The sequence below is a fragment of the Camelus bactrianus genome, chromosome 13, assembly GCF_048773025.1.
Source record: "Camelus bactrianus isolate YW-2024 breed Bactrian camel chromosome 13, ASM4877302v1, whole genome shotgun sequence".
NCBI lineage: Eukaryota > Metazoa > Chordata > Mammalia > Artiodactyla > Camelidae > Camelus > Camelus bactrianus.
In genome coordinates, this window is record NC_133551.1 from 7,548,005 (window position 1) to 7,620,093 (window position 72,089).

Consider the following 72,089-nt stretch of genomic DNA (forward strand, 5'->3'; position numbering starts at 1 on the left):
ACATATATATTAGGAAAAGTGGTGAGCCTCAGTATGAGAAACAATAAAGAATTAGTAGGGGAAATTGAGTTTATTGTTTTTAAAAGAAAAATTAACATCTAGGTAGTTTAATTTCAGCTCCTAATAGACTGATGTGTTGACATTCACAAGGATGCGTAAACACCTGCAAGATCATGGGGCAGGACCGGAGACTCTGAAGCAGCAATCACCACACACAACTTCCACTGCTGTCCTTGACAGCCTTATAGAATTACTTGATTAAGAAAAGGCCATAGATGTTAAATATCATCATTTTGAGAAACCAGTTCTTTTGAAATCTTATATACTAATGTAACTGAATTGGATAAAGAAATGTTAAATGTGTAATAAAGTATCCAAAGAGGTAATGATTACTGAAAACACCACAAATTGAAGAGGACCACAGCATAATGTGCATATATATTTTAATGATCTGGAAGAATCAGCTCAGCAGTGTATTCGAGACATCTAGAGATGATGTCAAAAGTGGGTGTCCTTGGATAGCTTTTTGTGAATGTTAGAGTGAAGTCAGGGTCAGGTACACAAATTTAGTTTAAAAACAAAAGGTGAACCAGATTTCTTTTCAAAAATCTATTGTGTCTTGTTAGAAATCATCAAATCCAGTGTCAAGGGAAGGAAAAAAAAACCTAGTGACCACGTGAGTGTTTCAGGAGCTGGTAGTAAAATGACAGTTGACAATTGTGTAAATTAGATATGATCTTGATGTCCAACTGACCCAAAGATTTTTAGTCCATGTGCCAATAATATATCAAGGAATAAATAGTGATATATGTTTTATGAGCTCTGTTATCCCCCCTTCAAGCCTGCATTTTGATTGGGAAACTAAGAACTTCTACTGCAGGGAGGGGGATTTTCAAAAATGGAGTGTCCCCCAACCGAGAAAATTAAGAAAATGTAGCCATACACTGTAGAGACACAGGGAGATCTGTTGAGCCAGATGACACTTGCTTTACTGTCAACTAGTGGAGGTGCAGCTTTTTGAAGACTTGGGTACCACGTTGCTGCCTTTCTCAAGGTATTGCCCACGGCTCTTGAGAAGCGTTGAAGTGAGGCCAAGGAATTAGCCTCCGAATGCCCTTTGCCATGGATGTTGTCTCTATTCGCCACTTTTAAGATTTAGCTTAGACAAGTTGCCGTGTCTTGCCAAGTGAGCTAAATACAGTAAGTACATCTTGAAGCACACGACTCTTTCCTCCTCACTGCAGCAGAGGACCTCTGCATTGGAGCATCCTGAGATGTCATCAATTGTCATTTTTCATGTTCGGAATCAGTAAGGATGCTATGTCCACATGGATGAGGAGGGTAAGATTTCAGTCTCTAAAGTGGCAATGATGGGTTGACCTTTTCACTTAAAGGGTCTCACATCAACAAATGCGTGTCTGTTCTGGACCAAGAAGAAACAAGTGTTTGCAAAAGAATAGCTTGAAAGGTCAGTGGGACATGTCAGGCATCTCCTTCATGTCCTCAAGTTCGGGTATCCAACATGGTTTTCCTATCCTGAGTGATACTGACAATTTGCCGTGCTCTGTGCCACATGTATACCAAAGGCTTTCCTAAATAAAATATCTAGAAATGGTAACATTCTTGATATGTGTTAAACCGGGGGATGTGAAGGATTTAAAATTAGTCCCTAATGTGCATTGATTTTTTTAAAGACATCAATTTTATAGAAACTTTTGAAGAATTAAAGTGACAGAAAATTACAAAGCACCTTTTCCTTCTGGTAAGAAAGGGTACTGTATTCCTTTATTGATGAATCTAACATAGAATCAGTACTAATATTGTTTGTATTGTACTTAGTGTTTACAGAGTGATTCACAGATATTCTCTTATTTCATCTGTGCAATGACCTCTGGAAGATAAGATTTCCTAGTTATGCTTTTTAATGTCTATTTTTAACTCTGTCTAAAAGCAGATTGATTGAGCCCCATTTGCTCAATTTAGAAGGCTGGACTGATATTGTGTCAGAACATTCCAGGAGGCAGAGGAAAGGAAGAGACTGGGGTTCTACACGATGGAAGCTGCTCCTGAAATGATTTGACCAGCAGTCTTATCCATTTTTCCCAAGGCTGGAAACAAAACATAACCCAAGACAAGGAAAACAGGGAGCCCATGTGACTCCATCCTTGGCACGTAGAGTCACTGCTGTCCTTCTGTGCCTTGGAGAGGAGGATGCTTTGGGTCTCTGTTCTACAAACTCTGTTTTGTTTATCTCCACAGTGTCTTGTTTTACTGGCATATGCTGTAACTTGATTTACATTTCATAGCATTAAAACAAAAATCAAGATCTCTTTATCATTTATTAACTATTTGGTAAAGAGTTTTTGGTGAATATTGAACTTTATTATTAGGTCTTACCATGGCAATGCACAACACCTAGTTCCCCAGATAACAGCAGTGGCTTAAACATGCTAAAATTGTATTTCCCTCTTACATAAAGAAGTCAAGCAATCGGTAGCCCAGGGCTGGTTTGCATGATGGCCCCTGGGTCAGAGAACAAGATGCCTGTTATCTTCAGCCCATCAACCTGATGGTCCAAAGTGGCTGCCTGAGGGTCAACCATCAGGTCCACATTCCAGGCAGCAGAGAGGAGGGAAGAAAGGTGCTTCAGTTACCTTTTGGGATGGTTCTGTAAAGTCCCAGGTAGCTTTCCTGCTTTTATCTTGCTTTAGACAGAGGGCTGAGAGACAGCTTGCTATGAGGTAAGCTCAACTCAGGACCAGCCTTCTCCCTCGAGGGGAGGGGAGGGAGTGCGCGGGGAGGAACCGATCATCCTGCACATGGTATAAGACACCTCGATGAGCCGCCGGGGGCCTCTTCAGTCCGCCCATTGCTTTGGGCTGCACTGAGCGGTTGGTAACGGTTGAGATTTTCACGTAGAGGTGCGTGTATGCTTGAACAATTGCTCGGTTCATTTAAACTAGTGGCTACCAGAGCACGTTGGAGAACACATTTGTTCTCACCTTCTAGCCAGTGACCCTCCCGCCAGGTTGCTGTCCTGCTGTTCATTTCCACGTTATTTTCCAAGACTTCCAGAGGAAATGTAAGCAGCCTGATGCTCAAATGCTTTTCTGTGTGATTCCCCCCTTGTTCTTTGAAGGAACAACAAATTGCCTAGAGAAGAGTGGACAAAATTCCAACCCTCCATTTCTTTAAAGCTCTGAGATTTGGTGTTAGGAAATAGGAGAAAATTCCAGAAACACCGTTAAGAAACATTATTTCTTTCAAATGTGATTTTTAACAGCAAAGGACAATATAATTTATAGAACAACTTTTAAGACAATTGAATTGGCAGTAAGTTCACATAATGAAACTTCCAACAAGTCTTTATATTTCTCCTGGAAATTCCTTGGCTATTGGTGTAAATTATTAATAATTAATATCAGCTTTCTATTCTTTCTCTTCCTGTAGTTGTAGAGTTAACGTGAAAATAGCTTGTTGTGTCACTGAGAAAGCCTCCTGGTCAGCCTTCTAGTTAAACAGCTTGTGTGCATTTCGGTGGCAGGTGTGCTAAATAGTAGTTTTCAGGCACTTGGTGGATGCCCATCACACCAGCACTGTGGGAGCCTATTTCTCACCCACGACCAGGTGAGACCCTCCTTTCCTCCACTGCCTCGCCCAGCCCCCCGCATTCTGGTTATTTCTCACCACCCAATTTCATCAGATTCAGCCCTGCACAAGCAGAGCAAGTCTTGGTTTCTCAAAGACCAGGATCTTAGTTCTAGGCTTTCTGTTAAAGGACAGTGTATAAAATCAGGCAAATTTATGTGTCTATTGAGGCCTCGGGATCTCTGCAATTAAAACAAGAAGTTGAGTTACAATACTATTCTTTTCCACTTCTGAATTTCTATAACTCCACACAATAGCTTTTTTATTAATTAGCTAAAAATTTTTCCAGAATATATTTTCCTAAGATTCACAAATATCTGTTACTTTATATTTAAAGATGCTATATTTAAAAAATGGAATAATTATTTACTTTTAAAAAGTAATTTAAGTCAAGAAATGTTTGATACTGAAAGTTTACTATGAGTCCAAGTATGTAAGCTTAATTTTTGTGGTACTGTCGTTAAAACACACAACGTGAGAGTTGTGGGTTAAGTTTTATCTGGGGCAAAATGAGGACCAGAGCCCAGGTGTCAGCGTCTCAGAGAGCTCGGAGGAACTGCTCTGAATTTGAGGGGGAGTTCAGCATTATATGAGATTTCATTGAATGCTGACGTGCAGTCAAGTATACGTTAAGTCAGAGGCTGCTGCTATTCGAGGAACAGGTGTCTCTGTTAATGATTTTAGTGCTTTTCTAGATAGGAGGAGATGCAAGAATTTGGGCTCATAAAATTTCCTGAAAATGTCTAACTATCTGAAAGATTTTCTGCTCATTTTCCCAGAGCACAGAGCGCCCCATTCCTGATCTCCACCCTGAACTACTTTCAGAGGGTGTTCAAGGTCAGCAGCTGCAGCGGGTCATGACTTAATCAAATCAGAGGCAGATGACAAGTGCCAATTTTTAGTTGACAATATGTATATATTGTAGGAAAAAATGTTACTTTCCAACCCTACCCCTGTTTTACTTTTAGTTAGAGGTCAACTGATAACTGTTAGATGACTTAAGTCATATGAGGGGTGAAGGAGTCGTCTCGTGAGCCGGCCAGTGCTCTATGTCAGCCTCCTTGATCACATTCAATTTTCTTTCTGTTCAAACAGCATGCATCTGATTTTATGAAGTTTGGAGACTGTCCTGAGCACATGGGGTCTGGAAGTGGCCCTGTTCCTGTGGTCTTTGTTTATTCTGTGAATTATGGTGTGAATCTTTATGTGCCCAAGCTTCATCATAATTTCAAACTTTAAGGATTTAAATATGGGAGATGGATGCCAAGTTCTGGTAATAGATTTTCAGGATAACAGCCAGGATTGGTAAAAAGTAGGGAGAATGGATACAGCCTTTAAAAAAGAAAAGTTATTTTACAATTTCTGGCAGATAAATTAAAGTCCTTGTTGGGATTCTATCAGGAATGTTTAATTGGGAGACCTACCTCCCATTTTCATGAAATAAAATAATTTTATTATTTGTTTAGTGCCTACTGTCTAACAAATAAGTATCCCCTTTGCATATATTTTTATCATTTAATCTCTACAAAGATTCCCTGGAGAACACACGTGTCACAGGTGAGGGAACCAAGATCATCCAGGGTAAGTGGCTGGAAGGCAGATGGGTTGGAGGGCTTACCCTCCTTCAGGCTGAGACAGAGACACCAAGGTTTATTGACAAGCGTGTAGCTGAAGTGGTTTATTTAATACTTTGCTTCCTTGATGAATTGGATCTCTTGAAATTGTTTATGTCTGTCTTATCTTCCCCTCTCTCCTCTGCCTCAGGACTTCTCCTCGTAAGTAGTATGAATTCAGCCTGAGCTGATTCAGGAAAATCAGAAAATAAAAAATTAGCCCACACAAATGACTTCTTAGTCCTTGTAATTCAGTACTTCCTAAAATTCTCAGAAACGCAAGGAAGGTGTGTTACCTCGGGGACTGAGTGCATTTGAAGGGTGAGAAATGTTAAGTGTGATCTGGTAAAGGTGCAGGCTCTATAGACAAAGATCCGGGTTTGGATCCTGGTTCCATCAAGTACTGGAAACATGACCACCTACAGCCTCAGTTTCTTCATGTGTTAAATGGGCTGATGGAGCTCACGTCCAAGTGGTCAGGTCAAAATGAGATGGTACGAGTGACTCTCAGGCAGAATGCTTGGCAAAGTGCTAGTTGCTCTTGCTGGTTTATAATGTCCTCTTAGGTAATTCCGTTGTCCATTGGCTTGAGAATACCTCCTCATTTGATTTAAGAAAAATAGCATGCCTTAAGAATTTTAAAAATAATAAATGAAGATTTACTGATTAATGCTGGGTGTATTTTTATAGGTCATTTATTTAAAAAAAAAGTAGGAGTTCTCTAAAGAGAATTTATTCAGTGTGCCTAGAATATGATTCAGTTAAAAATGGTTTTCCTTTAAATACTTTTCAGAAATTTTCTGTGATATTTTTCTTGAAAAGTACTTGAAGATTTCTGAGGACGTTTTACATTTAGAAAAGTTTATTCTTGTAACAATTGACACATTAAATAAATGATTCATATCCCTGGACAGCATAAAGCACTGGCTTTTTTTTTTAATATATATAATTTTGGTGGTTAGTTCTATGACATTTTATTGGGTAGAACTATCTCCCATTTCCATTTTACAGGCAGAGAAGATGAGTCATACGATACTCACTATACAAGAGAAGCAGAGGCTGATTAATTTGGGCAGAAGTGTAAAAGGGTGTGGAGAAAAAAATCGTTGACTTGCAAACTGGACGCATTCTGTGGTGCTGTGCAGCTGAAACGGATTTGATTTTGCTTCTGGGTTGTCCTAGGTTTTGGCACATGTGCCTGGAAATGTCTGTCGGGCAAAGATGCTTATTTAAGAAGGTTGTCATTGTAAATGTTCTTAAGAGTATTAAACAAATTCCACAGCAAATAAATGAACATGTTTGGAAGGTTTTCCACCCTAATGTAATTTCCAGAAAACAGACATGATTCACTTGCTAAACCAAACACACAGGTACAATAATAAGCCTGGCTCACATGACTGGACAGCACGGAGGGAGCCTCATCTATTGGCCTGGGTTATGCTGCAGTAACTGCACCTGAAATTTTAATTAGAATTTATTTACAGCGAGTGCTGCTTCCGCGTTTTTCTCCCCAAAGTAAGGAAGCGCCCTCAATGCCTGGCCATTAGTCTGCAGAGCCCCGCGGCTCACACACTCCCCTGCTCATCAGGAGGCTGATGGAGCCAGTTTGCTTAGACACACTTAGCTACACTCGCAGCGGGGATCATCAGTCTCTTCTGTGTGTTGATCTCCACGTGCAGGGGAGAAAATCGACTTTTGCTGCCGACAAACGCTAATTGACTACCAGTTGTTTCAGAGGGACTGTGATGTTGAAAACTGGTGTCCCATTCATTTTTATATGTTGGATGCTGACAAATTTCACGGCAACACCTTCACGGTAAGTACACCCACCAGGGAGGGTGTCGGAGTTTGAATCTGTGTGTTTTAGTATTCAGATCCTGGCACTGGTCAGTTTACAGTGTTCTCGCTGGGTTTGGGAGACTGTTTCTGGAGCGATTTCTTTGGCTTCCAATAAATTTGCAAAGCCGTCTCCTTCAGTCGATTTCTGATGAATTGAGTTGGGAGGGGCATGTGAAATTGGGGCGGGCAGAGAGGTGCAATGAAAACTAGCCACCATCTGGTTACCTTTCATTTTTTGTGGGCCAAAAATGCTTGTCTTCTTTTCTTTTCTCCTCCATTCATCCCTTCAGGTCAGGGAGTCGTCTTCAAGAATTTCTTCCTAAAATGTAAAGTAATGATGAAGGCAGTGTGTTTCTGTGGTTGATTTCATTTGATTTGCTTTCATTGTTAAAGATTTTCTGGTGAGGTTCTTATGAGCTCTTAAAAGCTGGAAGAGCAGCAATACCAAGGAGAGAAAGTCAGAGAAATGAGTCAGCGGCCCCTGTGAGGTCTGGGGGACGAGGGCAGGAGGTGGGGCGGAGGCAGCACCGTGGCCTCACCTGCAGCCCTGAGGGCAACGTGCGCATGTAAAGCCAGCGTCTCTTGTCACCATGTGTTCTAACAGGACTCCCACTAAAGGAATGCGAGGAGATTTGGGGAGGCCTTAACTTTTACCCTCTTGCCAAACATCTTTAATGCTGACTGTATTTATTCAAGATGACACAGAGATCACCTGCAGAGTGTGAGGAAGCGGTGCTTGCTTCCTGTCTTGCCCGCCCCAGGCTCACTCATCAGACACCTGATTCTTGCAGGCACTGCAGTGCCCGTGGGGGGAGCTCTGCTCCTCGGGGAGCTGGGCACGGCAGTGCGCACATTGAAGCCGGCCGCACCATCGCTGATCCCACTCCAAATGGTGAGATGAGCCCTTTGTGTAAGTAGTAGAGGTGGGATCCAGAGTCTTCCTGTGTTTGAGTTTTGCAGTAAAGCCAACTTGGAGGAAAGAAAGAAAATGCCTACTGTTCCATGACTGTGTCCTAAGGGTTTAAAGCTCACTGTGGAGCACACGTGAGATCTCATTCAGTAAATACTCTGGGGTCTTGATTCTGACTTGTCTTGAATTTGGCATTCTCATGTTATTTCTCTTAAAATATGTCTAAGCAATCATTTTTGTTTGATGGTTATGTGTGCATAAGGGTCCTGAAGAAACTGTTGTGGATGGAAGTGTGGGTACCAGAAGGGCTGGTGGCCCTGGGGGCTGCCCGAGCTCCACACCATTTGTTACCAGCAGTCTTTCAGATTGCATCTTATTCCAGAGCTCATCGGGGCTCCCATCTCTCACTACGTGTCTTGAGAGAATATTTGTTCAGAGGGGAGGGGACGGGGTGCTTCCAAGTTTGGGTTCTGGGGTTCCCTGTCTAAAGGTGGCACTGGAACAAATCAATTATTCATGGAGTAATGAAGCCCCCCAGTCTCGTGGCTAATTGGGACTCCCTGTCCTTCTTCATTTTAGGAGCTGGAGGGCTTGGGTTAGGCCCCCAATCCTGTTTTTTGGTGAGCTTTCAGTCCTATAACTCCACCTGGGTTGTCCCGTTTCAGTCACATGACTTTGATTTTTGCAGGTAGGTGTGAATCCTGGATAGTGCCTGGGACTTCCTGGTTTCCCCTACAGTAGGGACACTGAAGAAAGTTCACCCCATAAGGTGTGTTCGGGGGCCTCGAGGACAAGTAGGGACCCACAGACAGATGTCTGGATGGGTGGCGATCAGGCCCAAGTCTTGGAAGAACAGAGATTCCATTACTGTTTTAACAGTGAAATTGAAGGAGTAATTCTGGAAGGTCTGATGCAACTGAGATTAAAATTATTATATGGTTTTTATTGTTAGCAGGAGTGGTTTTTAATACTTAGACCCAGTCCCCCCTATTGACAATAAATATTTTGTAACCTTTCTTTTCTGGTGCCCGGAAGTGAACGTCATAGAAAATGTAACCTAACTATAAATATGATAAACAAATAGACAGGTAGATGGAAAGATGTTTTGCCTAAATTCTTATATTATGGGGTATTTTATATTCTATGCTAATTAGTGACCACTCAGGACAAAAGGCACATACAAAGGGAGTCACTTCTAATAAACTATTTTTCCAACCCTTACCTAACTGGGAAACAAGTGGCTTCAGAATGTTAGAGCACCTCCCAAGTCCCTGGGGAAATCTCCTTGTCAGAGTTACACTTGCTTATGGTGTCCTGTGCCAAGTGCAAGCAGATGCGGTTCGGAAGCTGCCCGGAGGCTGACTCCGGGGATTCCTTCTCCGTCGCAGCTGTGAGGGAGCCTTGTCTTTCCTGACCACAACCAAAGGGGCGATTTTGAATCTCTTAAAACTGCCATACCAGTGTATATCACAACCCTCACAAGATACGTTGAATAAAGTAGAAAACTTTAAGTGTCTCCTTTAGGATAGAAATAAGGTATAAAAGAAATAAATTAAAAAATTCTAGTGCCCGAATAAGTGCTACATTACACTGGCTGCATTATAAAGTTAGAAAACTTCATTACCGCTTTACATACCACATCTTGTATTTAGATTTTATTTATCTTTTTTTCCCTAAAGAAAAAACAATCAGTTGATGAGTTCTTGTGTCAGAGGTGATGAGCAGAGAGCAAGTGTAAAACCGGGAATCGTGGTGCTGGTTAGTCTAAGACCATCTCCGTCACTGCGCAGATCATCTTTACTCATTTTACTGCACTTTTTGGAATCACCTTCTCACTTGGAAAAACTCCCGTGTCAGTTGGATTTGCTAGTAAAACAATTATTTTTCTTACCTAGAACATCAGTGATGTTTTCAAGATGATAAAAAAAATTTGCCCATGGCATTTAAACAGTTGCTTGTTCTCGTAACTCATGGCTCACGGTCTCGTATTTGTCACAATTGGAGAACTGTGTTTTCTTTGTGCAAATTCTCATTGCTTTGGTGACGCAGGGACACTTGTCCTTACTGGATGGAGTATGATAGTAGTTTTTTGCATTCTCTCCCTAAATCTGGAGTCCTGTGTTATGTTTCCTGTTAACTTAAAAAATAGGAATATTGTTATTTACCTAAATATCTAACCTCACACCAGTGGTGCATATCAAATTGGTCCAAATAAGAATTCCAATATTAAATGAAACAGTAATTTCACAACCCACTTTTCCAAAAATTTGGATTGATGGTTCAATTATACCAGGGACATTAGCTGTTTTAATTGAATCAATCATTGCTTTCTTCAATAAAATTTTCCATTCCATCTGCTCTTTTGGTTTATTGTTCTTCAGTGTTTCATTTGCTTTCTTTCCCAAAAATATGTGATTTTGGCTTTTGTCATTGAAAACCCTTACTGGTTTTGCAACCTCATGCTGGAGAGGAAGGCTTGTGACTGTTTTATAGCCACTGGTTTCATGGTTGTATGAGTGCTTAATGCCACGTTGCAGGGGTGTGGAGACCTAATGAATTGTGTACATAAAAGGCTTAGTCTACACTGAGTGCAGGGTTAGTGTTCACAGCCCATGTCATCAGTATCATAATTAATCCATTACAATCATCCTCTATTAATCAGTGTTTTCCTTCTAACGTCTCCAGGAGAGGAAATGTAGTAGTCTAAATGCAAATCTTTGCCAAACTTTCAGTCAATTCAAAACCTTTAAAGCTTTGCTGTCAATAGGACTGTGTGCCTTCTATCCCTAATTCTGCTCCTCCTGACCCAGGACGCGGTCTCCACAGCTGATGATCCATGAGACACTGGATTCTTGGTCCCATGGCTCTGTGTGTTCTGGGACTTCTGGGGACTTCAGCACTGTTTTAGGGGCTTTGGGTCCCACCTCTTCATAGCATTGCTGAGATGAGATCTGTGGGTTCACCCTCATTCTTGACTGTATGGTGCATTTTTTCTAGAACCAACACACGCCACCGTGGCAGCACTACTTTGAACACGTGCTGGGGCAGCGTGTGCTTGTCAGTTCTTGGGTTTAAATTTTCTGTTCTAATTTCTATAATGGGGTATATTGACAGATACACTCCATGTAAACAGAAGCTCTGTGGGGTTTTCAGCAACTTCTAAGAACATAAATATTCCTGAAGCAGCTAATCTTCCTCCCAACAAGTGAGGAGCAAGCCGGCAAGTCCTGGGTGCCTGTGGCGGCCAAGCTGTGCAGCCCAGGCTGCTCACCGAGGAACAAGGAGAAAATCTTAAAACCTACTTCCATGCTTTCTTTCACAGAACCTCAGAAATGAACGTTTTAATATCTAAAGAGGGGTGCTTTTTTAAAATTAATTTTTTATTTTTTTCCTTTTTCAGTTTTATCAGGTAGAATTTTTACAGTTCAACTTCACATACACATATTGCATGTAAATACATGTATAGAGCATACTGCATTTTTTAGTTTACATATATGTACTAATTATTGTTTCATAAGAACAGATTAGAGCTTTAGATTTTTAAAATTAGTTACCAGAGGAATAAGGACATCTACAAAAGAATAAACAGAATATGGTAATCCAATCACAAAGGATGGTCAGATGTGCTTGCATATATTCAAGAAATCAAAACAATATTTAGTTCATTTGTGGTCTTATTATTATTGCTATTAATTTTAGATTCCCCATAAATGAAGTCATATGGCATTTTTCTTTCTCTTTCCACCCCACTTCACTTAGAATGACAGTCTTCAGGTCCATCCATGTTGCTGCAAATGGCATCTTTTATGGCTGAGTAGTATTCCATTGTATATATGTATCACCTCGTCTTTATCCAGTCATGTGCTGATGGACATTTGTGTTGTTTACATGTTCCTTGTTCTATGTCCCTTCTGGCAACAATTACGGATTTTAAATATTTTCCACCTTAAAATCCTTCCTGAAGGAGATGTGGTAACTGGAATCAAAAACAGTTACAGCACAGGGTTGTTTGTGATGGCCTTGGGGGCTTGGTAGAAAGGTTGGCAGAAAGGATTTCAGATTCTGATCAAATGAGTCCTCCTCTTGTAGCCCTGCTGACCGCCTCTCTCACGGCCTGCCCTACAAGTCTGACCAGTCCCTTCTGTGAATCCTACTGTATTGTGCACAAATTTTGTCCAATTGGTGTCATCCAGTATGGACCTTAAGTGAGGCACCCAAGCTCCTGTGTTGGTTTCTTCCATCAGCCCTTACTTCCTTGGGAGCCAGGACTGTCTCATTGCCCCAAGGATCCCTAATGCCTAGTGAGATGCATGATAAAGCTGGTACTTAATGAGCACATGGGTCAAATGGAAAAACCTGATCAAAAAAAGGCCCTCATTTTTCAGACATGCCTACTTGAGCACATAGGGTAAAATGACATGTCTTCTTGGATTTGCTGTCAAATACTTCAACAAAGGACAAATAAAAGAACAAAGGTCTGAATAAAGGAAATATGGAAAAGTTTGTGAATTCCTTAATCTGGGTGATTGGCTTATTGTACTATACTTACTCATGTATACTTGTTAGTTTATAATTTTACTGTCATTAGCTGAATAGCAAGTATTAATGCGTATTAATTGAAATCCTTAGAACTGAACAAACTTACCCCACACAAAATCCTTAATATCCTAGTAGTTTGTCTTTCAGAAATCTTTTCCCACAAAGACAGGAAAAAAGGGAAAGGCAGATCCGTGCAGTATTTCCACGTTGTCAAAAGACCAAAGGCCGATACAAAAGAAGAGATTGTAAAAAAGATAAAGAGGCTGAAATCAATGTCCGGAAAACCTAGCTAACAATCCTAAATGGCCCAACTTAACTAACCCCAGCACTGCTGCATCAAGAATGGGGCAAATAGCACCTAGTGGATTTTTTTTAATAAATAAATAATAATCCAGTTCCTACCACAGGCAATTATGATAAGACTGAGTATAATTTCTAACACCAACTAGTGTACAAATCATAATTTCTACTTGATTCAAACTGCTTCTTCTATAAAATTTGAATCTTTTTATTCTTAAGACAGATTTGTGGCCTATGACCTAGTGATAAAATTTTCAACTGGCTTGTATTAAAAAAGGTTCACCATAGTGAGAGTTTATTACATCAAGTATTCCTTTTTGGGAAACCCATGTGCCTTGTCACTCTCTTTCATAAGATTTCCTGTGGAAAATTCAATCCTTCATTCAGGAAAAGGCTGAGCAATATATCTCATGGGAAAACCTTCATAAACTGCAACACAAGAAAATGAAAATGACAGTGAGCAGCCCGTGAAGACGGCAGACACACAGCGCACGGCTGTGTTCCCGCCTCGAATTTCTTTAACCAGCAGGGAAAATGTGCATTTCAAGAAATAGAGATAAATAATTTTCAGTACCTGAGCACACAATTTCCCTTTCAGGGTTTAGTGGGCTTCCATTTAATTCTATGAGAAATGTTTAAAACAACAGAACAACAGCTGAGATAGGGTTTAAAGTAACTTTTATGTCTTAGTGAAAATAAAGCCAACTGATAGTTATCATTTTTACTTTATTTGATCTCACTCTCTTACTTTACCTCCCCAACCTCCTCCAGAAAATGATTGTGAACATCCCCTCCTGTGTCAGAAGGCTAAGTAGAAAGTACCAATCAAATGGAGGTGTGCTTTGTTGTTTTATTTTTCAAAACAAACAAGTTTCATTCATGTGATTTAATAATTTACATCAGAAACAAAGTCTACTCAATAAATGGTAGCCAACACATGTCATCATAGCTGCTCATCAGGTTTGGCCCCACGTTACACACTTTTACATGGACATGTGCCATGTGCTGTCATGGGAAATGGTGAGTGGGGACAGGGCCTCTGCTCTCACAGGGCACACAGCCTGGTGGGGGAGGTGGTGTTCAATCATTGCCCTTTTTTTAATATACTTACAAATTATGGGAAATGCTATTTAAAAAGAACAAAATGAGTCAATGAAAGTGAAAAATACAAGGACAGTATTTAGGCTGAGGGAAGACAGGGAACCTCTTTGAAGAGCTGACACTCCACTGAGACCCAAAGGACAACTCCAGTGCTGCAGGTGAAGGGCAGGGACACATTGATAATGGGCTGATATCCAGAATATATCAAAATCTCTTTAAACTCAACAAGAAGGATGAAAAACCTGATTAAAAAATGAGCAAAATTCCTGACACAGATCTCATCAAAGAAAAAATCTAGATGCCAAAGAAGTCTATGGAAAGATGCTCCACAGCATCTGTCATCAAGGGGATGCAGACTGAAACAGCGAGGTACCACTGCACACCTGTCAGAACTGCCAAAACTCAGAACACTGACAGCACCAAATGCTGGTGAGGATGTGGAGCATAAGGAATTCTCATGCATTGCTGGTGGGAATGTAAAATGGCCCAGATACTTTGGAAGATGGTCTGGCAATTTGTTACAGAACTAAACGTACTCCTAACACATGATCCAGCAACTGTGCTCCTTGGTGTTTACTCGACGAAATGGAAACTTATGTCCACACACAAAACTGCATACAGATGTTAATAGCAGCTTTATTCATAATCACCAGAACTCAGAAGCAACTAAGCTGTTCTTCAGTAGGTGAATGGATTAACTGTGGTCCAGCCAGAAAATGGACTATTATTTGGTGCTAAAATGAAATGAGTTATCAAGGCATGGAAAGACATGGAGGAACCTTAAATGCATATTACTAAGGGAAAGAAGCCAATCTGGGAAGGTTCCGCAACTGTCTGATTCCAACTGTATGGTGTTCTGGGAAAGGGAAAACCACAGAGACTAAAAGATCAGTGGCTGTCAGAGGCTAGAGGGGAAGGAGCAATGAATGAGGTGCAGCACGGAGCATTTTAAGGTCACTAAGACAGACTACTCTGTATGATGCTGTGACGGTGGATACATGTCATTTTACATCTGTCCAAACCCACAGAGTGCACACCACCAAGTGTAAATCCTAGTGTCAAGTCTGGGCTCTGGGTGATGATGACGTGTCAGTGCAGGTTCACCCATTGTCGCAAATGCATGCTCTGGTGCAGGCGTCAATAGTGAGGAGGCTGTGGGGACAAACTGCAGTTCATACACTGAATCCAGCCGCAGCCACCGCTGTTAATAAAGCTCTGTGGGTGTGTGGAATGTCCGGATGCTCTGGCGTCTGAACAGCAGAGCTGAGCAGCTGCACCAGAGATCAGGAGGTTTGCAGACCCTGAAATATTTACTCCCAAGCCCTTGACAGAAAAAGTCTGCTGAGCCCTGTTCTAAACGAATCAGAATTCACCCTGATGAGACAGGACAGCAGGGCCCAAACCAGGCATGGTTAATGGGACTGAAGCAATGTTTTAGTTCCAACACCTTTGCTGAAGTCCTGCAGATCCAGCGACAGACTGTAGCCAGGAAGCTTCTGCAGAAGGAGTCGGTAGCAGGCCTTCCCGCCAGGCTCCGTAATGCCGGGGGCCGCGCGCTGCACGGGGACCACCCGCTTGAAGAAGGCGGACTTGCGGTGGAAGCCGATCAACTCATAGAGCTCGGAGAGGATGCTGCACTGCTGAATTCTCTCCTAGGAATGCTGAAGCACAGGGAGAAAAGCAACAAGCATCTGAACGAAACATGTAATGGAAAAAAGACCCGTAAAAAATTTTCCCTTAAAACAGAGACCGAACGACACAGGAAGGAAGAGGAAGGCTGACTTCATGCACTGATGGGACCGGATGCAGAAATGCAGGGAAGCAGCGCTGTGCGGATGCTCCAGACCCTCTCTGGGCCCCACCTTTCCGCGTTCCACCTCTCCTTTTACTAGAAAGGTCCGTATTCTCTGAAACAGAGGAATCTGCTACCTAAACATGGGACACAGAGAAGGGAAAGAGGAAAAGGACGGGAAAGTAAAGGAACAACAGTTCATCTACACCCTAGGGTTTGGGCGGGACTTTCACCAAACACACAACCTCTCAAAGCACAGAGCACACAGTGAGAGGCTGACAGAGTGACTGCGACTTCTGCTCCTTAAACACCAGCTACCTGCCAGCACACGCTGTGCCCGTTACTGAATCATTACAATCATTTCAGAAACTATTATTACCCCAGCTCACAGGCAAGGAAATCTGAATCTCGGGGAGGATTTATTATCATCCTGGACAAATTCCCATGGCCCAGAAGTGTCAGAGCCTCCGGCAGACCCTGGACTAAAATGCTCCTCATCACCACGGGCCCTGAGCCTCAGGCTGAGGCCACGTTAGGTCTGCACCGGCCCAGAGCACGAGTCTGTGGGACAGGGAGTGGTCCCACTTGAAGTGCCAGGCCAAGGCCCTCAGGAACATATGTAATGAAACCAAATACCCAAACTCATTTCCAACGCACTTCCCTGTCCGGTAGGACTGCTCGGCACATCTGGCTTATCACCTGTGCACAGGCTGTGCAAGGGGCCCAGACAGTGACGTGACGTCCCCATGGAAGTGGCTCAGAGACCGCTTCATCACAGGACAGACTCTCCCGGCTTCCAACGTTAACTCTCCATTCCATTTCCAACTGGAAAGTAAGTTTAGACTTGTTTTCCTCTCCAGAAACAAAGACAGTGGTAACATCAGCGGGAAACTCAAGACTGAGGAAGAGTCTCCTGGACATTTGGAAGGATAGGCTGGGGAGGGAACAGAGATAGGGATCAGAAAGACCCGTGTTCCAGTCCAAAGTCTGCACATCACTCGCTTTGACAGTTTCCTTATTAATACAGGTGATAAAATCTAATTATGATTGTTTTGAAAACTAAAAGAAATAACGTATGCCACTAGCATAGGTGTAAAATCCTCCATGAGTGTTCCAGAAATGGACGTGACTATGGTTAGATACTGTCTGCCAAGTCTTGTGTGCTAAGCTCACATCAGCCAGCCAGAGATGTGCCAGAGAATGCCTCAACAGCCAGCAGCCTTCTCCAACTTGGAAACTCACAGTGTCCGAAGAACAGGCAGTGGTGGATGCTTTGGGACACTGTGGAGGTAGCACTCCAGTGATGACTTTAAAAAGCTGGGGAGAATTTAGGGGACCATACAGTTCAAATACAGTAAACTCATTCCATGTCTACAAATATTCATCTGTAGCCATGATGATTCAGAGAGGAAATACATATTCAAACGTACATCATTTTCCCACATAAGTGCATCAAAACAATTTGGAAAGAATGTAACTTTCTTCTCTAGATCACACAGTGGGGATTACAAGGTTTGTATTGACAGCACTACGTGTAAATCATCTGCAAACGTAACTGGGTCCATTATCAGTCATCATCATTTGAAGGGAAGGATGGAAAAGAACAAAGCCAAGCTAATACGCTCCGGTAATTTGTTGGGTTACGATGTCACAGAGGAGACGGACAGCTCAACAAGGAACCACTCTGCCGTGATCACGGAGCCGGGGAACGGGATGGGCGGCAAGATGTATGGCGCAGCCGTAGCTGTGCCCGCCCTTCTAGGCAGGTACCCAGTCACTTTGACAAGGTGTCAAAAGTGTATGCCCACGTCCTCATCACCTGTCATGCATTAAAGAGAAATGGAAACCTATTAACGGCCAATAACCTCGGTGGGTACACCGTCCAAAGAGCAACGTCACAGTTTGACAACTGGCCATCCCGGTTCCCTGGGCTTCATTCTTGGAGAACCTTAAAAACCACTCCTCTGTCCTCAAGAAGTGCTGCCTACTTGTCCTATATTTGGCTCAGGGATACAGCACGTTCACGTGGACTTTAATGTCTGCACAGATTTGACTGTCTTTCTCCAGGTTCACTTGTCCATTCTGAAGAGGCCTGAGTTAAGTCCAAACTCCATAAGATCAATTCCCTCCAGTGACAACTCAACGAGCCTGCAATTACAAACCAACTGAACAGGACTGTCCTCAGCTAAAAATGTCACCCACCCTTCACTGCTTTCTTAATCTCGTGTCCTGGCTAATTGCAACAGTCTAACACCACCCTCCACCAAGTTCCCCAACTATGTCAAATAGAAAGTAAGGTCCATAAAAGAGGTGACAACTCCATAGTCACCTCTGAATTCCTAGCATATATTAATGTCAATAAATAGAACTATGATTATGGCTTCTTTCCTTTAAAACCTTTCTGGTTATTTAAATGAGACCATGGAAGGGAGGTGTTTGGGTCCAGTATCTTGATCCAGAAGACTCTGGAGACCTTTTTCGGAATGGCTGCCCACTGATTCATTCAAAACACAACTTCTCTTTCCGGGAGGAGCTGTGATTTTCTGCCAGGAGTTTGTTGTCAGTCTCATGCCAGAACAGATTTAAACTAAATACTTACATTGGATATGTTATTTTTCCCCGCTTCCAAAAAAATTGACTTTCCTTACTTCCTTGCCTTGAGGAATGCTTTACTTTTCTTTCTAATTCACCCTTTTATAAAGCAGGATTCTCAGGATGTGCTTGGTCTTACATAAGAACAGCCATCCAACTCCCAGTGTGAGAGGCCTGGGGCTCACCTCCTGCCCTCCTGTCAAGGCAACTGAAACTCAGTTCAGGAGCCAACTGGCCCCCAGGGCTTCTAAGGCTCGTGTATCTCCCAGAATCCCTGCTTTCTGGTTGACTTGGCTTCTGAGGATTTCCCCTCACTTTCTTGACAATTAGCTGTGCAGCTTGAAAGATGAGGAAGGAAGGTCTTATTTCTTAATCAGCATTTTAAGGAACTTATGTAATGAAGGTTTTCAAGAGTTTGTAGAACCCTCCATTGCCGAGACAGAAAACACACTAGATATATTCTAAATCTAGCTATCATATGCATTTTTTATTTGCTTCTGTTTTCTTAAATGCTAACAGACATTTTTGAATTAAAAAATAAAATAAGGCCCCAAATAGGATAGAACATTGAAGAGGAAACAAAATTAAAGGGGAAAGACAGAAAAATGATAAGTACTCTACAAAGTTAATAGAAAAAATACACTATGGATCAGATCAGCAGTTCTCAGTAACAGCTAATTGAAAACTGACCATGAGGTAAAATGTCTCTCCTGTCAGGAGACGGCCAACAGAAAACAGAATTAAATCAACAAACTAAAATTCTAAGTCTGGCGAAGTAGAGAAGTCTACCAGCTAAATGTGTTTTCTTCTGGAAAAGAGGGAGACTCACAAGATCTTTTCTGTGGAGCCTGATCCCAGGTGAGGATGGTGAATTGAGCTCTGTAAGTACCCAATTAGCAAAGTGAGTGATGAATAAAGAGACGTGAGCTTTGATGTCAGAGATGATACTACTATTCACTTGTTCTGTAAGTATGTCTTCACGTTCAATGATCAATACCTTGGCGTCCTCAGGGATTGAGATTATAGGAAAATGCACAGCCCGGGCCTAGACCTCCTCTGTGATTGTGGCACTGCACTTAGATGTTTCAAGGGCACCACCAACTCCACCCTCTGCCTCTCCCAGCTCAGTCCCATCACTCACAGATGTGACTGGACCCCTCCTTCAGGGCCCAATTTCCTCAGTCAACGAGTCACACCACCCACACCTCACCTACAAAGTTCTCACTGGCACTCCCTCAGCACTGACTGTGTGCTGGGGACCACGCTGCACATTGTGCACACGTTATCTCACTGGATCTCCACAGAAGTCCTGGGAAGTCGGTATATCACTGCTTCAAGTAATAAGATAAATTGTTTCACTTCCTTGAGTGCGTCATCCAAAGTGACACGGCTACTGAGCCACAAACCTGGGACTGAAAACCATTTGAAATTTGAACACTGCTACACCTCATAGCCACCCTACTCTGACTTATCCCATCACCTCCTGCCGAGCCTTCTAAATGTATCTAAGCATTCTACAAGACAAAAGTGATCTATGAGAGCACCCCTCTACCCTACTTAAATTCTGACAATGACGTTCCACTTCCCTTAGGAGAAAGCCCCACCGGGCCTGAGCACAGCCCAACGGCCCGGCATCCGCGTTCCCTGCGCGGCCGCGCCGCCTCACCCACCACGCAGTGCTACACGTGCCGTGTCCAGGACAGGGATGCTGACTCCGTACAACCCGGGGCTCGTCTTACTCAAACAATGATCAACCTCTTCAGTGCTGACTCTCAGAAAAATGTTTTCTCTGGATGAATCAGTATCTTTTTCCTTACAACTTCCCATCATTGATAATGAGCTCCCCCGAAAAGAGAGAAAACCTAATACTCAGACTCCTTATCTGTAAAGTGTGAATAACAAGGAAATATGAGAGGTTTTAAGCTGAATAATATTCATGTGAGGCTGAGGGACAATTACCAACATACAGTAAGCACTCAATATGTGCTTACTTAATATTAATAAAATAGATTCCATTCCAGCAACCTTAAATCAATGCTTTATGGCTTTGTCCAAAAGACTACCGACAAACTATTGGACGAACCCCTTTGAGCAGATCCACCCAAGCGTACTGGGATAGGTAAGACTTGACTCCAGTTACAGCTGCAGCCAACCAGCACTACGGGGCGGGGGCAGTTTGCTCAAACTCTTACATGTTGTTTGAGCATTTAGTTGTAGTTATTGAATAAAGAAAGGTATTATATAGTCAAAGCTCCTGAAACATAAATCTTCAAAGATTGATGCAAATTAGTTTCAAGTACAACACTCTCACTAGAAATTATTTGAAAATTATAGTCTTAGCTCCTCCACACATCGAAAGGGCATTTTCTTAATGTATCTGACTATATACACTGAAAGGATTGTTTAAAAGAAATTAAGATGAAGCCATAATGAATAAGCTTTCAGTATAATCTGCACAAAGCCCCACCCAAGGGTCTCACTTCTCACTTCCACATAAGTGTTCAGGTAGCTTAACCTGGGTCTTGGTTTCTTATGACACGGGGGTGGGAAGAATTGTGGATAGATTTATGTAGCAAACATAAATCTAGGGTATTTGCTGTGTAGGAATCCAAGAAATAAATAAATTGATATATAGTCCCACCCTTAGGAAGCTCAGCCTTTCCAATTACAACAGCATTAAAAATAAAATGAGAGATACATTTAACAAAATTTTACAAGATTTGCACATTGAACATTTTGAAGTATCACCAAAAAAAAATTAAAAGATCTACATATATGGAAGGCATCCCATGTTCATGGAATGGTAGACAATATTGTTAAAAATGTTAAGACTCCCGAAAGTGATCTACAAATTTAATGGAATCCCTATCAAAATTCCAGCTGACTTCTTTGCAAAAATTGAAGAACTGATGCCAAAATTCATATGGAAGTGCAAGGGACCCAGGTCAGCCAAAACAATCTTGAAAAAGAAGAGCAAAGTTGGAGGACTCACTCAATGGTTACTACAAATCTATAGTACTCAAGTCATTATGGTACTGGCATAAGTTTGGATGCATAAATCTATGAGACACAATAAAAAATCCAGGGGGGAAACTTACATTTACAGTCATTTTTCCAGAAATGTGCCAACAAAACTCCATTGAAAGAATAGTCTATTCAACAAATGGTGCAGAGACACCTGGGTATCTGAAGGCAAAAGAATGAATCTGGAATCTGGACCCCCGTATTTTATATAACAAATAAAATATTAATTCAAAATGGATCACAGACGGAAACGTAAAAACTAAATGTATAAACATTCTAAAAGAAGACATAGTTTAAATATTTGTGGTTCAAGGATATGCTATGGCTTCCTAGATACAATACCAAGAGCACAAGTGAAAAACAAGAAAGATAAAATGGACTTCATCAAAATTAAAACCATTTGTTACAAAGGACATCATCAAAAAGTGAAATGAAGGGGAAGGGTGTAGCTCAAGTGATAGAGTGCGTGCTTAGCAAGAAAAATAAAATGAATAAATCTAATTACCTCCCCTAGAAAGAAATTGTTTTAATGTTTAAAAAAACTAAAGTGAAACGACAATCTGCAGAATAGGAGAAAAATTTTGCAAAGCATATATCTAATAAGAGACTAGTATCCAGGATATAAAACAAATGCTTACAACTGACCAATACAAAGAAAATCGAACCAATTTTTAAATATGCCAAGTATTTAAATAGATACACAATTGGCCAATAAGCATATGAAAAGATGCTCAGCATCACTAGCGAAATCAACATCAAAATGAGATCTGATTTTACACTCACTAGGATGGTTATAATCAAAACATGGACAATAACAAGTGTCGGTCAGGAGGCAGAGAAATGGGAACCCTCAATACGCAGCCATTGGAAAGGGGTCAATGGTGCAGCTTCTTTGGAAAAGCCTGGTGTTTCCTCAAAAGGTTAGAATTATATGGCACAGCAATTCCACTCCTACATATAGAGTCATCCCTCAGTATCCTCGGGGGGTTTGTTTCAGGAACCCCCCACCCTGGATACCATAATCCAAGGATGTTCGAGTCCCTTTACAATCAGCCATCTGGATCCATGAAGTGGAAACTACAGAAATGGCGGGCCAACTGTACAGCCAACAGAATGAAAATATATTCTCACAAAAACTTGCACATCAATATTCATGGCAGTATCATTCAGAGTAGCCAAAGGTTACAAACAATATCCATCCATCAATGAACGGATAAACAAAATTACCAAGAATAGTCCCACAAACTTTTGGTCATTAAATCTTTGACAAAGGAGGTGAGAACATACAATGGAGTAGACAGCCTCTTCAGAAAATGGTGTAGGGAAAAGTGGACAGCTGAATGTAAATCAATGAAGTTAGGCCACTCCCTCACAGCATACACAAAAATAAATTAAAATGGCTTAAAGACTTAAACATGTAGACAAGACACTATAAACCTCTTAGAAGAAAACATAGGCAAAACATCTGACATACATCTCAACAATGTTTTCCTAGAGCAGTCTACTCAAGCAATAGAAATTCAAGCAAAATAATACAAGTAGGATCTAATTAAACTTACAAGCTTTTGCACAGGAAAGGAAACAAAAAGCAAAACAAAAAGACAATCTATGGAATGAGAGAAAATAGTTGCAATAAATGAAACGGACAAGGGCTTAATTCCCAGAATATGTAAACAGCTTTTACACTTAATAAGAAAGAAAAACAAACAATTCAATTCAAAAATGGGCAGAAGTCCTAAAGAAACTTTTCTCCAATGAAGACATACAAATGGCCAATAGGCACATGAAAAAAATGCTCAATATCATTATCAGAGAAATGCAAATCAAAACTGCAATCAAGACTCAACTCTCACCAGTCCGAATAGCCATCATTCAGAAGTTCACAGACAGTAAATGCTGGAGAGGCTACGGAGAATTGGGAACCCTCCTGCACTGTGTTGGGAATGCAGTTTGGTGGAGCCATTGTGGAAAACTGTATAGAGGTTCCTCAAAAGACAAAAAATTGACCTCCCATATGACCCAGCAATCCCACTCCTGGACATATATCCAGAAGGAACCCTAACTCAAAAAGACACTTTTACCCCAATGTTCACAGCAGCACTATTTACAATAGCAAGACATGGAAACAACCTAAATGTCCACTGAAAGATGACTGGATAAAGAGACTGTAGTATATTTCTCCAATAGACTACTATTCAGCCATAAAATAATAATAAAGTAATGCCATTTGCAGCAACATGAATGGACCTGGAGAATGTCATTCAAAGGAAAGTAAGCCAGAAAGAGAAAGAAAAATACCATATGAGATCGCTCACATGTGGAATCTTAAAAAAAAAAATCAAAAAACAAAGACACAAAAAGATAAACTTATCTACAGAACAGAAACAGACACAGAGACATAGAAACCAAACTATGGTTACCAGAGGGGAGAGGGTGTGGGAAGGAATATATTGATAGTTCAAGATTTGCAGATACTGAGTATGTATAGAATAAACCGCAAGTTTATACTGTATAGCACAGGAGAATATATTTAATATCTTATAGTAACTTATGTTTAAAAGAATATGAAAATGAATACAGGTATGTTCCTATTTAACTGAATTGTTGTGCTGTACACAAGAAACTGACACAACATTATAAACTGACTAGAATTCAATGAAAGTATTTTTAAATAGACCAAAAACGAAAAAAAAGAAAAAGGATATTATGAAACCAAAAGAATAAAGTACTGACTCAGGCTACATTATGGATGAACCTTGAAACTTTATGCTAAAATAAGCCAGAGACAAAAGGACAAATAGTGCCCTTTAAGGTGAACTGTATCTAAGCGTTTACTGTACTACTTCTGTAAATTTTCCGGAGGTTTGAAGTCTATCAATATCAAAATAAAATGTATTATTCATTAAAATCATAAAACGCTTCCTCACAGGAGGGCTTTAATTATTAAATGCAGAAATGCATGTAAAGCTCCTGGAAAAACACTATGCACGTCCACACACAGACACTGCTGTCACTGCCGCTCAGAGAGTGGTGCCAGCGCTGATGAGGGCTGCCTCCACTCGCTGCCCTGCAGACAGGAGTGAGGGCCTGGGCTCTGACAGGCAGGGTGAGCATGACCCTGGGTCAGACACAGCCATGCCCCAGACTCTGCGTTACCCAACTTTCTTATACAAACTGCAACATGTAATGTAAGGCTACAGGGATGTATCTTACAACACAGGGAATACAGCCAATGTTTACAGTAACTATAAATGGAGCATCTATTGTACACCTGAAACATATCATATTTCAAATCATCTATATCTTTGTAAAAAATTAAAAAATAATTTAAAAATGTTATCACTTTAATATTCAATTCGGTATTTAAGTAACTACTAAACAGCTTAGAATGTATAAAAGCATTTAAGTGTGCTGTTTGTTTACATATTTATTTACTTTCAGCCTCCTGCTAAAAGAGAAATTAAACAATTTTTTTAAACACACCTTAACAACCATAACAACAAAAAGGCAAAACTGAAAGTGAAGAGAAATTGGAGATTCAATACTTAAATGAAACCTGGGGGAGGTAAAGTCATAAAAATGGATTCCCTGGAGTCAGGGCAAGTGTTAAAGGCCGACTAGAAATTCAGCTGTAAGATTCTTGGCAGCTAAAGCAAAAAGAAAAGATCATGGGGGGGTGGTAGAGGGTGTGCTTAGCGTGCACGGGGTCCCGGGTTCAAGCCCCAGGGCCTCCACTAACAGATAAATACACCTAATTACCTACCCCCCCAAAAGAGTCCCAAAGAAAAGAAAAAGAGAAATTTCTTTCCAAAAAAACCTGATATTAAATTTGGATTAAATACTTTAAAAAAAAAAAAGAAATATAGAAAAGATGAATGACACTGTGAAGGAAAAGCCCAGCTGGGCTAACGAGCTAAGTCACAAAACTAAGTGTGATAAGTGTCGGTTTACTGATCTAAGTATTGCTGGGCTAACTCGTAAATCTGAAGTTTAGTGTCAGTTGAATGGGCTAATAAGCTAACTCGTAAATCCAAGGTCAACAATTGTCAGTAAAGTGATCTGTTCCAAATTCATAAGCTTCAGTGTACTGATTCCTTGCTTTTTGTTGTTTGAGCCTTATTGGCTAATAGCCCCTTACTTGTAATTAACCCTATAGAACCTCATGTGCAGGTCTTGGAGGTGCTCAGAGCTTCGGAACAGAAGCCCCTCTGAGCCCGCCGGCGTAATAAATCTCAGTGCATGTTTCTTGGCTGGCCTGTTGTTTCTGTAACAACACAAGCGATAATGTCCTTGAGATAAATCTGTGATGGCTGCTGGCAGGCCCCATGTCTCACGTGGCAAAATCTGAAACATCTTTCTCACCACTCAGAGTCATCATAAGCCCACTCCACACATCCTGCTGTTAAATGCAGGAGCACAGGCAGGGCCCAGCCTTTGCTCTCTCTGTGTCATCACAGTGAGACAGGATGGAAGGGGCAGAGCACAGCCATTCAAGGAAGGCCACAGCAATTAACAACAAAATGGTGAAGGATTCAACCCCCAGTAGGCCTTGAGGCTCAGGATGAAGAGATTTAACTTCTAGCAGAGCTTGAGCTTCATTATACACCCATTGTAATAGTAACATGGTGAATAACATGCCCCAAGGCACCATGGCAGTCCCAAGGCTAGCCACAAAAGGTCAAATGGTGGGAAATGGCCAACTCCCTGGGAATCCCAGCCCCTTGCCCTTAGGCTGGTCCTTCTATATATTAGCAAATGAAACCACCAAGCCCAAGAAAACGAGCAACACAGCGCCACCTCGCGGTCACCCCTCTCTCTCCCTCTTCGGAGAAAGCCCACACTCTGTGGAGTGTGTACCTACTTTTAATCTGAGCACCCAAACCCCACACCTCGTGGCCTTTCTCTTGCCTTTCAATGTGTCTCTGTGAATAAATCTACCTTTCCTCAACACTGGCTTGCTCTTGAATACTTTACTGCACAAAGCCAAGGAACAAAATGTGGTGGGACACATCCCAGGGGGCTCAACCAAAGCCTGGGTCACAGCCCTTCTCATGCCTCACATTTTATTCCTTGTATCAACAGGACTGGGTTGTGAAGGGAGCTCTGAGGCCCCAGCTAAGGGACAGAAGCTGCCCCCAGGGCTCGAATTGGCGGGCAGCCTCTTCCCCAGCAGGGGCCTTGAGGTCTGCACGGTTCTGTGTTTCTCTGTTGTGCTGACTCCACAGCCACAGAGCGTTCTCCCTAGGCCTGTCCCCACAAAACCCTTCTCTCCAAAATACAAGCACATCATGTCACAGTCCTCTTGTTCAACCAGGAAATGCTTAACCCACTTTTTCCCTCCACAGTAAAGTACCTAACTGTCCTGCCTCCCATCCCAACACTTCTTTCTTTGTGAGAACTCTGCACTCCCCACACACCATCCTGAACGCAGGTGCCTTGCTGGCTGGGACCGAGATGTTTCAGTCTCACACAGCCTGCATCCTTTCACTTTCCCCTTGTTACCATAAAAAAGCCTTTCCTGAGTCACCCACAAATCTGATTTTGAACTTCATAAAGTGCTGAGGTTGCAGTCACTGTGTGCATACCTCCCAGGTTTTGACTAAGTTTCCTTCACGAGATCTTCATTAAGGAGCTGCATCAAGAAGTTGAAAGAGAATATTCTTACATCTGAGCGGAGGAGCCTGCAAAAAATTTAAATTGCTTTGAAGAGAGAGTTAACCAGGGACAGAGAGGTCGCAGGTCCTAGTCAACAGTGTCATGAGGCAAAATGTTCTTCAAAGGCTCAGAGTGGCTTCTGAATGCGGAGACGGCAGGGAGGAGGTGACACGCAGTGAGTGGGGTGAGTGACACAGGGTACGCTCCCCCAGCTGGGGAAGAATTGGATTTTGTTCTAGTTTTCCAAACAAATTCTTACTACCTTTTTCTCCTATTGTCACATACCATTTCCTACGAATTAAGAATATCAATGTCAGTCATTTGGGACACTTGGGAGAAGCAACACGATGCCATTCACAGGGCTGGGACATGACAGCCACACCAGTCTAGGTTGAAAGACCAGTGGGGGTATTTCCATGGTGATCACGGGCATGCAGCAAACTGCTCAGCTTCAATGACCTCATCTCAAAGGTGGGGCAATAAAACTACTAAGAAAAGTGCGTGATGATTATGGAAGACATCTGTTTACTAGGTAAGTGCCCGTGACAGCTGCAGCTTAATGGGGAATGAGTATGATTAACAAGGCCCTGTCTACCTGGCCACACACTCCCTGCCTTCCTGCCTTGGTGCAGCAGCAGAGTTTGTTTAGCTGAGATGAACGCCCCCAGAGCAGCCGTGACGGGAAAGGTCCAAGCGCTGCACGGCGAGGCGTGTTCCTTTCCTTCTCAGTGCTGGTCACAGTTTGCTGTCATCTGTTTTTATGATTATCCCTTTTGTAACTTCCTCTCCTCCGGAGTTTTTGCTCAAGCAGTGCAGAGCCAGGTGTGTCTTGCGGCCTGCCCGATATTCTGGGCTGGGAAACAGCCGACCCCACATCTGGTTCTGGTGCTGAATGGGGAGGGCAGAAGGCCCTGGGGCCCATGCTGAACAGAGGCCCCTGCACCCAAAATTATGGTCTGACTTTGGGCAAATTACACAGTCTTCTTTACCCTGAGATTCCTCATCTGTCCATGAAAATAACTTCCCATGGCACACAGAGTTACGAAGATTAAAGGGAATCACCATATTCACAACCTATTCAAGGGGCTACCAGTGCATCCTCAACAGACACATGCTGCCTTTACGGCTCTGACACATGCCAAGCGGGGCGGCCGCACACAGTGAACACTGCTAAGTGCCAGTGTGTTAAGTGCTTCATGTGTGCTACAATACTCTTTAGAACTTACAACAATCCCAGGAAGAAACGAATATTATCATGCCCATTTCACAGATTCACCAACAGGTTAAGAGAGGTTGCATTCTAGTCCAAGGCCGTATGGTGAGGAAATGCCGATTTAAACCGGAATCTGGGCCCAGGCCTAGGCTCCATCTCTCTCCCATCCACCTGACCATTTGCCTATGAATTCCACCTGTCCAATACACAAGTTTGCAGCCGGCCAGCTCTTAAATGCAATGTGTGCCACCATTTGTCAATGTTGGTTAATTACCATAAACTGTTCTCAGAAACCACTACAGAAAAGAAAGGTGGACTTAAGGAATTCTGCATTGCCTTCTCCTGTATTGTGCAGAAACCCTTCCCTACACCACCAAATCCAAATGTATGCTTCCTCCATGTTTATGTTTGCACACGGCTTATTAAAGAAGAATGTACCTGCAGTAATTCCATCTCGGTTGCTTTCCAAGTTTGCAGATTATCCATAATCAGTCCGTGAATGAAAATACTACAATGTGAATGAAAATACTGCAACCATGTCAGTAAACAAAGAGTGCTGAAACCAAGTCATTAGCGGCTGCCGCCAACTCCCAGCGAGGACAGGCCTGCAGCCCAGCAGCTGCAGCAACTCACAATGGTGCCCTCTGGGCAGACACAGAATAAGAAAGGACAGGATACTGGCCCTAGGTAGCTAGGTGCTTGTTTAAAGAATGAATTCAGGGAGTCCAAAATATTTGCTTCCTCCCATACATAGAAAAGCACTAAATTCTTGAACTTGAGATACCTGGCTTTCTTTAGATAACAAGCAATCTTTTACTGTTCCAACAACCTGGTCTTTGTTGTAAAGCTCCTATATATCCTAGCTCCTCCTCAACCTCTTGGGAGCAGTCCCTCAGAGAGATCTGAGAGGCTGTCATCACGGCTCGAGTCGTCCCGCCAAGTAAAACATAACTCTTAACCTTTAGGCTGCACATGTATTTCAGTCAACAGTTTTGGACACCATGAAGGGACCCAGAGCAGACTTTCTCCACCTGAACTCTCCGAGTATCTGGAGCCTTGGTACCATAAGTGGCCCTTTGTGCCCATCTGCCTCCTCGGGGAGTCCAGATGAATTTGGGTGAGTCTCTCTTGGTTCTCGGAAATCACATATTGTTTGATGATCCTGAGTTTTATTTGGCGGTGTTTCCAGGTAACTGGCCCTCCAGTTGAAAGATACTGTGGTGAATTACCCACCCAGTGGAGACATACTGGGTGGGGCCTGGTTGAAAGATAACGGGAAATACCCACCTTGCGGAGACGTCCGATGTGGGGCTGGTGGAAACATACCAGGAAAATACTCACCCAGTGGAGACGTCCCGAGTGTGTCCAAGTTGAAGGACACTGGGTTCAGGGCTGAGTGGTTAGGTAAGAGGTTGGTCTAATGTTTTCCTCAATTTGGTTACCTCCTTTGAATTTTTCAGGATAAAAGTAAAACTCTTATGAGTAATCTTTCAACTCCAAAAATGGGACCCTCCTCCTGGCTGGTAACAGCTTTCTCTGGTGACAGAGAATCTTGCAGGAGGAGTAGAGGCAAAGACTTCATGCCATAGAGTTGTCCCTGAGGGAAATCTTACTAGCAAATTTATTGTGAGAACCCGACCTTACAATGTGGAATAGAACTTTCAAAAAAAATAAAAAACAGAAAAGAAAAGAAAAAATGACAGATTGCCAGCCTCCAACTATTACCCCAGCCAGGTTTATGTACGTACAAAACTTACAGCATTAATTGGGAATTAGAAAAAAAAAAAACCTCACTATGAAAGTAACTAACCAGGCCTGATAAAAACATTTTTTGAAATTCTGAACTTATACAAACAAAATTCCCGTTAGGGGGAACTTGGATTTCTCTTCCTGTGTCCTTGAAATGTAAACGTTTTATCTTTCTCTGGGTGTTTTAAGTGTGTGTATGTATGTATATATAAGTTTACTTTTTTTTTAAAGGAAACCTTGGACTCTGCCATACAAAAGGTTCAAGTATTGTGTACATATGGTGGCCACGCAAATAAATTGGGATTCTAAGCAATTCTTTGTACCAACTGTCAGATATTTTGCCATCTTAAACTTTGATTCATCAGCCTGGACCACAAAGGCCTTTAGCTTTTGAAGAGTAAACCTTTGAATTTTATTTAGGCAACACCTCCACTCTCATGTGGAAGAGCCTCTTCATCTTATTGGTTTAAAATCACTATATATATATTATATATATATTATATAATAATAATATATATATTATTATATATATATATATAAAATGATGGCCATATGATGGATCCTTTAATTTGGAAAAACTTTTAAATTAGTGAGAGTTGAAAGAGATCTCATTATAAACAACTGTTTTATTGGTATCTATTAAAATCAATTTTAAAGGTAGAAAAATATATCTAATGTTTAAGCTAAGAACTTAGTGAAAAAAATAAAACTGGTTTGAAAAGCTACATTTGTGTTTTTCCTTTCCGATAAATGGTTCTAGGGATGCTAATAAAAACTTAGAATAATTAATGTTAATTAGGTTGAATAACTGGAAAAAGGATTGTTAAAATGTCGAAAAAAAAAAGATAAGGGGCTTAACCCAAGTGGATAAATATTTTTATATGGTTATTTTGAATGAGATAAATAAAATGGACATTTTTGGATTTAGGTACAAGGTTTTGATACTACACTACATAAAGTAAAAATAAAGGGCCAAAGAGATCACCTACTGCCCCCCAACATTAAAGTTCAAACAAGTCCGTTTTATTTGCCGCAGTTTAAAATATATGTATATATAGACTGAAATACTTGATCAATGATTGGGACAACAGACCAATTAATCAAATTAAAAATTGAGAAGGGTCTAAGCTCTTTGGCTAAAACTTGGGCATCCTAGAGACTTTTCTATAAAATTAGATACAATGCACACACACAAAAAAATGGCTTCTGGCACTCCTTCTATAAATAAGAATTATTGATTAAAACATAAATATAAAAATTAAAGGTATAAGATTTAATAAAATTGAGATAAAAGTTTGTAAAATTGGTATATTTAAATGGTCTTTATATAAAAGTTTTGCTTAATTATGTTGTGGGATAGATATGTTTCAATGGAAAAACGCTTCCCCTTCTTGGTTTTATAAGTCTGGGCACAAATCTGTCCCTCAGAAAATATTAATTGAACAAAGTAAAAGAAACCAACAGAGTTACATGAGCCGTCCAGTATAACGTAAAACTAAAAACTAATATTCAGTGGCTAATAAAAAAATATAATAAGAGTTTTACCCTGGGTTTAACTTATAACTCAAGGAAAAGAGACCTTACTAAATGCCTTATGCAAGCTTTGGAAAACATGATAAATTAAACCTTAAGGTTTTAAAAGATGGAATTCTATGTTTACAGCTCTTCTCACTGATAAAAAAAAAAAATGCCAATTAAGGAGAGAAAATTGGGTCTGGGTGACAGAGCAGTTCTCTGGGGAATTGGAAGATTGTGTCTTTGTCTTGCAGATCAGAAATGGAAATACAGCAAACAGTGACCTAGGACTGAGCCTAATTAGCTCAACGAAATAAAACTTAAGGCCAAGAAATTTTTGGCATTTTAGAACTCAGAACTCTGACGTGTCCTTCAGACTTTGTCAAGAAATCTTAAATGTCTGTTTCATAAATAGCAAGCCTTAGTGATTTGAGCAAGCAAATTCACTTTACTCCAACTATTATTATACCTATCTTATAAGTAAGTTTTAAAGTGAAGCTATGAGATCTCTAGCTTTTGTCTGTTTATAAGACTGTGTACACATTATTGATGTGAGATATTTCTACAGCTAAAAAAAAATCAAAGTCAAATAGATCTGCTTAATTGACGTAAAACATAAGAGCTTGAAAATTAAGTATTTTTAAAATAAAAACTGAACAAATTGACTTTCAGCGTCACGTGAACTGGAAAATATTCAATATTAAGATAATATTTGATATTGTTTAATTTAAGAATGTTCTAATTAATATAGACATCTTTAAAGTCATCAATATTAAGTATAATGCTTTTACTGTACCTAGGTTTAATGAAAGTCAAATAAGATCCTGTTATATCTGTTGCAGAATTGTCAAGAAAAAAAACAGTAATGTGGTGTGGTAAAATTTTAAGTAAATTAAATGCAAATGAGATGAGAGCTTTGGGTAAATTTTTAAAATATATTTTTAAAATGTATGCTTAAGATAATCTCTAAATGTTTGGTATCTTTAAATTCTAGAGTTGTGCTAAATTAAGTCAAATGATAGGATTTTATTAAATAGCTATGCCATTTTCAGATAAAATAAGATTGAAATATGAATTACTTAACATGTAACTTCCTCTTACAGAGAAAATAAAGGTGTTTAGAAATACTAATAAATGGATGATGCCACACTGAAATAGTCTCTATTATTAAGGGAATGATCTCAGTATCCTAGGAAAGTAAGTTAAATATGTAAAGGAAATTATAAGAATGGAATTATATTTTGTTAATGAAAAATAGTGAATTTCTCCTGAAGCTGGTTACTTCTGAATGGAAGAGAAAATGAGGGACACACTAATATGAGTATAGAAAGCTATGGAAGGCTTGTGGAAGAGGAACCCTGAGGAAAGAGTTTCATACGTGGTCAGAATTGGCTAAGTTTAGAATCAACTTGGGCAAAGTAAATGAATCTTAGAAGTAAGCAGGTACAAGACTAGATTTGGTTTTCTCGCTGTTAAGAGGAAAAAATTTTCTTAAAATGTTAATCCACCTTCAGTAACAGATTGTAAAACTTCTTATACCACTTAACTGATCTGTTCTGCCATTACCTTTGACGCATTTTCTTGTTAATGAATTAGTACTACGTTACAGTGATCTATATGTTTATCTGACCAAGTGTTCTGAAATCTTTTAACAAGCTTCCCAAATATCAATTTCTAATTAAAGTTCTTTTAATCTCCAGTTAAGTTTGGGATGCTACAGAGGGCCCCTGAAACATCCCAAAGAGAGATTTTAATCTAGTAAATTTCATTTGGCATGTTAAATAACACGGTATTGTCAAATGAATAATAAATCTTCTAAGGTTATATTGTATGAGAAAATATTATTAATATAGATATTGTAGAAATTATATGGACTCCCTAAAATTCTGGTATATCTGAAATGTTACCAGTGATAATTCTGGGTATAGTGACCAGGTTTCTTTATCGATTATAGTGTAACGGTGTTTAACCATGATTTTAAATGTTTTGTCATTTATAGACAGTTAATGGTTGTCTTCTGATGGTTTTGCAAAATGCTTGCTCTTCAAGGAGATTTACTGATTTCTAATAAATTTCAAACTATAGCAGTGAACTAAACTGGGTAAGAAATTTTAAATTTCCAATGAAAACTGTGATTAAAAGAATTAGTTACATGGGACTGAGTAAACTGGTGAATATGGTTATAATTTTTGATTTTGTTTAAAATACTACTGGCTTTTAACCTGTTTCCCAGACATAAAGAATCTCTTCTCTTTAAGCTAGCTATGATTCAAAGCAATTTGATAAATTATACCTATGTAATCAGACTTGGAACAGTTATATTTTCTCTCTATCTGATCCCTCAATAGACTAAAAACTCTTAGGTCCCCAGTGGCTCTATCAGACAAATGAGGAAGATCATCTCCTAAAAGATATAAGAATCTCAAGGTATTTTAAGGATTTTAAAGAGAAAAGAATTTACCTAAATCTGTAAGGCAGAAATCCATGACAAGCCCTTGACGGGGCTTTCCTGGCCTTAGCAAACCTTATTAACATTCTACACTGAGACTCCTAATTAAAAGTTCCAACACAGCCAATTTAAAAAAGCCTATATGATCAAATAATCAGACAACTTGTAAAGCAATCAATCTTGACATGGCTTTATTTGAGAAAAATGAGGGTAACTTTAGAGAGAAAAAAGATTATATTTTAGTGGATATTAAATTCTAGCTTTGTTAATTGACTTCCGTATTTACTAACACACTTCCCAATCATTCCTTGCTGTTATGTCACATTGCTGTACAGTTTAACTGAATTATTAATAGGATACTCTAGCTTTGTTTCTGAAGCTCACTAATCTATCCTTGGGTAAAGTTCCAATGCCCCATGACCTGCAGCCAGGGGATTATACAAACTGGAACAGGCATGACTTAAAGAACTGTCTCCAACCTGAATGGAAGGACCCTTTATCAGGTACTCTTAAATAGACCATACAAACCAAAGTTGAAGGAAACGGACTTTCGGGTTCATTTCCTATCAGAAATAGCCCCTGCAATGCACTGGCCTATAGAGCACTGCTCACCTTAAAACAATGCCCAAATGGAGAAAAAGCTACCAGGCCAGGATGAGAAGAAGACGATATCTGAGGTAGACAGCTGACCCAAGACACCGTACCAGGCCTGCATAAAAATTACTGTGATAATTTCTCCTACCTTTGATTATGAACTACTCCAATTGTTAAGTTTATGGTAAATTACCTATGTCTAGTTCTTCTGTGTTACCTTTGTGAGTTTCCCTACTCCAAGGCTCTAACTAGATAGCCCTCAGAAACATTATTCTAAAAAGAAATTATAGTTCTGTTTAGGCCTCTGTTGATCTTACAAGGTGGGAGACCTCACCTGACCAATTAATACCTGCTCTGAGACTGACCATAAATATGAACTTTCTCATAAGATCACTCAAACTCAATCAGAAACACAAGCAAAATTTTAACCCCAAAATACAACTTCCCGACTATTAAATTTTTAATCGTGACTTTATTAACGTTACTAGCTGTATTACTTATATCCTATCTATTTTATAAAATTGTCTGTTACATTTCCCAAAGTGTAACTAGGCCTACAAAATTGATGATGACTAAACATCTTGAAGAAATAGATAAAATTTATAACCCTGAATAAAGTAATTGTAATAGTGTGATTCTAGGTATGGGAATGAGCAATGAAGGGAAAACACTTCCTGGATCATAACAAACAAGTAAGACAGGTGATCCAGAGAATTTTTAGTATCAACAGGGCCTGATAAAAAACTAACACCTTGAATGGCAACTCAGAAGATTCTTCACCTGAACTAGGATTGAGCCATCCTAGCACCATGGGACAAAATTGGTCATGAAATGTCTCTCAAAACATTGGCAGAATTTAGGACCAAGGGGGAGCACTGTGAATGAAAATACTGCAACCATGTCAGTAAACAAAGAATGCTGAAACCAAGTCATCAGCGGCTGCTGCCACCCCCAACGAGTGCATGCCTGCAGCCCAGCCTCTCAGCCACTCACAGTGGTGCCCTCTGAGCGGACTCAGAGTAAGAAAGGACAGGATACTGGCCCTAGATAACTAGGTACTTGCCAAAGGGATGAATTCAATGACACAAATGTTAGCTTCCTCCCATACATAGAAAAGCACTAAATACTTGATCTTGAGATATCTGGTTTTCTTTAGATAACAAGCAATATTTTATTGTTCCAACTACCTGGTCTTTCTTGTAAAACTTCTATATATCCTAGCTCCTCCCCTACCTCTTGGGAGCAGTCCCTCAGAGTGATCTGAGAGGTTGCCATAACGGCTCGAGTTCTCCAGCCAAATAAAACATAACTCTTATCATTTAGGCTGAACGTTTATTTCAATGAAGTCCCAGAATAGACACAACTCATCAATTCTGTAATGGAACACACTGGATCAGGAAACAAAAGCTTGTTTTAGTCTGGAAAAACTACGGTTTCCTCTATCTTCCTGTCATTATACAATCCCACCAGAACTCATTAATTTGCTGTCTGCTCATCTGGCAACCAAACTCAGAGGAGTCAACTCAGCAGAGTGCTCTACTCGGGAGAACACCCCACAGCAGCACTACAGGCTACCTGAATTCCCGCACGCTCTGCTGACCCTTGGTGTCCTCCGTGACAACCAGGAAAACAGAGCTGTTCCCAACAGCTGCGAAGTCCCACACGTTAAATAAATCATTTTATTTTATACGATATTTTACGTATATACCCATCTCTGAAAACAGATTTGCTAGAAGCCCAAATCTTCAGCATCAATCTGCAAAGGCAAATCCGGTCCGCAAGGGAAAACAAGACTTAAGACGAAGCTAAGGCGTCCAAAGTACTCTCCACGACCTAAGGCCTCCAAAGTCCCCTGCAGGACCTTCAACCAAACTGCCTGCAGGCCTGCAGCTGCAGGCGGCAACATGTCTGCTTTTAAAGCAACCCCTTCCTGCCCTCGGGCACTACAATGTCCCTCTACGCCCTCCCTTCTCAGGGTAAGAGCAGCCGCTGCAGAACCTCACAGGGCAGCACTGACAGGACTGGACACAGAGGATCAGAGCTAAACTAAGCCTTCTGATGACACGAGCTTGTCACTCTGTCACTTTACAGACGAAGATATATATATAGAGAGGTGGGGTGATCTTGCTCAAAGTCACACAGCTAATAAGTGGCAAAGTCTATAACTCTGCTCCTCCCTCCGGCGTGACGCCCCAGCTGGGACGCCCACAGGGTTCTCTCGTGCCTGCCTGACCAGTCCTTTACTGGCACTCATAAAACACCACAGGGTCTGACCCTTGCCTACTTTTTCAGCATCTTTTCCCTGCAGTCTCGCAGGAACAAGGCGGTTCGGGCCATTGTATGACTTCTGGCTCCCAGAAGCCTCCGTGCTCAGGCTGGTCTTGCCTGTGCATCCAGCACCCTGCTCAGAGGCTCTTCCTCCCCTGCAGGAACACGTTCCCACTCTCCGCATGACACCCCCTCAGGGAAGCCCTCTTCTCACCCTCAGCTCAGCAGGTGTCCCAGGCCACATCCCGAGATGCCCCATTAGGACTGCGGGTGCCTAGGTTTGCTAGTCAGACCAGCAGCCTCAGAGCCAGGGATTATGCCCGGGTCACCCTGCAAACCTACTGCCCGCCTCACAGCCCCCAGCCAGCAGGTCACCTGGAAGTCGCAGCAAGTGCCCCACCCAATCCCGAAGTCTCTTCATTTGCCAGCACCGCTGATGACTGGTCTCCAAACTTTGGTCAGTTTTGCACAAAACAGCAGCTTCCACTGTGAAGCAGGGGGTTTTCTCTTCTGCTCCCCATCCTTACTGGAAACGTCTAGGGAAATGAAAAGGCCTTTTCTCAACACTTTTCTGATGACACCCACCCACCCACAATACTCACATGCTCAAGAGCTTTGGGTCTACCTGATTTTGTTTCCCTTACGCTAAGGGGCTCAAAACACTGCGGGATTCTTTCTCTTTTGAGGGTATTTTTACTCAGTTTATCGGCTTTAATCTGTTTTTGTCTCTCTCTTCAATATCCCTAGAAGTTGCCACTTCTTATTCCCTTCAGCAGCCTCCCTCCCAACATCTAGTCTAGGAAATCAGCTGTGATGAGGGGCCCGGGGGAAGTCACAGATGATGCAACTAAGGCACAGAGAGGTGACTTAATTTGCCCGAGAAGATCAGCTTCAAGCCCCAACACTGTGTCACGTCCCTCTGTTTAACTCTTATGCTAAGCAAGCGATCTATTTGTAGATTATGGTTATAAACAGATGAGGTATGAAAATACATACAAGGACACACATCAACTCTAAGATGTTCATTATCTCCACTATTTTGTTTCTATTTATTTTATTTCTCTTAAAAAAAAATTAAGAACCTCTGCAGTCAATATAGCAAAATGTTACTGGGCTTTAAATACAGAATATAGAGGTTTTAAGTGTGTCATTACTCATCCTTATTTGTATGTTCACAAGACAAACTGATTTGAAAGTCTCTCTCCCCTCCCCCTACTCACTACTGGCTCTCACCTGAGCTCCCAAACCACACATCTAACAGCCTTTCACTTTACCCACAGCTGTACTCATCAGTTATCCCCCAGAACTCCCTCTACAGCTTTCCCTCCTCAGAGCACAGCAGGACCATCACTTACCTCATTAATCCACCCAGAAACCTGTTCCTTCCTCCATCCTACCTTCACAGACAGCATTCATCCTTTCCTTTTTATCATCTAAACATGCCTTCAATCTGTTCGCTTTTACCCACTGACCATCCCACCGGTCAAGTGGAAGCCACCAACACTGCCCACCTGGACCCACGAGTCTCCCAAGTGGCCCCAAAGCCACTCTCCCCTACTTGAGACAAATGGGATTGTGTCACTCCCACGCTTTTAGGACTGATTTCAAACCCACTGTTCTTAGAAGAAAGTCAAGTTCTTCACCTGATGAAGGTCTTGCCCATCAAATTGTCAGCTCATGGAGGGGAGGACACGCCCTCTCCCCTAGGACCCGCCCTCTGGCAGAGCATCAGCTTGGGAGGACCTGCTGAGCTACACCAGCCTGTATTCTAACCCTGGTCTTGAGTTCTTAGCAAACTGCTTCACTTATCCATACAAATCCAAGGTAGATTAGAAAGATATTAGATGTTGTGCTAGACTATTGATTTGGGGATTTTGCACTAGCAACCTGCAAGTACATGTTCTAATGATTCTGTCTTCTTAAAACCACACCCAGATTTAAGTAGTATTTGTGGAATGTCTTCAGAGTAAATGGGACTGTAGTTTTACAGACTTTATGTTTTATACCATGAACAACCCGGACAGGGTCACAAATGGAACCGCCTCAGAAGTGACAGAAACAGGTGAGAGGCACAAAGCAACAGGTCACAAAGATGGTAAGAGCAAAGTTGTTTCTCCAACCCCCCAAAAAATTTTTGAAAGAACCGAAAACTCTGAATTTTGTAAGTAAAATACTATCATATAAAGAAATAAAATAATCCTCTTCATCAGGGTTTCAAGATCTGACTCCAGAATTTTTAGCATGCCATATTGAATCCAAGCACAGAAAAATCAGATGGACTAGTGGTGAGTAAGTTCCAGGAAAACTGCAGTAATTCCTCCACTTGTAAAAGGACATAAACTCACCTGTCGAAGATGAATGTAAACCGCATTCTGGAGAAATTCGGTAGCTCCCAGGCTCCGCTTCTGGATGGCAAGGACATGGACAGCTTCGAAGCATGCTTCTAACTCAGTCACCAGCATTCTTACACTGCAGGGGGAAACGGAGGCCCTCAGTCAAGAGCAGAGGTGTTCCTGTCGTGTCTCGCAGGCCGTGCCTCGGGGACTCAGTGCCCTGTAGCAGCCCGGCCCCAGGCGAGGACCCGCAGCATGGCCCACCCAAGCAGGAGGTACACTGTGCTTGAGAAAGCCCATCCCCGATGGGGGCAAGAGTGGCTGGTGGTTTTGAGTGAACATATAAATGCCCATAGAAATATGCCTGCATTCATTCAAGTGATACAAGCAACAGTAGCAGGCTATTTAACAAAATTTCAACTGTCAGTGGAAATTTACCATTCCTTTCCACTTGTCCCCTGCACTCTGAGACAGGCTTAGGCTCTCTCACACCTGCAGCTCTGATGCAATAGTTGTGAAGTCGTTTTACTTTGCTGCAAGTGTCCTCGCTCCCCGTGTGGCTGTGACTGTCGTCCCTTAACACAGTCAGATGTCTTCCTGAATCTCTCCCTGCGTTCCTTGCTCCTGCTCCTCAGATCCTAAGATAAAGGGCAAGTGAAGACACATGACCAGAAAAGGCACCGTGGACTTGAACGAAGTCCTCAGTGATCCCCTAGGTGAGTGCTGCCCACCCCTTACCTTCGATTCTCAAGGTTCTGCCCAGGGTGACATCCAGACAGGAAAGTGTCCTAGGCCAATTTAAAGCTGTGTGACTTGGGCCCTGGGACAGGTGCAGGAGCTGGTTCCAGAGCCGTGCCCCTCCCCACCTCTGCTCCCCTCTCTCCCAAGGACCCACTGCCAAGCCCCCAGGTTCCCTGATATTCTGTCCTTCTCTTCTAATCTAATCCAAGCCCTTTTCCTCTTCCTTTATTCCCTAATTATCACCAGCTGAAGTGGTTTTTCAGTCACATTATCTGAAAAAATTTCCGGCAGCTGAAAAAGGTCTCCAGAGGTCAATGCCCATATGCTGGTTCCTGAAGAGAGCCCCTGGTTATGGGGTCCCTCACCAACACCCACGGGGCATCAGACATGTTGCAGAGTCGACCACCCTCAACAAGAATTTGCTGTGACCCCAATGCCCACACAGCATCCCTGCTCTCATAAATGTATTTGGCCCACTTATCCGTTACTAAGAAGCAAAAGTAAAAAAATTGCTCATGTTTCTTACTAAAATTATTTATGTGGTGGAAAAAGAAATTGTAATAGAAAAGAATAAATTTGACTGCATGTTAGATCTGTTCATTTGGCTTTAAACCTTTGCTGTTTTCTAGGCTCAGACTTGGTAGCTCTGTACCTTTTGTAAAAGAAAGTTGCCTTTAGCCTGAAATATCCAGGAGAGCCTATTCTCCGGGCTCTGATCTTTCACGATGTTAACTCTTCTGCACTTATGTTGAGATGGCAAGTTGCAAAATAGAAAATCAACTTTGGTTTTTTTTGGAGGTTTAAGAGGGGCACCATGATTTGACCCACGTGGACAGCTGCAAGAACAAAGAATTCCAAGGAGAAACAATTCGTACCGCAAGAAGTTTGCAACAACCAACCACATTCCCGCCCCTTTTTAGTATAAAAGCGGACTGATTTCTGACTTGGGGGAGACGGTTCTCCAGCATGTCATTCAGCCATCTTCTGGGTCTGCCAGCTTTTCAAATAAAGTCACTATTCCTTGCTCCAACACCTCAATCTCCCGATTTATTGGCCTGTCATACAGCAAGCAGTACGAGTTTCGACTTGGTAACAAGATGACTGCATTGGAGGTAGTATGTCTCCACTCTTTCCTCGTTTCCAATATGTAACATGCACATCATTTATGATCTAGTTCAAATAATTCATCAAAGACAACCACAAAAAGAAACTACACTCACCTAGCTATCAACACTGAAGTCACAACCTATCAATTTTATATGCTGTTTAACAACACAACTAAAAAACCTAACATAGGGAATTGATTCCACAGAAATAAAATTATTTCTACTCCTTCAAAACCTTTTTTTCTTTTCTATTTTATTTTGTTTTGCATATTGAAAAGAAAATAAAAGACAAATCATTTTATTTCACGTATTTTGTTATAGCTACATAATTTAAATACTACAAAGATATTTAAATTGCAATAAAAAATTGTTCATATATTGTACAAAGATATATACACAATCAATGTGGATAAGGAAAGGAATGGACATTTACTAAAAATCCACTGCACATCCAGTTTTTTACAAGCATATCCTGGAATATAAGCTCTATGATCCAGGGGTCCCCCACCTGCATTCTCACTGCTGAGTCCCTTAGTAATCTTCTACCAAGGCACCAGCATAGAACCACGCGATCAGTATTTTAGGTATAAATGAGGAAATTAGCTCATTCAATTCTAAAACAAAAACCCTAAAATAAATACTGAACTTATTTACAGATAAAGAAAATTGGACACAAACAAGTACAGTTTCTTCCCCAAGTTCACAAAGCTAATAACTGGTAAAGGCAAGATTTGAACTCATCTGTCTGATTCTAAAAACTAAGGTGGAAATCCCTTTCGACTGGGGAGGGTCCAGCAGCACAGCCTATCACCCTATCTTTGTTCAGATCTAGCCTTAGACAGCCTGAGACAGCACCCCATTCCTATGGAACTTGAGGGCAAATGATAACAATAAGGATTTTATATCCAGTAGTTTCTTAGGTATCATTTATATAAACTGTCAGCAGGACAGCAGAAAAACTCTGGGAAATATGAGTGGGTCCAGGGCTTTTTGCTGATTAGAAACTCAGTCTTTCAGGACAGATTGACCTTCCCATGAGAGGCCACACGGACCTAAACTAAAGACAGCTGAGCAATGAAAACTAGCAAGACCCTGGAACTCAAGCAAGAAGGATCCCTGCCATCTCCCTCCCTGTTGCCTCTTCATCCACGTGGACACGAAGACAGAAGACCCGGGTTCTTGTCCAAGTTACACAATCATGGATTCTCACCCATAAAATGTTACGACTCTATGCTGTCCTAAGTCCTTTCCAACTCAAATATTTTGACACCAATATCTCAGCAGAATGTCTATGTCTCCACATCCTCTCTTCTATAAGAATAGTTCTATGGCCACAAAGCAGAAATCCAATTAAAAACACCATGCACTAAGCAAGGTGAAAGTCTGCGTAAGAGACTTTGCTCTCACGCTCAGTGAATGAAAACTCAGAAAAATTGGTCCTTCTCCCTCAGCAAGTGGGAGGTAGGCTGATTGTGTGTGTGGGTGGGTGTGCGTGTGTGTGTGTGTAAATCAAATACAATGACGTCTGGGATCTGTACAGATTTTTTTTAAGTTACTGTCATTTCATGAGGATGAGACACCCTTTAAAGTAATTTGAATCTAGTGTTCTGAGAGAGTCTCAGGATCTTTTGGTGGAGGAGAGGAAAGGAAAGGAGGAAAGAAGTAAATGAAGCAAAGGAGTAATAATACTGCAAGGGAAAGGCAAGACATTAATTTTGTTCCTACTTGCATCGCAAACAAATTACGGACTGGCTTTGCCCCGATGTCCTGTCGAGCACTGAGTTGCAGATGAAGAGGTGACAGCCCATTTCTCACTGAGCTTGTGACTGTACGTGGCATCTTATAGAAACAAATCATTTATCCTGATCAAACACTCTAGCAGCAGGCCGTAATTCTCCTATTTTGAGAGATAAGAAAATAGGAGTTCAAAGAGGGTAGATAACTTGACAAAAGTCAGAGGACCAGTAAACAAGAGAGGATGAATTCAAACTCAGATATGAATGCAGAGTCTGCTCTTCCCACTCCCAGGACTGGAAAATCCTTAACACACAGGCTCCCCAGCTCCCCTGCAGTGTTCCTGGCACCAAGCATTTCCCATGGCGATGGACTCCAGTTCTCACAGACACAGAGCTCTGTGCAGCCAATGACCTTGATCAGACCTTGATCATCTACCTGCCACGCCCACCAGGCTTCACCATACAGGTAGGAAAGCTGGCTTTCAAGTGCATACAAAACCACCCTTGGTCTAACCTGGGCTCTTCTGGGGCTTCTCCAGCCTAAAGGCAGCCATGAAAGTGCTCACAGTTTGTACATGAGCCACACTACCTCTCTCCATCAGTCTCCACACCTATACTTCTTAGCTATGACCATTTTGATAATATTGGAAACAAATATTTAAAAACACAAAAGAAAGGATCCTGGAACAATTACTTAATACTTACAATTTTAAATGATTTGTTACAAAGTGAGTATTTACAAACCGAATCTGCCTTCCTAGGTGTCAGTTTAAACAGTTAAAAAATATAATAGCAAAAAATTCTCACTTACAAAATTAAGAAAAACATCAACAATAATCTGGAATAAACTCACAATTAATGCCCATGTTGTACATGGAGAAAACTACAGGACTGTACTGAGGGGTAAATAAGAGGTGTGAATGTAGAGACATCAACATATTGCATGGAGGAAAACAGTTTTGTAAATATGGAAGTTCTCCTAAAAATAATTCAAAACTTAATAAAAATCCCATGAATACTCTTATCTGACTTTTTTTTTAACTTGAACAAAATATTTTAGAATTCTTTAGGAATAATAAAGTCATATTAATAGCCAAGAAAGTTTGGGATGGAAGAAAAGAACAAAAAAAAATCGCACTGTCAGATAATAATTAATTTTTACAATATGTAAGATATGGTGCTGGAGTAAGGAAGTATGATTGACAGAAATATAGCATGAGCTCAAAAAGAGACTCTAGTGTACATAAGTATTTTGTGCATGTGGGATTTCAAATCAAAGAGCAAATTGTGAATTCAATAATTGTCCTGGGACAATCAGAGAATCACCTGGAAAGAACAAATTCTATTCCTGTCATAATGACCACAAAAAAAATTACAGATAGTGGTTTAAATATTAAAATACTAATAACAGCAATTACAACTCTTTGCTCACATTAATTCAAGTTCTCCTCACTATAACAGGTACTATTATCATCTCCATCTTAGACATTAAATAAACCTACATAAGAGATTTATACCATTAAAAGAAAGTATTTCTAAGAATAATAACAAAGATAAAACACAAAAGGAAGACATTTAGTATCTTAAGAATATTTTGAGCCACAACAAAAATAAACCTACTGAACAAAATGAAACGAAAGAAATGACAAGGAAAAACTCTGTGATAGATGTTGATGAAGACAAGGGATTAATGTTCATAACATACAAAGAGCTGTCACAAAGCAAAAAGAAGCTTCCTCACTTAAATTTGTGCAAAGGACAAAATGGATCATTCACTTTTCAAAAGTCAGATGGCTAATCAGTGAAAAATGCTCAATACCTCACTGGTCATCAAATGCAAACTAAAACAATGAAAAAGCACTTTTGCTCATCTTATTGGTAAATATTTTTAAAAGATATTGTAGCTAGTGTCCATCTGTGGGAGAAAAAACTGTGAGCGACCTTTTTGGAGGATGACATGTCAATGGATATGTAAACTCTGAAAACGTGTGTACACACTGATTCAACCCCACTTCTAGGAATCGTTTCGTTTAGAAAAAAAATCAGTTCAAATAGATGTAGTGGTTACACTGGTGGGAAGAAAAGCTGAAGTGAAATCATATCCAGCAATAGAGAATTGGTTACATAAGTAATTCTACATTTTTCATTCCACACTGGAGAAGGAATTTCTAGTCACTTGAAAGTAGCCTGTGATGAACATAAATGTCACATCCAGGGACTAAATTTCCAGAAGACTTAACTAAAGGCATGCTCATACAAGATCACAGGAATGTCTGTTAAAGAAAGATGCCAGTCAAACATCCTTTCTGACAGTGGAAAATGGAGAAAACTTAAGTGTCCACCATCAAGACAATGATGCGGTAAATCACGGCGAGTTGTGGGCACTGAGGGGGCCGGCGTTTCCCGGTGGCCCAGGGCCTTGTCCACAGCACTCTCCCACCAATGGTGTCCTTGCACAAGAGACCACACCTGCACATCAGGAGACCCCTCCAGTCTATCTGAAAGGACCGGGTGAGTCTGGAGTGGGAGGACGTCTATGATATACCCCTGAGTGAATAAAGCGAGCTGCAGAAAACATATAGTATGTCCTTATTTTTCAAAAAAGCATATATACACACATATACATAGATTTCTCATATGTATGTATGTATCTATGTATGGGTATATATATATGTCATAAGCATAAAGGTCATGAAATATATACACCATATTGGCAACAGCTTTTACACTCAGGAAATAAGGGGAAGGGAGGTAGGGCTCTTTTGGTACCACCACAGTTCTCTTTTCAGTATTTCAGTTAAGTACACTTGGAATTTAAAAGTTTATTTAAGTCCGAAGTAAAATGGACAATGCCTCCACAAGACATAATGCTATACTGGTCATTAAAAATCATGCCAGGGGAGATAGAATATTGTAGAAAAACATGTAATAAGCCGAATGGAAAATGGAGGTCTCCACACAGTAAACAGGCACAGAGTGCTCACTGGTTTTTATGACAGAGCTGATACACACTGATGAAAAGAACAGAAAGTAGATGTTAAAGTGTTCATTATTATTTCTGAGTAGTGGGACCTAGATAGCCTCTTTTGTCCCTTTTTTCAGACTTATTATATTAAATATACATTATTTTTCATCTGTAAAAACCAGTTTTAGATGTGTAGTAACACACATTGGAGAATAATACACGAGTACTAAGAGAAACAAATAACGAGGAGACACCGCAGCAGCGCCACACAATGTAGAACGGGCGATCCTGATTAACACCGCACAGTTACATAAGGACCCACAAAGTGAGAGCACCTGCTGTAACAGGGCGCGGCCCCCTTCTATTTGTCACTTGTGTCTTCAGGGCTGAGGTAGTTCTGAGCAAGGCCAGTGTCAGTGTTGGTGTCTGGATGGATGCCACTGGATGTGAGGGCACCTGCAAGCCGAGAGGAATAACAGAAATCATCCTCTGCCTTTTCTGCCTTGTTTCTGTGTTACTTTAAAAGAGAGGCATAAATAAGATAAACTGTTTATCTTCCCTACTGAAATTTCTGTAATGAAACCGTTTTCAAAGTGTTCACAACTTATATTCTGCCTATAACAGACTTTTCATCAAAGCTTCATATTTATTAAATGTTAATTAACTCAGTTAATTAACTCCCTGTTGAAACCTTCTACTATAGAACATGAAATGCACTATGTGAAAGGACTACGCCTGCAGTGACTAGCTTGGCTGTCTTGACGGCAGTGCAGTCCGCTCCCAACATCCCGTGGCTCTGAGCTCCTGATGCTGCTAAGAGAGCACGCTGCCGCCTCAGATGGAGAGAAAGTGTGAAAGCATTTCCTGAAATCTACAGCACTGACAAAACATAACTGACAAATCCCAGGCTCCTTTGAAGCTGTCATTTTCGGTTTCTGGCCAACCCCCGTCAATGAGCAGAACCACCCCATTCCCGAGCAATGGCACTCACTTGGTAAGAAGTTCTGGAGAAATTTCCAGGTATAGAATGTAACCAACTATACGTAGAACTCTGACAAAAGAAACAATGCAATACCCTGATTTTGGAAGACACTCAAAATATTCTCCTAAGCCTTTGTAGCTGGAAAGGTTGGGCTTCTCCTGAGCCACTTATTTATTTCACAGCCAGTGAGCATCTCCCACAAACCCTGTTACCCTGTGTCTGCTGGGAGCATCAGGTACACTCATGCTGTCGATCTTATAAGTCACAGGGCAGAGGCGTGTGTCTCATGGCTGCAACCATCACACAGGCTCGCCTCCTAGCCTCACAGTTTGAACTTGGCCCAATTTTCTAACCTGTTTATTTGGTATCTGTTCTTCTGTAAGCTGCCTGAAATGCTTTTTGGAACAAGTCAGAAGAATGAGTGGGTAGATAAATGGACAGATGAACAGGTGAGAGATGGGAAGACCGAAAGAGAGACTCCAGGAAAAGGGGAACAAATAAAATTTCCTGTGCAAAACCCTCTTCTAGTCAGGGAAGAAAACCACCACGGAGAAGAGTGAAGAGGCAGGTAGCTTAGGACTGTTTCCTGGATTCCATGAAAAGTCACACCAAGAGATGAGAGGGTAGAACTATAAATAATAAAAGAAATAAAGCACACATGCTTGAAAAATATATCTACAATATGTACTTTCTAAAGAATAGATTCAAATCAGCAGGGCCCAATACCACAATCCTTGGGTATTTACAGAAATGAGAATCCCATCTCCAAACCACAAGGCATCCCTTTGGAGCACTGAGAGTCTACACGGGGCGGTCATAAAGCCATCACCGCAAAATCTATGCTATCCTGCACTTACGAGGAACGAGCAGTTGTGCACGCGTGACAGTTACAATCCACAGCACCTCTAAGGGGGAGGGAAGCCTAGCGAGCCCCATCTCTGCAGGACAGAAAACCAGTCCTGGAGAGCCTAAGCCGACCTACCAGTTCTCCATCTCACAGGACTGGTCACTCCAGAGCAGGACTCGATCTCAGACCCATGTTTGTAACCACAGTACTACCGTGCTTTATGTGCTTTTTGTGTGTATAATACATTTGTTTCTGGCATGAAAGGATATTTAATAAATTTTCGGTTGTCTTTTCTATCTCATTAGCTCACAATCAATCTTTATACTGTTGAATTGTACTCTTTTCCTCTGGAGAACGGAACGGAAAGAGGGGGGGTCAGAATGAGGTGGAGCTCCATTCTTTATCTGGTATCTCATCTCATCCAAGTCCCCAACCAGGGAGAAGGAGACAATGTTCTCTTCATCTTTTAAAGAGAGGGGTCCACTGATGATGACTTACTCAACCCAAAAACCAAGGCTGGGGGAAGGGCACATGTAGCAACCAGAGCAGTATCAGATGTAGGAAAGTGAAAAGAGCTCACGGGAGGGCTCAGGGGGTCAGCCTGATTTAATTTCAATTGATAAAAAATACCACACTGTAAAAATACTAGCATGCAATGGATTTGCTCTTTCTTGACATCTAGCAAGTTTCCACAGCCCACATGTAACATTATCGTGAACCAGTGAAAGGAAGAGTCTACAGACAGGGAAAATCAATGTCACAGGCAGGTTGAAAACCAGGCTGGAGTTTAGGAAGAGAAAGGGCATAGTTAAGAATTGGGGAAAGGCTGGAGGAAAAAATCATCACAAGGACTCTCAAGCATCATCCTTCAATCATATAATCATTCATTCAAGAGAGAGTTACTGAGCTCCTATTTTATGCAAGATTGTACACAATGCAAAGCAAGAGCTCAGCGACCATGTTGGCAGCAAGGGGCGGGGCTAAAATACACTTCTGATCCCGGTACCTTGCACACTTGTCCTCAGTATAAAGGCAAAGAAAAAAGTAAAATAATATTCTGTAAACTCAAAGCATTGCTGAAAAAAAATTAAAGAAGGCCTAAATACCTGGACAGACATGCCACGTACATTCCTGGATCAGAAGACAGTGCTCTTGGAATGGCAGTGCTCCCCAGAGTGATCCGTATATTCTACGTGGTCTCGATCACAATCCCAGTGGGCTCCTCTGCAAAAACTGATTAGCTGCTGTTATAATTCATATGGGAATTCGAGGGTCTCAGTAACCAAAACGATCTTGAAAAAGAAGAACAACATGAGAGGACTTGTAATTCTCAATTTGAAACTTTACAACTGTATCTCTAGGTGAGATTAGAGGCCATTTTTAAGTTATTACTGTGTTTATCCTTATTTTCTAAATTCTCTAGAATGAATATAATTGTTATAATAAGGAAAATAAAAAGTAAGGTATCTTTTAAAACATGCACACCGATTCATTCATTGGAAATAATGTATTTTAACTATAAAGAGGTAAACAAATATCTAGTGAAAAAGGACTACTTAAAAACAAGAGTGCATTTACATTTTTAAGAAATTGAAAACTGAAAAGCACAAACACATCAAGTTTCTAGGGAGACAAATACAACATATTAACACTTATTTTCAAAAATTCTAATTGAACAATGAAAATTCAAGAAAGGGAAAATCGCGATTGACAGCCAAATGCAAACACATGGAGAGCAAAGGCCTAGAAATCACAGTTCCTTTAACTCTGCTACTACCTCAGTAGGGGAGGAAATTCCTCACTGAGGAGACAGTGGAATCCCATGCATAAGACAGGATACACAGTACAAACTGCACTAGAATCGGGGGTGATTTTCTTAGAAGAATTCTAAAGTTAGAACATTGCTGAAAAACTATAAATACACTGACAGACAGATTAAAACACATAGTCATATATATTATATAGAAACATATGAAGTCTGCTCCCATGTTACATAGAAATACAAACATATTTGTTCATTTATGGGCACTGATTACTTTTTCCCAGGTAGAATATTTCAACTAAAACAAATAATCAATAATACACCCCTCTTGTCAAATCTAGTTGATAAGTTACTCTGCTATGTAATCATAATGTGCCTAAGAGAGATCTAAAATAAGTGAAAAAGATCTTTGTATGGTTTCTTGAACTCTTCTCAACATTCCAATCTTAATTTTAAAATAGATCTGAGCAGTATTTCTATATTATCTTTTCCCTCGTGAAATGACCAATACAGTCTGTTGTCAAAATTCTGTCCATACAATGATTCACGAGCACCATATCCTCACAAAACTGCTGGACAGCAAGTCACTATCCAGACACTGTGACCAAACAAATGAAACACAAGGAAGACAGTGACCCTATTCTGGAGGGCTTACCGACTGTGTCAACACCGGGGTTTTTATTTGATTGGTTTGATTGGGTAGCAAAATAAAATCAATCAATTATTTTCTTCTCTGAGCATTCTGTAAGTCATGACTCTTTTCAGTGTCATGAGCAGGAAAGAGTTAAGCATGACTTGATTAGGTCAAATAGCAACAATGATCACCGGAGAGTGAGTAATAAAGAAGTTAACTGATAGCAATGCTTCTGCCTACATGAGACCTAAAATAAACCTACACTGATATCCGAAAGGAAAATGAGGAGATGAGGTTCCCAATGAGAAAACAAACAAACAAGAAACCGAAAAAGGAATGACTTTTTCATTAACGATTCCAGGCAGTAGTGGAGCATGGTGGTGAGGAGCATAGATGCTGGGGACAATCATGATGCTCTGAACTCCCACAGCACTGGGTAGCTTTGACACTCATAAGTCAGTGAAATTTTCTGCATCTCAGCCTCCTATCCATAGACTGGGGACAACAACAGCACCCGTCTTCTAGGACGGTCCTAAGAATTAAGATATTTTATATGTAAATTTTAAATCAAATACCTCAGATTTTAAATATTGCCCCAAAAGAACAAGGAAAAAAGAAAACAGAGATAAATTTGAGTTCATCAAATTTAAAACTTCGCTTCAAAAGACACCATCCAGAAAGTGAAAAAACAACACTCAGGAGAAAATATTTTCAAATAATTTATCTGATTAGGAATTTGTATCTCCAAATAAAACAGAGCTCCTACAATTCAACAAAAAAGACAACTAAATTAAAAAATGAATAAAGGATCCGAAACGGTATTTTTCAAGGAAAATATACAAATGGCCAATAAGCACAATGAAACGATGTTCAAAATCATTAGCTGTAAGGGAAATCATGTCAAAACCACTAGGAGAAACCGCTTCACACTCACTACAAGGTTATATTTAAAAAAAGAATAACAAGAACTAATGAGGACACACAGGAATCAGAGATAGCAGCCCTTGCTGGTGAGATGTAACACAGCGTGGCTACTTTGGAAAACAGCCTGGCAGGACCTCAGAGAGTTGAACAGTTGGTTTCTGAATGACCCAGCAATTCTGCTCTGTGGGCACATACGTAAGAGAACTGAAAACAAATGTCCACATAAAAACTCCTACAGGAATGATCAAGGTGCCATTATTCATCACAGCCAAAAAGAAGAAACAACCAAAATGCCTATCACCTGATGAATGGGTAAACAGAGGGGCCCAGCCATACAGTGGAATATTATTCAGCAATAGCAAAGCATGGAGTACTGACCCAGGCAACAACATGGACAAACATTGAAAACGTTACTCAGTGTGAAAGAAGTCAGTCACAATAGACGGTTCCATTTACATGAATTGACTCGATTTAAATGAAATGTCCAGCACAGGCAAATCCACAGAGAGAGAAGAGTGGCTCCCTGGGGGTGGGGGTGGATGGGGAAGATGGGAATGAGTGCTTATACATACAGGGTTTCCTGTTAGGAGGATGAAAATATTCTAAGATTGACTGGGATGCACATTTCTTGGCATAGAGTAAAAACCGGTGTAAATTTTAATGGGTGAATTGTATTAAAACTGTTAAGAACAAAAGCACCTCGGGCCAGTACCTTCCCATAGTAGATGCAAATTGCTAACTTTTATTACAGGAAGAAGAAACTGCCCTCAGCATGAAAGCAGGAGATCAGCAAATGTGAGTTAACCGAAATTGGACAAGAGCAGTTCACTTGAAACAGTTGCTGAGTGTATACGAAATATTCAGAATGAAGAAAATCAGTTTGACATCAAGATGAAGCATTCTGCTTCAAATGCAGATCAAGGATTCGGCAAGCCCACCTGCTAGAAATAACCAGAGAAGAAACCTGGTTCTTAAAACAAGCACCACATCCAACAAGGAAATGGTGGTGAGGAAAGCAGTCAGCCAAAAAACTGGAACAGTTTGCTACAAATAATTTCTCCACTGAAATTTCAAAAATAAAATGAAAGTGATGCAATGCTGCGCTGCCCTCACGTGAATGGGCTTCCTCCGGTGCTCGACAGTTCTGTAACCCCGAATGAGAGACTCAGGAGAATCAGCATGGCTCCTGGGAGTCCCCAGGTGACTGCCCACCAGCACGCTGACCACCATCACATCTGCCAGGGTTGAATTGCAGAGAAGAGACCAATTTCTAAAAGGCACAGGAAATGTTGGCAAGGGAAAAAATGGCTGCAGTCAGTCCTGGGACAGAGGCCCTGACAGCAGAGGCCAGAAGGCTGCAGGTGAACTGGAGTGTCCCTGGGGAAGGAAGGGACCAAAAGGGAGCAGATCTCAATTCTCTTCTCTCTCTCCCTTGGGTAGGAGAGATAAAGCCTGCATCATTCTCACCTGGAACTGTGGGTTATGGCTGGCAGAAGTCGTACCGACACGGAATGATTATTCAAGACTCTGTGGGAAAAGTCCAGAAAAAGAGAAGATGTAGGGAGCCAACTCCACGAGCCTCTCAAATGCTCCTAAATTTACTGTGTATAACGAAAGGAAAAAGTCATTAACAGTTGTGTGATAGTAAGTAGGAACTTGAGGAAAAACGGGAGGAGACAGAGATTGTAGAATCCACGAGTACAAAGGCTTAGTGTATCTTTAGGGAAGTCATGGGGTGAGGGGAATAAGATAAATTCTTTAGATATGTGAATTACAAAGCAGACCACGAGACCAGCCAGGTCCTTGTTTTGGGGATAATAGACTATCTAAAAGCACACAAGCCCAGCTTTTATAGCTGAGGGCCTGGGTCCTTGCTTTGAAATGAGCAGAGTGCTATCTAAAGCATCAACTATGCAAGCAAAGCATTGTCTCTGCTTTTAAAGGCAAGGAGACAAGTGTGAGGATGCACATGCTCCTGCTTGCAAAGCAGTTACTAAGCACACATTTTTCTTCTGAACATTGACAGGCGGCTGGGGTCTGTTACAATTTGTTAACCTAATCTTGGGCTCCCACATGTAACCATTATGGAACCATTATGGAGGACACCCTAGGATAACAAATCCTAGCTCTGGGTCTTTTCCTGTCAGCTTCAGTCACTCTAGCAGGATCTAGACACATCCCTGAATAACGATCCCACAGAACCACCCAGACTCTTAACTCCTGGCGCTTGAAACTTAATTTTAGCTCTACACAACTTAACAAGGAAAAGTTTCAGAAATAGAAGATATTACATTCTTTTATATCTCATCCTATGAACTAATTTTTCTGATTGCTCTAAGCTGCTTCTAATTGGCAAAGTACCTAATTCTGCAGGTGAATTCAGTACTTTCCATTGGGCATAACTTGCCAGTTTGGGCTCGCTGAATTCTATTGGTCAAATACTGATACACTTAATTGATTTCATTGTTCATCAGTTTCAGCCGGGAGGAGAGGGAGTGTCACTCTGTTCCTCAGCCCACCCTCAACTCTTTTCTCATCAGCAACTCAGGCCTCCTGAAATTAAAAGAAAGAATTTGTTTCCCTTCTACGCTTTCCACAAACCCAACAGGAAACATCAGCCTGGAGAAAGAATTCAACAAAAATGTTAAAACAAAAATCTATAAAACCTGAAGCAACTCCATCTCCGAATCATGATACACAATGAAATGAAAGTAAGTGTGTCAAGCACAAAACATGCGTGAGCCTGACCACCTGATTTCTATTCTTCAAAGGAAGGAAGGTTTTCATATTTTTTATTATCACTCTTTCTCATTGCTTCTGATTAAGCCAAAAATTAGTTTATGAAATAATTAAGCACTGCAATAACAGATTTTTGTTGTATCAATTATAGAAGGCATTCAGAGGGGATAGGAAAACCCACCTTTGTAAAAAATGTAAAATTTATTCCCCTGTTAAGAACACGTATACAAAATGCAACAGAGAATTCAAATTCTTGTGGAGAGGAGCAAAAGCCACAGAATCAAAGCAAAGTCATTACTATGAGTCAATTCAAAATTCACTAGACAAGCATGCTCAAAGCATTCAAAGAATTTTAAAGGCACACTGCAAACCATTCACTTAATGATCTGCAGGCTAGAGGAAGAATTTCCCTCTTTAACAGACAACAGAAATCAAAAGGGTGCCCCTCCAAACAAAGACGAAAGATCAATCAGGTTTTTAACAGTTCTGATAAATCAGCATGTTCTAAAGAACAAAATTCAGAAATTTTAAACATTCATTCAAACCACAATGAAACAAGCACTTAAAAAAAAAGAAAAAAACCCCAAAGAAACTAAGCACATTGATCATGCACTTGGATCAATGAGAACGTCTTTTACCCTTCGAAGAAAGAACAGGCTATAGCCTTTTACTTGAAAATTAACACTACTTTAAAGATAACTCCTAAAACGGATTTCATCATTCATGTTGCCTTGAAAACTCTGAGGCAGTTGTATCTTATCAGAAAAGCAATTCTGAGTCATAGTATGTTACAATTCAGCGCCAGTTTGTTTTAGAATAAAAGAAAAAAGAAAGCTACTGTTCCTCAAATCCTGCACAAAGTGTGAAGGGCCACCCTGCCTCTTTCCCCTCCTGTTTTCAAACCTGATGCTCCCCAACCCTTCTGAAACAAGTGTGAGAACCTCATATTCCCACCAATATATCAAATGACTAAAGAATATTAATTTACTTGTGTAAATATATGCCTACATCTTGAACTGGAGGAGGAAGGTATCAGAGGGCTACATGGAACTTATTTCTACCTTCCTGAAATCACACACAAACACGTTCACACAGACACAAACACATACACACTGAATTACTGAGCACTTCACAAACTTAGGAATTCCAACTTCTAGAAGATAACTTTGCAGTTAATTTAAAATACAAAACTGTCAAGTTTGAAAGACTTGATCATCTGCTAAATCATCCAAATATCAATGAGACCCAATTTGCCTTCTCTGTAGAATGTAATTTCCCATGATGTCAAAACAGATCATAAGAAGTGCTGTATCCAAGACTCGTGTTTATCACTAGCTATGATCGTTTTTAAACAAGTAAACAGATTGAGAAAGGTAAGTCCCAACATTTATTCTTATTGAAATAGCATATGTATTCAATTGTCTATACAGAAAATAGGTCCCATGATGGTGTTTAAGAGCTATTTTGTGTATTGCAATATTTATTTTTAAGTGCAGACAAGGAGGGTGGGTATTACTCAGTTGTAGAGCACCTGCTTAGCATGCACAATGTGCTGGCTTCAATCCCCAGTAATTCCCCCCCCCCAAAAAAGTGCTTATTTAAAAATAAGAAAAAAGTTATAAAAAATGCAGACTAAAAACCACTGCAATGTAGAACCCAGAACTATAATAAAAAACATGTGTTTCTATCAAATACTGACTATATGTCAAACACAGGGACAACCACAAATCACCCCTGACAACCATCACGTGTGGTTCTCAGCAACCCTTCTAAGTAGACATGGATGAGAAGCCCAGCACTGGGGATGAGGAGACGGAGCTCGGAGGAGCCGGGGACGCTGACCGTCCTGCTCCCCGTGACAACACGTCAGCCCAGGACAAGTGCTGACAGAGCTGCAGCGAGGGGACATGCAGCTGCGTGGAAACTTCAGGAGCTGGGAGACCTAGAAAACACGAAAAATTGTTCAGTGAAAAACCAGCTCAAATATATTACACTGTGCCACATTCTTTAAAAAGGGAACATGACTGAGACCTTTTTGATGCCTCCGTGTCCTTTATGCCATCATCAGTTATTTGCCCTCTCAGCGTTACCAGTGATGGCCTGGACCCCTTATGAAGTGCACTCAGATGGCAGAGCTTTTAAAGCTGTTTTATGAAGTTTGTAAGACTCTGTCTATGCCTCACACAGGCGGTCATCCATCACTTCTCACCGGTGTGGACGTACCACCTGAAATCACTCCTTTCTGCTTTTTAAAATCCCTTTATCTAATCCAGACTTTTCAACAGCAAAGAATCAGCTCAACCACAGACAGTGAACAGCTTTTCACCAAATGGACTCGAACAGCCCATTGGACTTCCTGGAAGCCCTTTTCTTCTATTAAACCCACTTCTGGGTACTTCATCATTTTCTGATTGGTGGAATTGGCCGCTGACTGGCCTACTCACAGAGCTCCCAGCGTCACATCCAGGGATGGGATAGGACCCTGCTCTTGGGAGAAATCAGTGAGGAAGGCGGACATCCTCCAGTCAGGACTGCACGTGTAGAAGTGCCACAACATGCTCAGAAATTATACTGTCAGCACCCCTGGGCTCCCATGGACTGGTTTCACATTAACCAAACACACGAGACACTGATGCAAGAAAACCAGAAACTTAACTTATTAATGTAACAGAATATGTGAAACTATGAACCAGACTGAAATATCAGAGTTCAACCATGAGTACAGTTTCTCCTCCACGGCCTAACCACGGGCAGGCAGTAACATGGCAAACATGGACAGAAGCAGAGCAGTAAGGATTTCTAGATTAACTCAATGGACTAAATTTCTGTTATACCAACAGATCTACTGCCTGGAAAACAACGCTAATCACGGTGCACTCTTCATGGACAGTGGCCGAGACACGACTGTGAGCAACTGTGTGAATCTCCTTTCTCTGTCCTTTCTGGGCTTACTGATGCACAGATGTACAGAGATCCAGGGATGCAGATACCTCTAAACACCCAAAGCCCATCCCTGGGAGCCTCAAAACCAGACAGCCAGAGTTTAAATACCAGCTCTGCCACTTACTAGCTCTGTGACCTTGGCCAACTTACCCTCTGTGTGCCTCAGTTTCCACACTGTAAACCTGGGATAAAAATCAAACATTCCTTACTCCATTGTTGAGAAGATTGAAGGATTCATTTCTGTAAAACTCTCAGAAAAGAATGTAGCACATTATTGGTGCTCAACAAATGTCAACTTAATATTAAAGTGATTTACAAGTCTCCTTTCTAATCATCTTCTGTGTTTCCTGGCTAGACTAAGTCCCAAAGAAAATCCTTATTTCTCCTTTTATAAACTCTTGGGGAGCACCCTTCTGTTGATCCCACCACGTCTTTAAACTGAGGGAGGGGACGCCTCCTCCCCACTCCTCTTGGCCACGGAGAGTGCTTCTCCACACCACAGACCCATGGCTCACAGCTAGCCCTCGTCACACTAACAGGGTGAGGTGTGAGTCCGGAGAGACAAGCAGGGTATGTGAAACCGTTCCTTTCCTTCCAGTGCTGGCCACACTTGGGAAGCACACGGGATGCTCAGCTCCATGGCAGGACAGCCCTGTGCATGATGGGGCAGGTCCTCTCAAGGGAAGGCTCGCTGTGGCCCAGAGTTACCTGGAACAGGGTGAGTCTCTACTTCTGGGACACAGTATAATGACACGCATTTTCCCACAGCCCTGAAGTTCATGGAGTACGTGGCTTCATCAGTAAAAAAGAAGACATATATCGCCTGCTTACTCTTTTCTGTCATCTCTCAGTTGGCTGCTGGAGACAACATGTGTATAAGTATTGGATCCCCTTAAGCCCCAACATATTTGAAGTAACAAAAAATTCTGTGGCTTAACGTTGGTTCAGGGCGACTGTGTAACAGTTCTGACTTTGCTGATGCTAAATTATGGGTATAGGAACTATGGAACCTCCTCAAATATCTTTCATCATAAAACCAGCTTTCCTTATTTTCCTGTTTCTTAGTAATTGCCAAAGACTATCAAATGATGGCTTCTCACAAAACAGTAGCTAAAGTTTACGAGCCCTCTTGACATACCCACTGTGGTAAACAGTTTACATAATTACTAATTCTCACAATTCTACAAAGCAGATATGAGCATCCCCATCTCACAGACGAGGGAAATCTCAGAACGAACTGACTTAGGCTCACGTGGCTCAGTGGCAGCGCGTGCACGCAAAGCCAAGTCAAAAAACTACACCCCTTCATATATGTACCAAATCTCCTACCACCAATTAACACACAGCGGCGGGGTCAATACTCAGGGAACCCAGTACACTTTTCAGCTTTAAGGTGCTCCAGAGGCCACTTCTAGCTGTTTTATAAATTCCCGGCTCACTGGTTTCTAGCACTGGAAGAAAAGTCCGAATTTGCCATTGTTTGCACAGCAAGTCTTAGATGTTCACAGCGAGATGACAGAATAAAACTAAGATATAAGGAGAATAATTTTTCCAGGTAGACAGACATAATGGAGACTGTGCTATTCTGAAGCATTAAGCAAAGAAATCAAAATAAAATAACGTTGTTTAAGCTTTCTTTAACAAACAGGAAAATTAAGAAGGTAAGAAGGTGCAACAGAGCCACCTATGGCTAAAAAGACCTTCCAGGTTACCGGGAAACATGCAACACAAAATTGCCTGTAGGATCAGAAACGAGAATCAGATAACTAAAAGCTTCTGTAGCACATACTGCACTTTGTTTTGGGGTAAGGGAAGGGTATTCAGTATTTAATCTGATATTGCTAATACTCCTGAATATAAACAAAAGACATAGGCTTATGGAAACTCATCTTAGAGGAGGAAAGAAACCAGTCCAGCCTCTTCAGTTTACAGAAGGGGAGACTGAGACCTGGGATCTGTCCTCCTGGCAATCGGCAGCAAAGCTCTCCTAGGCCTCATGTCTTGCACTGTAGCAAAAACCAACAGATCTTTACTAGGCCTATAATCATAAAATAACGTCTGCATTTTTCCAACAGTAGGCAATCTAAGTATCTTGCAAAATACTTCTCAAAGAGCCAGGAAATCGTAAAAGTTTGTTGAAATACAAAAACATTTATTTACATATTAAAACAGCATGAGATTTATTCTATTAAAAAAGTTACATGTCAAATCAATGTTTTGATATTTTAAACCTGTTAAAAGTGCAGAAAAAAAATCAAAATTTTCTTTAATCACAAAAGACAGAAGATTATTCCCTGAAAATGATAAATGTGGATTTTTCTAAACTTAATGGATCTGGTCAGAATCCACGAATTTAATTGTCTGAGTGGATGTTACACGGCAACATGAATTCTGAGTTGTAACAATACACATACTGTGTAAATAATCTTCAAGGTCGTCTGCTTAAGGCAATTTAACTAGTCCCTGTCTCAATAGAATGATAAAGATTTCATTAAAACTTCATAGTGCACTAAAAAAAATAAATGAATCCTTGTTACTTTAAGCCATATTCATATATATCATATATATACATATTGAATATGCATCAGAAATAAGCCACCCCCTTTAGTATTCAGAGTTGATCCTTCTAAAATACCTGTCATTGTGACAGCACATTTTTATTAAGCACCCCTTGGGTGCTTTGTGTACAAGGCGTCTAACTCTCACAGTTAGACAAGGAAAAAGATATTACTCAAATTTCACAAATGAGGAAATGTACTTAAGCCATAAAAACAACTTACCTATTCATCATCAGGAAAGAAAGAGTAATGATTTTACTTACAATATTCACTGACAATCTTTTCTTCCATACTAAGACTACATAAAACCAATTCAGTCTTTCTAAGTATTTCTGTCAATAAGGGCCACTAGAGAAAAGCAAGTAACATCACTAGCAATGATTGGACTTTCAAAGCCCACTTCTCTTTTGCACTAAAATTATTTTTAATGTTTTGTTTTTAGTGCTCACAGAGCACTAAAATTAAAAAAAAATTAACTTTTAAGTCATTACCTGAGAATAAAACTTTTGTAAAAATGTACAATTTTAATTTATGCCACTCTGTCTCACATTCTCACTGGTGTCTCTCCTTTGAAGTCCTCATCAGGCTGAGATCACTAAAATTGGCCATTTATGGAGTCACAGGAGTTCGGGAAAACACTCAACGGGAGGCTGATTACAGGAGCAATTAAAAATGCATCCTGTGCAGCCAGGGTTCCAGCACTGAACTAGCCACTGCCAGCTGTGTGTAATTTGGGACAAGCTGCTCTATCTCTCAATCCCTCAGCTGCAAAAAATGAGACACTGATACCTACCCTCAAACACCTGCTATGAAGTAAAACATGAGGAAAGCATTTTAGCCTTAGGCAGGTGTCCACTCAGAGCGAGGTTGGTCATTATGATGATAAGGATGGTTGTTAATAAATTAAGCTAGACCAGAAAGTAGAAATCACCATAAAGGAGAAACATTTAAATCAATGAGCATTTTCTTTTGGATGGATTGCAGAATATTTTATTGATTTTTTTAATAAACCAAGATTTGTCCATTAATAATAGATTTACAGGTTCATGGACAAGTCTCCAGAAAAAGAATTAGAGGCCTCTAACTTCTGAATACTAAGAAAGTAAAGTTTAGAAAGAATTATGGGGGAGATTATACCTCATTTGGGAGAGTATGTGCTTAGCATGTATGCGGCCCTAAGTTCAGTCCCCAGTAACTCCATTTAAAAACTTTTTTTTTTAAGAAATGGAGAATTAAAGCAAAAAGATGGAGGAATACAGAATTTTTTTAGAGACTCAACTCAGACTTCTGATGGGGAATAAAACATCCATTTCTCAGAGGAAATCTTGAAAACTATGTAAACTGGATCTGAGATGTCTAGTCTTTTAACATTATTCAAGAATTCATATTACCAAGTCTTAAAACTACCTGATAACCCACAGTGGTGATAGTGATCATAACAGCTGCCAACACGGATCGAGCTCCGGCTAGGAATGCTCTGTTCTGACATCTCTGCTCCTGAGGCCTCACCAGGCTGAGAGCACTAACTTCGGACATTCATGAACATCTCGTGTAAGTCCTCAATTTGTGCTTCTCACTCCCCCCTCACCAGGCCCTCTGAGGGAAGCACTGTTATCATCTTCCCCACCCGCAGTTAAGGCCACTAAGTCACAGAGACTAAACCCGATCCAGTTCAGACTGGCATTAAAGGACTTGTGTATTTCTGCTGTTTTACTTTTTACAAAGGAATCTGAGATATCAATTTAAGGGAGACTGTTAAATAATAAAAGTCTGTCTGGTCTCCACTTCAAAGAGCAGATACTATAAATTCCTGATGTAGGATGAGGCTGCAGCCACAAACTGACTCAGCTTGAAATTAATATCCAAGATGAAGCAGCGAATACAAGTAAATATTCACGATTGTCAACTCCGCTCTCGGGTCTGGGCCCTTCACTGCCTGAACGGCGGTGAAATCCCCACCCAGGTCAGGGAGGGAAGCGCGGCTATTCCAGGTCACACCCAGGCTTCAAGGGCTGTTTCCCCTCACAGACTGTCATCAACGATTAAAAAGCTCTCAAGATTTTTACACCATGCAAAACTGAAAGATATTTCTGCAGATGGAGCACTTTCTCAGGCTTAAACCTTTTTTGCCTACACTCAGCAAGGGGGAGAAAAGAAACATGACTCTGCAAAGTGTCTGAGCCTCACCACTCACAGGAGAAGAACTGCCTCAGCACAAGATGACAGTTCACATTGCAGGGTGAGAACAAAATAAAGCCGCCCCAACCACAGGCACTCCCAGAGACAGCGCTCAGCAGTCTTCTGCACACTCATGGTTGTGCAGCCCTCACCACCATCTATTTCCAGAACACTCCACCATCCCAGATGAAACCCCCTGTCACTATCAGTCATTCCCTAATCCCCCTCCACCCAGCCCCTTGCAACCATCACCTGCTCTCTGCCTCTGCATTTGCTTATTCTGCGCATTTCAGATCACTGAAGTCAACAATATGTGGCCGTTTATGTCTGGTTCCTTTCACTTAACGTGCTATTATCAAGGCTTTTCCATGTTGAAGAGGTATCAGCATCTCTCTCTTTTTTTTTTTTGAAAACGTTAAAGTTTATTAGAAGGTGGTAAGTACTATCAAAAAGACTAGAGTGGAGCATAAAGGGTGGGGATTCAAAGGGAAATGGGTGGGTTGAGCAGTCAGGGTGGACTTCCCAGGACAGGTGGCCTTTTTCATCTTCCCCTTTATTTTTTTTTCCTTTTTATTCACCCTTACGTATGAATAATGTTCCACTACATGGAGATACTACATTCAGTTCATCCATTCAGCAGCTATATATGGACGACATCCAGAAGAATGAGTGTAAGATGTGACTAGCAGGGGTGGCATTTAAGCAAAGGGCAAGATGTGCTTTAAAAAAAAAAGCCAACAAACAGAGGCACAAGGAAATTCAGTCCGTTTCTGAGCAAAGTGCATGCTTGCTTCGGCAGGACTACCGTGCAGGGCTGGGGAGGATATTGGCAGGAATCACGGGGAGGGAGTAACCTAAGAAGACTCCCCACCGATATCAGCTCAGCCAATTCTCCTCCCTCATGTTTCTAGGTTTCTCTTATTTCATGTAATAGCACTTTAACTACACATCTGACCATGTGCATCAGACCACCTTACCTCGAAGCCACAGAAAATCATTCACTGACCAGAGCAGCTCCAGGACAAAACTGTGATGGACCAGGGAGTCCTACAGCATCCCAGCCTGCAGGCACAAACCCCACATGTGCCTTGGTGATGTCCAGAAAATAAAATGCATGGAAATATCTCACTGCTGGTTCACAACATCTGCCCCCAAATTGCCCCAAAATCATGCTGGCAAAGCACTACTCAACCCTCTCACTACAAAAAAAAAAAAAAAGCTAAGAAGGCAAATTTAGGCTCTGCCATTGAAAACCAGCAACCATCAATGCCAGTATCTGAGCTGGAATGCTCCTGACTTCAAAAACCACTGCGCACTTATTTTTCAAACGGGAAAGCTTATATGTATTCCACGTAGATGTTATTACAGTAGGATTTTTATTTTCGAAATTTCCAGTTCAACATTAGCACAAGAAAGATTATGTTTCAGCTTTTAAAAAACTCAATTATCTTCCACTTTCTTAATTTTGAACCTATTATTATTTTAAAAATGGAGCTATGCTTCATATTATAAACCAAGTGTTTGGCTTCTGCAAACAAAACTTTTATGACCTCACTATTTCAGAGCAAACTTTAATGATGTTTTGAGAGGTGGGGCCTGGGGCGCTAACAGCCCTTTAAATACTGACAAGGATGTGCTATTAAGTAATGCAAAGGCTCTAAGTCCACATTAACTAGGAAACCAAAGAAACTACACCAAAGCCTTACTTTATCATTTTTAAATATTCCTATTTTTTGAATATTAAATTTCTTAAAAGATATGATTTTTTTGAGAAAGACAACAGCTGTATTAAATTTCCTCTCACCAAGAAAGCAATCTTTATCAAGAGTAAAAACCCCTATGGAAATTCAAAAGATAGGACGTTTCTAGCTAAGTGAACATGCAGATCTGAACACAAACATAAATCCTATCAGATCTCACTCGGACGAGCTCAACAAAGTCCTGGGCTACCCTGAAACTTAGCTCTTCTCTTCCAAATGTTGGCTGAGCTAAGATCATCACACAAGGCAAGGAAGAAGAGAAGAGGAAAGTCCACCTGGCGGCCTCCATCTGTTTTCTTCAAGCCAAAAGGCGCCGCAAGGGCGGCCCAGCTAACAAGCCCTCCCCATAAGGAAATCCGGCATCCACACGGCCCCTGCCGTCCCCAAGCAGCCCCAACGACCCTCTCCCACTTGTGGCCTCCCAGCCTGTGAATGGTCTTCTAATGTCACTCATCAGTTGGTGGCAACCCCCCCTTCCCCGCTACACACACACACACACACACACACACACACACACACACGCGGAGCCAAGGCAGCCTTCCCAAAGCATAAATTTGATTACATCACCCCACTTCAAACCCTTCAGCGGCTCCCTGGTAGAGTTCTAGCCCCACCCCCGAACCTGCTCGCCCATGCTCACCTCAGTACCCAGGTCCCCAGTGACCTCAGTGGCCCCCTGATCTGCTCCTACTTCCCACTTGCCTCCAGGCTCATTTTGACTGTTTCTCAAGGAAGCCTTCCCTCCCTCCAAACTCCGCAATTTGTTCCTCTGTTCCTAGAACATTCTAGGCTAAGTCAACCTCTGACACTGCTAAGCTCCCAAGGAATATTTTGCTTACTAATGTGGGTCCAACCTCTCTCCCCTAGACACTCAGAAGTGTGCATGTTATGAATAAATGAATGATGGGGTGGGTCTCAAAGGGACAGCCAGACCTGCTCTCGTCCGCCCCGAACTTTCTTACTGTAGAATATCAGAAGCAAATCCAGAAGTACCTTTCCTGAGGGTCACTTCCTGCTGACACCCTTCACTGCCTCCTCTGTCAGTTCTAGTAAAACCCAAGCTCTTCGAAAGCCCTCCACCCCAGGCCCTCACCAGTGTCCTCCCCAGCAGGGGCACCCACAACCCTGGACCACACATGGCACTCTCCCCGAGTCCCCACCGCACAAGCCTCCAGGCCTCTACCCGGGCTGTTCTGCCACATGAGCCACAGTCTTCATGCTTTCTACTGGCTGACCCTTACTCTGTCTTCACAACTGAATGTAGAGCCCATTTCTTCCAGGAAGCCCTCTCTGATAATATCCTTTAGGTCTTGGCAGGGCTCCCTCTATAGCAGCACTGCATGGGGACCAACTGTGTGTTTGCTTGCTCCTTTGGGACCACGACCTATTGGGGGCCACTTGGGAAGGAGTGAGATATTACAAGAGGGGTGGGAGAAGCAAAAAGCAAAAATAACACCTGAAGTCCCAAATTCAAGGATTCTTTCTCAGAAAAAGAATAAAATATTTCACATGTGTGCAATTTGGCTACTATTTTTGTGGCTTGCGGAAAGCAAGGACTTGGTGTTCTAGTCCAAAACCCAGGTTACGTGCAAAGAAATGTATATATTCATATCCAAAGGAAACCAGAGCTGCTCAAAGACAGTTTGCAGTCAGAATTGAAAGGAATTTTGATAAAGGCAATCTCTCTCTCTCTCTCTTCTTTCTTTTCTGGCATCATATAATTTTAGAAGTTTTTGCGTGACTAAGAGATGGCTACAGCCCGTGATTCTGCACTGGAGAGTTTGGGCTGAGGAAGCCCAGATTACATTCACTGTGTAAATGCAATCACACCAACAAACTGACAAGCGCCCTTGTGGAGGAGCTGATGTTCCAAAGCAGGCAAACTTATGCAGTAAGAAAACTCTAAATAAGAAGTAAGAAATTCAATGTTCTGTACTCAATTTCATTAGCTATATGGGCCATTACCTGATAGTATATCTTGTCTAATGAAACCCAAAAATAAATTGTGAACGTTGATTTTCTTCATCTGACTGTTTTATGCTAAATTTGGATATCAAACCCACAATCCATATGGACAGTTCAGGCCTATGCTGCAGCACAGCTACATCCCGTAGAAGAAAGTCTATCAAGGGAGAATTGGAAAGTTTCCCTTCAGAAGCTGCTAAGTCTGGTTTTGCACCTGTACATCATTTGCAACCACTTCATCGTCAAAGGAGTAACACCTTACCTCTGTGGGGCGTAAAGCACTGCGGTGCTTCAGAACAATCAAAGAACACAGAGCTTTGTGAATCAGTCCTGAGGCATTTAAATCGTACTTTTTCTGAAAGGCCCCAAAACTGACCCACTTCACCATTTCACGTACAACAGTGAGGTACCGGAATTAGTAGAGAAAACACGCCCTTGAAGTCTGACAAGACCCTGCTTGAATCCTGTTACAGCATTTACTACCCTCTAAATGGACCAATAACTTAACCCCTCTGAGAAGGCTTGCCAATCCGCAAAAGGGGGCTGCCACCGCCCACCTGGGAGGCATGGATGTGAATGCAACACGCAAGTAGGGCGGCCGACTGGTACCTGACACGGGGCCTGGCTAGTTTCCCTCTGCTGCCCTTGTCCGCCTTTAAACTTGTGCTGTTTACCCGGTACCAAATGCCCGGAATAGACTGCCCAAATATTCTGTGTATCCCTGGATACATGCCTTACCCTTAGGAGGCCAGAAAAACAACTGCCTCCTCCCCAGTCACTATCAATGTTCTTAAGAGTCTGGATTTTTTTAACCTCTATTTTGCAGGGAGACTATTCCAGAATTTTTCAAGCACCATTCTCCAGGTTGGCTCCTCTCCCAGCGCCATCCCTTCTCACCTCAGATCCTCTGTCTGCCTTCTGTTCATTGGAAAGCGAGTCAGGAAGAGCAGGGACTCCCTAGGCCTTCTTCCCTCCCTGATATGTTAGTGTGACTACCTTCAACCCACGCCCCAATCCAACTCCAGCTTCTGAGGAGTCTACCCTCCCGGACCCTGCAGACTCTGCAACTTCCCAAGACACACACGTGACCACGACCCTCCCTTCAGATTTCTTCCTGGCTGGCCCTGCCCACCCCCCGGCCCCTTAAGGATAAATGACATTGCCCTGAAAATCCCAAACGCCGCTGACTGACACACGAAAGCTGCATGGTCTGGGCTTTCCTCCAACCCAGGCACAGCCCTGCCCCCCCTCAGCCTCAGTCTGCAGCTCTCAAGATGATCTAATTCACATGCGCGGCTGTGAACACCAGCTAAGAATGACGACTCCCAACGTGTATCTCTATTCCGGCTCCTTCAACTCAGCCCCAGGCTCATTGACCCGAGTGCCTCTATGAAGTCCAAACTTGGACGAAAAATGGCATCTTAAAAATGCCTCATGTCCAAGATTTACTCTGGAATTCAATTTATGGAAGGTACCTCCCATGCTCCCCATTTTAGTAACAGACCCAGCACTCACCTAGGTGTTTGAGGTCACATTCAATTTCCCCTGTTCCCTCCCTCCAGCCCTGGCCTGGAATATTAGTCCTGTCATTTCCGTCGCTAAGCCCATCTCAAGACTGGTTCTGCAGGGACGACGGCCGGATCCCCACAAGCTCACAGCAAGGTGCACTGAGTCACAGTCCTCCGAAGGGTGCTCCCTGGAGGGGGAGGCATCTCCTGCCACCGGTCACCTCAGAAGGCACTTGATTCTCACAAAGGAGGCCCTGGAGAAGGGACTCAAAGTTCTCCCGTGATCTGAGCTTTGAATGTCCCGAGGTCTGTTGGAGCTCCTATTAGCAGACACACTTGCCACTGAGCAGATGAGGATGGAGAAGCCCAAGCAAGGCTGTCTTCACTCCGACCCCTGGGCGCTCGTGAGCCACGGGAAAGGCCTGTGTCCAGGGCACAGCCCACCAATCACAGATCCCAGCCTGCATTTGCCAACCCGGACAGCCTAGACTCCTTCTACTTGCGAGACTTACTTCTGTTCTGTTCCCCCCGAGAATGTGATGGACTCTTTCAGAATGTCTGGCCTGTATCAAGCGAGACCAAGTCAGTGAAGGATGAAGTGTCCACATTTGGACTAGAGCATGAAAGGAGAAACAAGGCCTCATGATCAGCATGATGGTGGTGGCCAAACCCTTCCCCTGGGTGAGATGAACAAGGGTAGGGGTGAGAATCCAAGGTCTTAGATTGGCCAAAGCATCTTCCTTCATGGCTGACTTGGGGTTGGAGACTCACTACCGCAAACTAACGACACGGCCGTCAGTGGGGGACGTCAGCTGCAACAAACATGGAGTCAGCTCTTTAATGTCAACATGGGTTAAAAGTAAAGGCAGGTGCAGGGAGGCCTGCACGGCTGCTGAGGCAAACCACAGACCCGGCTCTGAATGCCCACTGGCTGGAGCAGAGAGGAAGCTACGGTCCCTTTAATAGTCCCTGTGTCCACCAGATCCATGTGAGCCAGCTACTTAGAAGAAGGCCATGTTGTCCTGGTACTCAGAAAAACCAGCCTCGTAGAGGGAACAAAAGAGTGGCATGGATTTTAGACCCACTTCTGCCCCTTTATGAAGGAAAAATAAAGTAAATGGCACGGGGAAGTTGAATGCAAAAAAAAAAAAATAACCAAAAGGTGACTGATTCCTCCAACAATGTCCCCTGCAGCTGCTCACCCCCGAGCCTGGCGCTTCCTCACCAGTGACCGCCGGTCAGGAAGCGCCGTCACGCACGTCACACAGAGACAGCCAGGAACCGCGTGCTGAGCACGTTTGTGTAAAAGCAGGAATCGAGCAAGATGCTGCAGACTTTGACTTGACAAGATTAAATACTCCATGAAAAGAATCCCTCAACAGCCGCCTAAATCAATTCGCATCTCACTTCTTCAAAACAATCAAACTAATTGAATAAGGGTGCATTTGTCACCAAATATAAGGAGGACCAAACAGGTTCCTCAAAGCAAATATTTTAACAGGTATCAAACACCAGTGGGTGATGTGCTAACAAAGCAATATTCCAAAAAATTAGAAAATAACAAGATGACTAGGATAATGCATGGATCAAGGCAGCTGAAATGTTTCTGCTCCTTAAAGCAATGGAGACAGCACGGAGGGCGATCTAGCTATTTCCAATGCAGGATATGCACAGCCACCTTTTCAGACGCAACTGCACGGTAAAAGAGAAAAAGGAATAAAGAAAAAGGAAAAGAGGAACAAGCGAAAATTAGAAACACACAAGAACAAGAATGACTTTGACAGCAAGTACACGAATTTACGTGAGTGTGTGAGGCCAGGAACGCGGGGATGGTGAGACCCACCCTCACCTCCTGCTCCAGGGAAGGCAGGGGCCTGAGGGGAGCGACGCTGCTTGGGGATCCCAACGTCGTCAGTGCCCCTAACCAAAACTCCACATACATGCATCTAGGCAGCTTTTAAGCCACAAAATGTGGTCGCATTACAGGCTGGACAGTTTTACTCACTCCCAACGAGAGTAGCAGGAGAGAATTAGTCTCTGCTCCTGCACCAAAGCATTGTTTTAAAAATTAATGACTGTGGAATAGTAAAAGCAACAATGGAGTAAAAGTGACTGGAGGAGAACGTGCTTGACCCGAGCTCACTGGCCGCGTTATCTCACTGACGTTCAGATGCTGGCTAAGCCCTTATGGTACCAAAACAGACATATCCACCAGGAGGGAGTTTAATTGGCTGCTGTATTTTGATGCCGAGAGCCATGCCTGGTACACGAGGTTCTGGGTAAACAATGGTGACAGTGTCAACACTATGGGCTAAGCACACATCCAGCTACTCCGCCAAATCCCAAGGGCAGACTTCAAAAGGCAAAAACAAGCTGGCATTCTCTGGTGGGTCTGGAGACTCAGAACCAAACAGTTGCTGAGCAAAAATGTCACCAGTGCCTCCTATGACAAAGAGGAGGCACTAGCCATGGGGCTTGGGCAGGACTCCAGGCTTCCACTGCTCACCCACCAGTCTGTCCAGGGGGAGAACATGGTCCCTGCTTACGTTGCACTGATGCAGCTACCTTGACTAACGCCTGGGGGCTCAGCAGGAGGTGACATTGAGGTGAACGGAGCCAGCCTCGGTGTAGCCCTATGCTGGCAGCTGTGCCCATAGCAGTGCCCAAGCACCTAAACCTGCCACCTCATCCCCAAGGAGCAGAAGGGGGTGCGGGCGTGTAGATCACAGGGCCCTGCGAGGACAAATACAGATCATGGCACTACATGTCTCACCCCTTACTAAAGTCATAGAGGTATGTCCGGGAGGAACAGAAAATTCATCCAGAGCCCGCCAGGCACCACACGCAAGTGGGACTCGGGCCCCGTGTGCCTCTCACTCACAGGGCTGGTCTGGACTTTCTTTTTATCAATTCTCTGGCATTTTCTCCTCCAACTTACCAACAACCAGAAAGTAGGATTTGATCTTAGGTAAGTTCAAGAATCACAGAGCACTGCCTCCACAGCGGGCCCGGCAGCACGTGCCAGGTCCTCCGACCGTCACCTGTGGTACCGCCATGAGTGCCCTCCAGACTCAAGGCCCGAGGCCGTTGGCCGTGGGGGCACAGCTTCCCTCAATCTCCCCAGCAAAGGGGGACGACTTCTGGGCAAAGGCATCTCACCTCTTCTGACCGAGGGAAAGCATGATAGATACACGGGGAAACAGAGCAGAAGGTGGGGGGTAGTAAGCCCAGGAGAGCTCCTCTGCACTTCCAAGGCAAAAGTGGGGCCGTTGACTTAATCACAGGGACAAAGTGAGGATGAATCTTTCCCTGCTTTGTCTCATACTCCGTGATACGCCTTTCCCTGCATAAGGAGTTCATCCAGAATTCCTTGGAGGTGTTTCTGATGTCCTAACTTGGCATGCTGGCTGTCGGGGAGGAAGAGAGGGCCTGAACCCAGCAGGTGCTGGGCCTGGGAGGCAGGAGACACCGGCTCCAGACCCAGCACAACCAGTGACTCGTTCGGCCTCTTGGGATTCAGCATCTCATCTATAAGCAAAGGGATGAGAATGTCCCAGGACAGGCTGCCTAACAAAATTGAAATGAGAGCCATGTAAAGAAAGCTTCAGTTGCCACATTTAAAACGGTAAACAAAGAACCAATCAAACAAACAAAAAACAGATACTAGAAACTGATTTTAAGAACAGATCTTACTTAATCTGCTGTATGTAAAATAGTATCATTTTGACATGTAATCAATATATGAAAGTAACAAGATAGTTTACATACTTTTTACTAGACAAGTCTCAGCGTCTGATGTGCATTTGACCTACAGCACATCTCAGCTCAGACCAGCCTCTTCCCCAGCGCTCATAGCATCAGTGGCTGTGGCTACTCTATTGGACAGCAACTCCAGGGGTCCCACCAGGGGTCCTGGCTGAAAAGCTGGAGGAAGTCTCCACACTGACCCTAAAAGGATCTCTCTGAAACAAAGGCAGATTCACTTTTAAATGTCTGTAAACCGTCGGGCTGCACCTCCCTCCGCCCTTGGGTACAAGACAGCCCTCTTCCTTGCTGATCCCTTCCTGGATGTAGGGAAGGAACCCGGCACACAGCCAGGGTGGCCGGGCCTCCAGGTAGACTTACCTGCTGTCTGTGTCCAGTCCCATCAAGTCCTCCTTCTCAAACAAGGTGCAGAGGAGGGGGATCCTTTCCCCAGACTTGTTGGGGTCCCATCCAGCCACTTGGACTTGAGCAAGATGAAGAGTGACTCAGTGAATTCCTCGATCCTCTTCTCCACCACCCTGCAGTCCTCGTAGTTTGAAGGCCACGTCGGTGCGCGGCTGCTCGGCTACCTCCCCATGCAGCACAAAGACAAAGAATGAGAGTCATTAAGCGTGGTGCCATACAGCTCCTCTGCACATGGAGCTTCTCGAAGGCCTTGGCCGAGAGGCAGTCGGTAATGGTGACAAGGCCCACGACCGTGCGGTGGGTCTGGAAGTCACTCCACGCATTCTCGAACGCATAGTGGTGCCTGTAGTGGATACAGAGTGCCCACTGGGAGCCGCACGGGCTGATCTGGCTCACCAAGGAGATTCGTTTATAGATACAAAAGAAATTGTCCTCTGAAATGATCCCCACGGGTTGGAAGACCACGGGGAGAGTCTCGTATTCCTCAGCACACTGCACGTAGTCAGGGATGCTCATGTTGCAGGCCCTGCAGAGAGGGGAGAGGAGATCGAGGTAAATACTGTGCTGTGGGCTGCGGGCGCCTCTGGGTTGCGGTGACCTGGTGTGTACCAGCCAGAAGGAAAGGGAAGCACAAGCAAAGCCGGGGGTACAGTTTGTCCTCAGAGTCTGTACATGGATACCGTAGCTCGAATCACATTACCCAGCTTTTGGTCTAGGCTTCCTGCCCCTCCACAGAAGGGTCATCTCTTGTTTACTGTTTCCAAGCACCTAGCAAGACCCTGATGCAAAGTCAGTGCTCAACACTGCTGAATAAAGAAATGAACAAAGGAAATGCTTTCCCCACCCCCCTTCAGCAGATTATAAAGAAAAGAACCGCAGTAGGATCAAAAGATCTGGATTTCAACACCAATTTATTTGAACTCCTAAACTGCAGAATAATGGATAAGAAAACTTGCCTTGGGGAAGAGGGTACAGTTCAGTGGTAGAGCACATACATAGCATGTACGAGGTCCTGGGTTCAATCCCCTGTACCTCATTTTAAAAAATGAAACAAATGAATAAACCTAATTACCCTTCTCAAAAAATATTTTTTAATTCAAAATTCAAAAAACACCTTGCAATTGACACAACATTGTAAACGACTATACTTCAATTAAAGAAAAATCCCTGCCTTACAAGAATATATCTGGATTACGGAAGTTTGCAAATGTAAAATGCCTAGGGTACCACCTGCATAAAGAGGGGGGACTGTACAAATTTACTATCCCTACTTTATGAGCTATATTTCCTTTGAGGGGTGTTATAAACTCTCAGAGCTAATTTTCTCAGATTAAAAAAAACAAAACAATACTTGATTCTCAGTACTGCTGAAGAATCAGATAAGCCTGTGAAAGCATCTGACCCACAGAGGTTACTCAATAAATGTTCAATGAATGA

The 72,089-nt window shown here is 42.0% G+C and overlaps 2 long non-coding RNA genes across 2 annotated transcripts; both read right to left on the reverse strand.

Moving 5' to 3' along the window:
* Positions 1–14,566: 14,566 nt before the first annotated feature.
* Positions 14,567–39,706, reverse strand: LOC141579542 (uncharacterized). The gene is made up of 3 exons (XR_012511101.1): positions 39,573–39,706; positions 39,147–39,270; positions 14,567–15,611 (listed from the first exon to the last, which is right to left on the reverse strand). It is a non-coding gene; the product is annotated as an uncharacterized LOC141579542 (long non-coding RNA).
* An 8,929-nt stretch (positions 39,707–48,635) lies between these two features.
* LOC141579677 (uncharacterized) lies at positions 48,636–53,521 on the reverse strand. The gene is made up of 3 exons (XR_012511539.1): positions 53,193–53,521; positions 52,299–52,358; positions 48,636–48,803 (listed from the first exon to the last, which is right to left on the reverse strand). It is a non-coding gene; the product is annotated as an uncharacterized LOC141579677 (long non-coding RNA).
* Between the last annotated feature and the right edge of the window lie 18,568 nt (positions 53,522–72,089).